This window comes from Triticum aestivum, chromosome 3A (assembly GCF_018294505.1).
Source record: "Triticum aestivum cultivar Chinese Spring chromosome 3A, IWGSC CS RefSeq v2.1, whole genome shotgun sequence".
NCBI classification, from domain to species: Eukaryota; Viridiplantae; Streptophyta; class Magnoliopsida; order Poales; family Poaceae; genus Triticum; species Triticum aestivum.
The window spans coordinates 199,688,319-199,760,407 of NC_057800.1; the positions used below are offsets into that span (position 1 = coordinate 199,688,319).

General features: G+C 43.3%; 1 protein-coding gene across 1 annotated transcript; it reads left to right on the top strand.

Moving 5' to 3' along the window:
* Positions 1-36,252: 36,252 nt before the first annotated feature.
* Positions 36,253-48,255, top strand: LOC123056878 (uncharacterized). Its single transcript, XM_044480117.1, has 2 exons — positions 36,253-36,697; positions 47,371-48,255. The coding sequence occupies exons 1-2, from the start codon at positions 36,253-36,255 to the stop codon at positions 48,192-48,194; spliced, it is 1,269 nt and encodes a 422-aa protein (XP_044336052.1). The 3' UTR covers positions 48,195-48,255.
* The last annotated feature ends 23,834 nt before the right edge of the window (positions 48,256-72,089 follow it).

The window sequence follows — 72,089 nt, forward strand, 5'->3', positions numbered from 1 at the left end:
ATCCCTAATGGACGTTGTTTCGAAACAAGAATAGTGGTTGAGAAATGTCGTCAAGATATGAATGGTTTTGAAACCAGAATATCAGACATTCGCTTCGTTGTTCAAGAGCAATGGTGGAAAAAAGGTGGAGATCGTGCTGCTCCATCAGATTCTACAGCCTGAAACATTAGCACTCAGGTCAAATGATCTGTGCTTCTATACATCTGATGGTGCTTTTATCTGGAAGGACTGTAAACTTTATGCCAACAGGCCTTTTGTTGTATGGTTGGAATTTATTTTGTTGTGATACAACATTTATGATGTTGCCACAGGCTGCAGTAATTACGACGCTATTTTTGTATAGTGTAGGTTTATCTTAGTAATGTAATCGGCCGAAAGCTTCGTAGGAGCCCAACAAGCCAACATTCGTCGGGCCCATTCCAATTGGGCTAAAAACGATTACGGGCCGAAATTGGCATGTAGCCCACTAAAAATATCTGGGCCTAAATCAGCATAAGTTTTCATATTTTTCTGGTAGGCCTGTGCCCATAGTGGGCCTTTAACAGGCCTAAACATAATCTGGGCCCTCAAGTAAAAATAGGCCGTTTACAGGTGTAAATATCTCGAGCCCATAAAATACATGGGCCTTTAATAGACCGAAAGTGAGATTGGGCCCTGATTGTGCCAAATAACCCACTGGACTTTAACAGGCCGAAATTCGGACGGGCCGTAAATGCACCGACCTAATACACGGGCCTTTAACAGGCCGGAACTTTGGTCGGGCTAGATTATCATCATTTCTATATGGGCCGTTAATGGGCCCGATATGACGTTGGGCCACATATGGCCCATGGTTTACGTCCGGCTTTAACAGGCCGAAAATGACAACAGGCCGAAAGTGGCCCAAAGCTATAGTGGGCCTCTAACAGGCGAATGTCAGACATGGCCGAATATGACCCAAATCCTTCACGGTCGTTTATGGGCCGAAAGTTTTGATGGCCTGTAAATGGGCCCAAATGAAGCCGGACCTTTAATAGGCCAGAAATACACCAGGCCATAATTCGGCCCAATTACTTAGCGGACTGTTAACGGGCCAGAAGTGACCATGGGCCGCGTTGATGACAAGTTTAGGACAGGCCGTTGAAGGGCCAATTTTACAGAGAATGTTGGGCCTTTAACTGGGCCGGCCCATTATGGTCGGCAGAATCTTGTGGGCCTTTAGCTGGCCCGGCCCATTATGGTACGCAAAATCTTGTGGGCCTTTAGCTGGGCTGGCCCATTATGGTCTGCAAAATTGTGTGGGCCTTTAGCTGGGCCGGCCCATTATGGTCCGCTAAATTTTGCGGGCCTTTAGCTGGGACGGCCCATTATGGTCCGCTAAATCTTATGGGCGTTCGGTTAGGCCGGCCCATTTAATCTTTGTTGGCCACTTTTGGGCCGGTCCACGTGTCAACATATCATAGGCCCATCTCGCCTGTTGGATCCGTCAGTCAATGAGAATTTTACATGTGGAAAATCGGCATTGGTCGTGGTTGTTAACGGGTTATCGGATCCAAAATCTGACCCGATAGCTTAATGGCGTTCCGTTACGGTGGATGCCACGTGTCGGTCACCCTTGACGAAAGCACTTCTGTGACGCGCGATTTATCGTCATGGAAGTGGACACTTCCATGATGATAATTTTGGCAATGTCATGGAACACTTCTACGACAGCACAGGTATGACAATCTTGATTCTGTCATAAATTTGTCATGGATGTACATGCATGACAGAAAACGCGACCTACTGTGACAAACACATATCATCACGGAAGTGTATTTTTTTGTAGTGCAATGCCTTCCTCTAGGCCCAAATAATGGTGAAGTGTCATGTAGTCGACGTTCACATAACACCGCTATAGGAGAGACAACATACATCTCATCAAAATATCGAACGAATACCAAATTCACATGACTACTAATAGCAAGACTTCTCCCATGTCCTCGGGAACAAACGTAACTACTCACAAAGCATATTCATGTTCATAATCAGAGGGGTATTAATATGCATATAGGATCTGAACATATGATCTTCCACCAAATAAATCAACTAGCATCAACTACAAGGAGTAATTAACACTACTAGCAACCCACAGGTACCAATCCCAGACTTAGAGACAAGAATTGGATACAAGAGATGAACTAGGGTTTGAGAGGAGATGGTGTTGGTGAATATGTTGATGGAGATTGACCCCCTCCCGATGAGAGGATCATTGGTGATGACGATGGTGATGATTTCCCCCTCCTGGAGGGAAGTTTCCCCGGCAGAACAGCTCTGCCAGAGCCCTAGATTGGTTCCGCCAAGGTTCCGCCTCGTGGCGGTGGAGTATCATCCCGAAAGCTGGCTTATGATTTTTTCCTCATCAAAAGACTCCATATAGCAGAAGATGGACATCGGAGGGCCACCAAGGGTCCCACGAGGTAGGGGCGCGCCCAGGGGGTAGGGCGCGCCCCCACCCTCGTGGGCAGGGTGTGGCCCCCCTTCGGAACTTCTTGCGCTCAGTATTTTTTATATATTCTGAAAATGACTTCTGTGAAGTTTCAGGACTTTTGGAGCTGTGCAGAATAGGTCTCTAATATTTGCTCCTTTTCTAGCCCAGAATCCCAGCTGTCGGCATTCTCCCTCTTTATGTAAACCTTGTAAAATAAGAGAGAATAGGCATAAGTATTGTGACATAATGTCTAATAACAGCCCATAATGCAATAAATATCGATATAAAAGCATGGTGCAAAATGGACGTATCAGTCCTATATAGGATGATCACTCGCGTGCAACGTACGCTTAGCTTCTGTGTTGGGCCCGCGAGTTCATCGTCCATCACTTTGACCCAGTGAGAGAGAGGTACGTTTGACGAACAAGGAGGAATAATTCTTTTAAGGCTGTGTTACTAGGTATATAGTATGTGTCGAAGGGGGTGACCAGCATATATATATATACTAGGTGTCACATGAACCTCACTCTATGCGGGGACTTTGCGGTTTTTGAGGCAAATGCCACATCAAAGTTGTGCATTAGGTATTCAAAACATCACAACCACACACCTCTCCATATATATGTTCTGGCACATGTCCAAGCGCGATGGTTGTTGTCCTATATGGCACTCACTCACGCGGTTATCGGTGATGCTTCCATCTGTCAGCCTGTGTGGTCCATCACTTTCACCGACAGCAAGAGAGGTTAACTAATTTGATTTAGGAGGGGATTAAGTTTTTTTGTCTCATGATATAGATCATGATGTGAGATTATATATATAATAGCGCATGTGTACACATGACTCCATCCCACTGGATTGAAGGGGGGCGAGCACACGACACGTCATGAACAACCTATTGCTCTGTGTGGGGACCTCTGCGATTTTCAACGGATGCACCACATCTATGTTGTGCACTGGGTTAGGTATTCAACACATATGCATGCATCACACACCTCCATAAATATGTTCGGGACACACGCATGCAATGGTTGTTTTTGGACACACTCTCACTCGCTTGGTTATGGGTGGCAAGCCTATACATATTCGTGGGCCCGCGTGGACGTCCATCATTTCGACCAATGACGAGAAAGGTTACTAGGGTGGATTCTTATTCTTTGCTTCTTGTTACCATATAGTAGGTCGACCATTCCAAGCCTAATTAAGTTTGAGCGCATGCTACATGTCGCGAACCTTTGCTCAATGTGGGGATTTTACGGTTCCAAAGCATGGTGCCACATCAAATTTGTGCATTGGGTATTCAAACACCACACGCACCACTTCCATATACATACTTGGGCCACATGCACAGAGTGGGTTTGTCTTCATACAGTACTCCCTCGTGAGGTTATCGGCGACAAGCTAGCTAATACATCTCCAACGTATCTACTTTTCCAAACACTTTTGCCCTTGTTTTGGACTCTAACTTGCATGATTTGAACGGAACTAACCCGGACTGACGTTGTTTTCAGCAGAATTACCATGGTGTTATTTATGTGCAGGAGCAAACGTTCTCGGAATGACCTGAAACTTCACGGAGACACTTTTCAGAAAATAAGAAAAATACATGCCAAAGATGAAGGCCAGGGGGCCCACCGTCTTGCCACGAGCGTGGGGGGTGCGCCCCCCTACCTTGTGGGCCCCCTGTTGCGTCTCCGACTCCAACTCCACCTCCATATATTGAGTTTCGATGAGAAAAAAAATCAAGGAGAAGAAATCATCGCGTTTTACGATATGGAGCCGCCGCCAAGCCCTAAAACCTCTCGGGAGGGCTGATCTAGAGTCCGTTCGGGGCTCCGGAGAGGGGAATCCGTCGCCATCGTCATCATCAACCATCCTCCATCACCAATTTCATGATGCTCACCGCCGTGCGTGAGTAGTTCCATCGTAGGCTTGCTGGACGGTGATGGGTTGGATGGGATCTATCATGTAGTCGAGTTAGTTTTGTTAGGGTTTGATCCCTAGTGTCCACTATGTTCTGAGATTGATGTTGCTATGACTTTGCTATGCTTAATGCTTGTCACTAGGGCCCGAGTGCCATGATTTCAGATCTGAACCTATTATGTTTTCATCAATATATGAGTGTTCTTGATCCTATCTTGAAAGTCTATAGCCACCTATTATGTGTTATGATCCGTTAACCCCGAAGTGACAATAATCGGGATACTTATCGGTGATGACCTTAGTTTGAGGAGTTCATGTATTCACTATGTGTTAATGCTTTGTTCCGGTTCTCAATTAAAAGGAGGCATTAATATCCCTTAGTTTCCGTAAGGACCCCGCAACCACGGGAGGGTAGGACAAAAGATGTCATGCAAGTTCTTTTCCATAAGCACGTATGACTATATTCGAAATACATGCCTACATTATATCAATGAACTGGAGCTAGTTCTGTGTCACCCTAGGTTATGACTTTTACATGATGAACCGCATCCGGCAGAATTCTCCATCACCGATCCATTGCCTACGAGCTTTCCATATATTGTTTTTCGCTTATTTACTTTTCCGTTGATATTGCTATCATCACTACAAAATACCAAAAACATTGCTTTTACTACTGTTACCTTTTGCTACCATTATCACCACTATCATATTACTTTGCTACTAAACACTTTTCTGCAGATATTAAGTTTCCAGGTGTGGTTGAATTGACAACTCAGCTCCTAATACTTGAGAATATTCTTTGGCTCCCCTTGTGTCGAATCAATAAATTTGGGTTGAATACTCTACCCTCGAAAACTGTTGCGATCCCCTATACTTGTGGGTTATCAAGACCTTTTTCTGGCGCCATTGCTGGGGAGCATAGTTCTATTCTTTGAGTCACTTGGGATATATATCTGCTTATCATTATGAAGAACTTGAGAGATCCAAAAACCAAGATCTATCCCTCAACTATGAGGGGAGGTAAGGAACTGCCATCTAGCTCTACACTTGATTCACCTTTTGTTATGAGTAAGTTTGCGACACCTACACCTGCTTCTGCTATTCGTTCTGATATGTCGCATGTTATTGATGATGCCACTTCTGCTATGCATGATACTTATGATGAAACTACCTCTATGCCTGATACTACTATGCCACTTAGTTATTTTCTTGATGAACAACTTGCTAGGGCTAGAGAAATTGAAAATATTGAATCTGATGATACTGATGAAAGTGATGATGAAGAACCACTTGCTATTCCTAAGGGTTATGTATTTGATCAAGATGCTTCTTTAGCCATTTTAGCTTGCAGAAATAGAACTGAACTTAAAAAATTATTAGCTAAATGGAGTAAGCAATCCCTAAATGATAGAATGAAACCTGACCCTGCTTTTGTTACTTCACCTATCTTTGTTACTGATAAGGATTATGAATTCTCTGTTGATCCTGATATAATTACTTTGGTTGCATCTGATCCTTTTCATGGTTATGAATCTAAAACTTTAGTGGCACATCTTACTAAATTGAATGATATAGCCACCCTATTCACTAAAGATGAGAGAACTCGCTACTTTTATATCCTTAAAATATTTCCGTTCTCATTAAAGGGTGATGCTAAGATATGGTTTAATTCTCTTGATCCTGGTTGTGTGCGTAGTCCCCAGGATATGATTTATTACTTCTCTGCTAAATATTTCCCTGCTCATAAGAAACAAGCTGCTTTAAGGGATATATATAATTTTATGCAAATTGAAGAAGAGAGCCTCCCACAAGCTTGGTGGAGGCTTCTCCAATTACTTAATGCTTTGCATTATCATCCTCTTAAGAAAAATGAAATACTTGATATCTTTTATAATGGACTAATCGATGCCTCCAGAGATTACCTGGATAGTTGTGCTAGTTCTGTTTTCAGGGAAAGAACACCGGATGAAGCTAAAATTCTATTGAATAATATGTTGACAAATGAAAATAATTGGACACCTCCGGAGCCAATTCCTGAGCCTATTCCTAAACCAACTCCGAAGAAGAGGGGTATTCTATTTCCCAGTCCTGAAGATATGCAAGAGGCAAAGAAATCTATGAAAGAAAAAGGTATTAAAGCTGAAGATGTTAAGAATTTACCTCCTATTGAAGAAATACATGGTCTTAATTTACCGCATGTTTAAGAAACATATAATCTTAATCCATTACCTATTGAAGAAATTCATGGTCTTGATAACCCGACACAGGTAGTAAAGGTAAATTCTCTCTATAGATATGATAAAGTTGTAATCCCATTTACTAAAATTGCTAGCCCATGCTTAGATGAGTTTGATAAATTTATGGCTAAGCAAGAAGACTTTAATGCTTATTTTGGTAGACAATTAAAATACAATTCAAATATTCTTGGACACATGGGTGATTATATGGTTAATTTTAAAGGTGAACTTAAACTTATTAGTAAACATGCTTCTATGGTTACCACTCAAGTAGAACAAGTACTTAAAGCTCAAAATGATTTGCTCAATGAATTGAATAGTAAAGATAATGATTATGCTGTTAGAGTGGCTACTAGAACTGGTAGAATGACTCGGGAACCTTTGTATCCTGAAGGCCATCCTAAGAGAATTGAGCAAGATTCTCAGAGAAATAATATAGATGCACCTAGTTCTTCTAAAAAGAAGAAAAAGAAAAATGATAAGACTTTGCATGCTTCTAGTGATCCTATTGTTGAAACACCTGAGAATCCAAATGATATTTCTATTTCTGATGCTGAAACACAATCTGGCAATGAACCTGAAACTAGTGATAATATTAATAATAATGTTCATGGTGATGCTCAACCTAGTAATGACAATGACATAGAAATTGAACCTGCTGTTGATCTTGATAACCCACAATCAAAGAATCAACGTTATGATAAAAAATACTTTGTTGCTAGGAAACATGGTACAGAAAGAGGACCATGGGTTCAGAAACCCATGCCCTTTCCTCCCAAACCATCCAAGAAAAACGATGATGAGGATTTTGAGCGCTTTGCTAAAATGATTAGACCTATCTTTTTGCATATGCGATTAACTGATATGCTCAAAACCCATCCTTATGCTAAGTATATGACATATATTATTACAAATAAAAGAAAGATACCAGAAGCTGAAATTTCCACCATGCTTGCTAATTATACTTTTAAGGGTGGAATACCAAAGAAACTTGGAGATCCAGGAGTACCCACTATACCATGCTCCTTTAAAAGAAACTATGTTAAAACTGCTTTATGTGATCTTGGAGCCGGTGTTAGTGTCATGCCTCTCTCTTTATATCATAGACTTGATTTGAATAAGTTGACACCTACTGAAATATCTTTGCAAATGGCTGATAAATCAACTGCTATACCTGTCGGTATTTGTGAGGATGTGCCTGTTGTAGTTGCAAACGTTACTATTTTAACAAACTTTGTTATTCTTGATATTCCCGAGGACGATAGTATGTCTATTATTCTTGGAAGACCTTTTTTGAATTCTGCAGGGGCTGTTTGATCTTTATGATAAATCTTATACCATGGACTTAGAGGATTTTACCACTGCATGCAAACTTCCGCAATGGGGTAGTATAAGGGATCCTTGTAAATCTGAATTTAGAGATTTTCTTGCTAACATAACTGTGGGAGAATCTAGAGATATTACACAAGCTACCATAGGGAGCATTCACTTTCCTGCTATATATTATTTTGCTCTCTTCATAGGTAGATGCATAAATGGTAAAGATGAGGCATGTCACATGTGTGTCCCCGACCTCAATATTCTTAGGAGTGCTGTGTTAGGAGACAAATCATATAATTTGGGAGCCATTGTTGCACGTAGGTTGCATCTTAATAGACGTAATGGAGATTTCTTTGGTGGAATTTATGCAACCCGCATAGCTAATTTTCTTGGTATAGATATACGCGAAGATGATATTGAATTACCACCTGCTTATCTAGATTTTAATGCTATGGTTCACCACCAGTTTGTTGAGAGGAATGAATCACCTCTCCAGTACCGACTAATCTTTGATAGACGTCGTCCTGTCCGTATTACTCTCCGTGCTCCTGCCTTCTTTGATTATCAGGCAAGAGGAGGATATACTACTACCAGAGAGGAGGCAGATGAGTACGAGAGGAGAGAGGAGGCCGCTCGTGGCCACGCTGCAGCTCAGCAGGAGATAGCTGCTGCATCACAGTATGACCCCATCTACTATTATGGATATCCGCCAGGCCAGCCGTGGCCATAGACCAACTTAGGCCAAAAGCCTAATCTTGGGGGAGTACGTATTTCCCACCAACATTACATTTATGTTCACACACTCATTGCTAGATGTCGGTGCTCATACTTTTTCATTGTATCATCCATGCTAGTTTAATTTCCTTTTTATGCTTTCTTCTTGTGTGTTTGATAACCTTAAGAAAAACCAAAAAAATTAGTTGTAGCTTTTAATCCGTTTAATTTCCATGCTTGTAGTAGTAATTAAAAAGAAAACCCCAAAAAATATTTCATGTTCTTCTTTAGCTTGTTGGGAGCTTTCCCGTGTAAATAGTTTTATTTCTTTCTTTTTCTTTGGGGGTCGATAGGAGAAGACCATGATTAAATTGTTGAAGTGGCTCTTATATGCATTATTGTTGATCTGACAAAAGAGCCCATATTGCCTTGTCTTCTCCTGTTTATTGAATGCATGCAGATTCCAGCTTAGTCCAATGCACATGCACTATTATTATTATTCACATCGTTCGGTCATGCAAGTGAATGGCAATTATGATGATATATGATGGACTGGCTGAGATGAGAAAAGCTGGTATGAACTTGACCTCTTTTGTTTTTGTAAATATGATTAGTTCATCGTTCCTGATTCAGCCTATTATGAATAAACATGTTTGCAATGACAACTAGAGATCATAGTTTGTTGTGCCATGCTTGATTAGTTATGAGTTATAATGGTTTACCTTGCATGCCAACATGCTATTGAGATGGTTATGATGTGGTATGATAGGGTGGTATCCTCCTCTGAATGATTTAAGTGACTTGACTTGCCACATGTTCACGCATGTAGCTGAAACAAAATCAACATAGCCTTCACATTATTTATGTTCATGGTGGATTATATCCTACTCATGCTTGCATTTGGTGTTGATTAATTTTAATGCATGTTCATGACTATTGTCGCTCTCTAGCTGGTCGTTCCCAGTCTTTTGCTAGCCTTCGCCTGTACTAAGTGGGAATACTGCTTGTGCATCCAAACTCCTTAAACCCCAAAGTTATTCCACATGAGTCCACTATACCTACCTATATACGGTATCTACCTGCCGTTCCAAGTAAATTTTTATGTGCCAAACTCTAAACCTTCAAATAAATATCATGTTTTGTATGCTCGAATAGCTCATGTATCAACTAGGGTTGTCTGTATCTTCCATGTTAGGCGGGTTATTCTCAAGAGGAGTGGACTCCGCTCCTCACTCACGAGATAAATGGCTGGTCACCGAGATGCCCAGTCCCATGCTTTATGCAAAATAAATCAAAATAATTGCAAACAAAACTCCCCCTGGGACTATTGTTAGTTGGAGGCACTCATTGTTTCGAGCAAGCCATGGATTGATGCTTGTGGTGGAAGGGGGAGCATAATCTTTACCATTCTGTTTGGGAACCGCCTATAATGTGTGTAGCATGGAAGATATCGCCATCTCTTGGTTGTTATGTTGACAATGAAAGTATACCGCTTAAAATATTATTCACCTCTGTCTCAAAACCGAGCTCTGGCACCTCTACAAATCCCTGCTTCCCTCTGCGAAGGGCCTATCTATTTACTTTTATTCTGAGTCATCATCCTCTTATTAAAAAGCACGAGTTGGAGAGCACCGCTGTCATTTGCATTCATTACTGTTAGTTTACATTGAGTATGACTTGACTGGATCTCTTTTACCATGAATTACAATGTCTAGTCAGTCCTTGGTCTTTAAAGGTGCTCTGCATTTATGTTTTGCGGTCTCAGAAAGGGCTAGCGAGATACCATCCTGTTATATCATATTATGATTGTTTTGAGAAAGTGTTGTCATCCGAGTTTTATTATTATGGCTCGCTAGTTGATTATGCTATTGATATGAGTACTTGAGACCTATGCGTTATTGCAAAATGTGGTTAGTTATAATCTTTGCTGAAAACTTGAATGCTGGCTTTACATATTTACAACAATAAGAGCAAACAGAGTTTGTAAAAGTTTTTCTTTATCACTTTCAGTTTGTCAACTGAATTGCTTGAGGACAAGCAAAGGTTTAAGCTTGGGGGAGTTGATACGTCTCCAATGTATCTACTTTTCCAAACACTTTTGCCCTTATTTTGGACTCTAACTTGCATGATTAGAATGGAACTAACCCAGACTGATGTTGTTTTCAGCAGAATTACCATGGTGTTATTTATGTGCAGGAGCAAACGTTCCCGGAATGACCTGAAACTTCACGGAGACACTTTTCAGAAAATAAGAAAAATACCTACCAAAGATGAAGGCCAGGGGGCCTACCGTCTTGCCACGAGGGCGGGGGGCGTGCCCCCTACCTCGTGGGCCCCCTGTTGCGTCTTCGACTCCAACTCCACCTCCATATATTGAGTTTCGATGAGAAAAAAATCAAGGAGAAGAAATCATCGCGTTTTACGATATAGAGCCGCCGCCAAGCCCTAAAACCTCTCGGGAGGGCTGATCTGGAGTCCGTTCGGGGCTCCGGAGAGGGGAATCCGTTGCCATCGTCATCATCAACCATCCTCCATCACCAATTTCATGATGCTCACCGCTGTGTGTGAGTAATTCCAACGTAGGCTTGCTGGACGGTGATGGGTTGGATGGGATCTATCTTGTAATCGAGTTAGTTTTGTTAGGGTTTGATCCCTAGTGTCCACTATGTTCTGAGATTGATGTTGCTATGACTTTGCTATGCTTAATGCTTGTCACCAGGGCCCGAGTGCCATGATTTTAGATTTGAACCTATTATGTTTTCATCAATATATGAGTGTTATTGATCCTATCTTGCAAGTCTATAGTCACCTATTATGTGTTATGATCCGTTAACCCCGAAGTGACAATAATCGGGATACTTACCGGTGATGACCTTAGTTTGAGGAGTTCATGTATTCACTATGTGTTAATGCTTTGTTCCGGTTCTCTATTAAAAGGAGGCATTAATATCCCTTAGTTTCCGTAAGGACCCCACTGCCACGGGAGGGTACGACAAAAGATGTCATGCAAGTTCTTTTCCATAAGCACGTATGACTATATTCGAAATACATGCCTACATTATATCAATGAACTGGAGCTAGTTCTGTGTCACCCTAGGTTATGACTATTACATGATGAACCGCATTCGGCATAATTCTCCATCACTGATCCATTGCCTATGAGCTTTCCATATATTGTTCTTTGCTTATTTACTTTTCCGTTGCTATTGCTATCATCACTACAAAATACCAAAAACATTGCTTTTACTACTGTTACCTTTTGCTACCGTTATCACCACTATCATATTACTTTGCTACTAAACACTTTGTAGAAGATATTAAGTTTCCAGGTGTGGTTGAAATGACAACTCAGCTGCTAATACTTGAGAATATTCTTTGGCTCCCCTTGTGTCGAATCAATGAATTTGGGTTGAATACTCTACCCTCGGAAACTGTTGCCATCCCCTATACTTATGGCTTATCACTAGCCCATTTTGCGGGGCCATGTGGACGTCCATCACTTTGACCAACAATGAGCGGGAGAGGTTGTACGACCAAGTTGGATTCTGCTTGGTTCGTGTTACAGTACGTATTGGTGTGATGCCCTCCCCCCGACGTGTGTGGGGGGATACTTCGCACTACCTACAACCTCCATGGGGTCGGGGAAGTCCGGTTAATTTGCGAGGCACACGTGCAACATCAAAGTTGTGAATGGTAGTTAAATATCACACCGCACCCTTTTCATACATATAGTAGGTCCACCTGCATGTGGTTCGTATGTGGTCTCACCCATCTCGAGCCACAAGCACACATTTGTGTGTCGGCACACGGTACCTTTGCCAGGAAATGAAAGGGGAAGTTTGACCTTATATATATATATGATGGACTCCTATAGGTTTTGTGTTACGGTAAGGTGAGATTTCAGACCTAGCTATTTGGGAGCATGCATTCATAGCTAGGATTCCCTTACCGCCGACATGAAGTGGGGTTTGTAGGGGGTGGCTCACTAGCAATATTGTTCTTTTGTGCGACAGGTGCCACATCAAAGTTGTGCATTGGGTATTCGAACATCAAACCACCCTTTTCATACATATATTTGGTTCACATGCAAGTGTGTTCGGGTTCTGACCCTCTCTTGCATTATTCTTTTTGCCAAATTTATAAACAGCACACGAGTTGGATGTAGAAACCATCTGCGATTGGGTACGTAACAGACACGGTTCGATCAGACTACCCGTGTGCCACGCTCGTGCCCTGCAGTCACTCACATCAGCACAGTAGATTGGGCTCCACGAGGCTTGCCTCCCAGTCTTGAAAATATCTACTGCCTCGTAATCTCAAAAATATCTACCGCCTAGAAGGTTTTAATGTTTGATAGCACATGAATTGTATGTGCAGACCGTGTGCGATGTCTGTTACTCCCTCTTTGCTTCAATCCCTTGATTCAAATTTTCAGTAGCCTCGACATTTTACTCCTACCTCTACATCCCTCGCAATATCAAAAATATTTGCTCACCCTTGATTCAAATTTTCAGTAGCCCCGCCTTGTTACTCCCGCCTCTGCATCCCTCGCAATCTCAAAAATATCTGCTCGCCCTTGATTCAAATTTTCAGTTGCCCTAGCATTTTACTCCCACATTTGCATCCCTCACAATCTCAATAATATCTGCTCACCCTTGATCCTAATTTTCACTAGCCCGACATTTTACTCCCGCCTAGTAAAATTTTTAGTTGCCGCGGTATTTCCTCAAACACCACCTTGCCCCCCCCTCCACACACACCACAGACTCCACAAAACCTCCGCTCACACACACACACACCACCCCTCCCTCGCTCGAAACCATTGGTAGGTCACCACCATCACCATCGCCGCCTCCATCCTCAACCTATGCCTGTGTGCCGGGGAGCTCGAGGAGCCAATGGCCAAAAAGAGGTTTATCACGGCCTCTTCACTCGACGCCAGCGAGGTGGCCGCCGAGGTGTCCCTGTCGTCCTCCGCGGGCTCTTTATCAATCTGTCGTTGTCGGTCGCCCGATCCACCCGCCAATGTGCCCGTATGCCGGTTCGAGGACTTCCCCATCCTCCCTCGGGCCTGGCTGCCGACGAGGTCCTACCTCAGGGTCTAGCAGCGGTGGTGGGGATGTGGGTCGCCAAGATTACGGATTGGGAGACCCACACGTGCCGGTGGCTCGGTAGCTTCCACACGGATGAGCTCGCGGCCATGGAGTACGACCGCTGGCAGGTCCGCTACCACGGCGCGATGGCTAGGATCAATTTCCCCTTTGGGACACGTCCGGTCGACCTTGTTCCACTAGAGCCAGGGGTGGTGAGCTCGGCCATGGCGCGAGACGACCGTGAGGCATGGGAGCGCCTCGAGCCCGAGGCCACCGACGAGGCCTACATGCAAGAGCTCCGCGGCAGCACCCGGAGCTCGTGGAGGAGGAGTGGGTGATCTTTGTTGACGCGGAGGGCGGCGAGGTTATCGTGCTCTCCTTCGATGAGGAGGTCGAAGGAGGCGAGGACGACGACATGGAGGTCGTTAAGGTGGGCGGCGAGGACGAGGAGATCAACTTCGACGAGTGGAGGAGTGTCTTCCCCAACGACCCCGATGACATCATTGGCCCATACCTGGCTCGTGGCATACCATACCTGACTAGGGAAGATTGGCTCGACCTCCACTCCGACCGGAAGTAGTTTAGCTTAGTTTAAATTTATGGTTTATGTTCTGTTATGCAAAACTATCTATGTTTATGTTTTAATACATGCTACCTTTGGTTGAACCTACTTTGAACTTGATCAAGTTTAAGTTTACAATCGTAAGTTTAGGGGGTCGACTAGAAACAGCCAAAAATTGCTGGAGTATATATATATCCACTAAGGGTTTTAGTCCGTTAACTTTTACAGGATCGGCTAGAGATGGCCTTATGCCTTGTTTATTTCAGTTCTTCACAATGTGATGCTCTATATGTGCAACTATTTGCCGCGCAGTTTAATTTCATCAATAACAGTTTCCACAATACCACTATGAATTATGATATTTGGTTGTTGTTAAGGATGTTGCACTTAACATGCATTTTCGTTTTTTTAACATTAACTAGTGTACTTTAGACCTGCACAATACCAGTTTGAATGACTATTTTCTTGTTTTTAAATGTTATGCCTGATGTAGTTAACACACCTTTCCACTACTTGTTTTGCTTAACTAGCATGCTTACACCTGCACACTGAAGCTATCATTTGTAGATTATGTTGTCTACCATGGGTATATTCGGTTGATGTTTAGCCTGTTGTGCTTAACATGCCTTTATATGTACTCATACAGGACAATATTGAGAACAGTGTTGTTTTCCATCGAGGTTAGTTTCATCGCATTGCTTATATGTACTCACTGTTCATGATATCGGTAGCTAGTACCATATAGCCTGGGGGCTGATAAGGGATTAATCGTCGGATTGGACATTTCACTGAATATATCTATAACCCATTTATTAGTAGGTTAACTAGGGCCATATTTAATATATCCTAGGCTACATAGCAACAAGGAAGAGTTCTACCTTAATGTTCTGATGATGTCTAGATATATATGTAATAAAATCTTATATAATGGGATGGAAGGAGTGTTATACTACATCATTTTGCAATTGTTGTTTAGCTTCTAATATTAACTTGATGCATTTAGGTGCATATGTCATTGCTAAAGATCCACACTTCAACCCTTTCTGCGTATGGGGCAATGAAATATTCATGAACCAGCATCAAGTGAGGAAACCGATAAAGATTGTTATTAAAATGGGTCAAAAGATGTCAATCAAACTATTTGTTTACACTTTATGCAAGACAATAGTGAACTGCAGGATGGTAAGTAAGAATTCCATAGCCTTCTTTTTACTACCCGTAATGAGTTGTGTTAGATGACAATGTCTGAATCTTTTTTCCATTGCAGTGGATCCTGAAGCAGTTTACTCAAGATTACCTCTCAAACTACATGATTGGCAGCCGGCCATCACAAGGGGTTGGATTAGAGTCGTGCGTGCCTTCTACATCTAGGAGAGCACAATAGGGCCATTCCGCTTCACCTTCTTCAGCAACCAGAATGTCTGTCGTCTCTTTCTTTACCATCTATAATAGTACAAGTATAAAACCCTGGTTCATCATTCTTTATTTGGTGCTTATGTAATTCTTGAACATATGTACCTGTGAATCAAATACTGCATTGGTTGTTTGAACCTGATGGATATGAATAAAGCTATAGCCTACTTTCAAGTTCAAATTAGGTACAATTTTAAATAGCATCAATTAAATTACGATGAAATTATGGTCTATAGGTCATTATGGCACCACGGTCTATAAAGCACAGCATGTGTGATATACATCATAATTCAACATGGTTCACAGAGAGGAAAAGTGTGTAAAAATGCACACGGTTGCCGTTTGCAAAGCGTGTGTGATGTCAGACACTATGACAAACGGTGAAGGAAAACTAAATGTGTGTGATTGTCTACCTATCGTACACGGTTTACAATCATTAACTGTCACTAGTGCGATCGGTCCTAAACAAATGGTTTTTTACCCCTTTCTGTGACGGCATTTGGAACCGTCGCCAAGTGAGTGTGTGCTATAGGGTGTCCTTCCCACACGACCTAGTAATCGTCGAAATAGGCCCTCCTGGGACCCAGGCTGGGGCCGTGTGCGATCGAGCGAGGCATCAAAACCCAATCATTTTCGTAGGTATGTACATCCCACACGGTAATCCGAGAAAATCATTTCCATAGGTATGTACATCCCACACGGTAATCCGAGAAAATCATTGTCGTAGGTATGTACATCCCACACGGTGAATCCCAGAAAAACATTTCCATTCATATGTATATCACACATAGTCAATCCAGGGAATATGTTTCTTTCTTATGTACATCCCATACAATCAATTCAGGGAAAACATTTCCGTTAGGATGTACATCCCACACGGTTTTATGTATACGCTCATGTGTGAAAGGTGTAACTATCACACACGCTCTGCCTTGGAAAACTGTTTGCTTTCATTAACTACATCACACACGATTTGATGTAGAAAACTGTGTGGCATTGGACTATCCATCGCAAGCGCTTTTACCGCTAGAACCGTTTGCAAAGCTCCATGGCCGTCTATTCTATTTTTATTTTTGCCTGTAATTTATTAGTCTAATTGGAAATTTTGAAATACGAAACGTGCAATTCAAATTCTCAGCACAATGGTTCAACAACGAATCCATAAATAAAATTGCCAGTACAATATGTTCAGTAATTACAGGATTAGGCAGCAATTAACTATGATGAACCACAATATTTAAAGGCGGTATAGGTGAAGAGACAAGTGTAAATCATTTTGACTGCCGATGGTGTTGAAGAAGCGGAATGCCCGTAATGTGCCTTCATGCATGCCATAGCACGAACCACTTTTGTCCAACCCCTTGTGACGATCGCCTGCCCATCCTTCACCGCCTTCGGGAAGACTTCTAGAGCATTATCATGGTAGCATGAATTAGATACTTTAACCTTTGTTGCCTCCACTCGGTCATGTAGTTTGCAAGGTAATCATCAGTAAATAGCTTCGGAAACCACTGAAAAGAGAAAAATATCATATACTAAGGTCTAATAGAGTAACTTGTTGTGGGCAGGGGGGAAAGGCAACACATTACTTACCATCTAAAGTTCACTGTTGTCTTCGACAAACTGTAAATAAAGAGCTTAATTCCAATCACTCGTTTCTTTCGCCTAACAATCTTTCTTAGTTTCCTCACTTGACGCTTGTTCATGAATATCTCATTGCCCCATATGCAAAAGGGATCGAAGCGTGGACCAGTACCCCTCACATATGTACCTACAAGCAACCAGTAAATGCTAGAAGCTAAACTAAGATTGCACAAATGATGTAAAATACAACTACCTATGTTCCTAAGTACAAGTATTTTTTTGGAGATTTCAATATGAACTACATACGGATGTATATAGAATTATAGATATAGTTTAGATTAGAATCTAGATTCACTCATTTTGCTCCTTATGTAGTCTATATTGGAATCTCTAAAAATACTTATATTTAGGAATATATGGTGCATAAGACATGGGATGCAGCTAACCTCGACGGCAAACAACAACATCGCCCATTGTAGCCCTATGTAAGTACATGGAAAGCCAATGTTAACTACAACAGGGTTAACATCCACCAAAAATAGAAAATGGTAATAAGATGGCAGCATCTGTAGTGATATCTTCATTTCGAAAGAGTAGCACGGTAGCAAAGGGAGGGATTAAAAAATAGATACAACTGTTAATTGCAACAGGCTTAACAACATCCTAATTCATGTTTTGTAAGTTTGTAGCCATTGAAATACAACTCTTTAAACATGGACACAAGTGTTAATTACAACAGGCTTAATGGCCATTGAAACCGGTACTGATAAAAACGCAATTGGCAGAGTTAAACATCACAGGGCAGGGGCTGCCAGAGCAGATAATGGCCCAGTTATCTATAAAAAGGTAGGGAAAATAGCTCAAACGTGTTAGTCATGTTTAGTACAACATGTTTAATACATCGACAGTACAAAACATAGCCATTAATTGCAACTGGTATTGGTAAGATTGAACTGGTGGGTACATACTTGGTAAGTCCTGAGAGGTAGTTGCTGGGGCACTTCATCTTGGCCAGAACCCGCCCAAAGTCAGCGGCGGCGGAGGCGAGCTGTTCCGCCGGGTCAAAGCATGGATCAGTGCCACTGACATGTGTACCTACAGGCAACCAGTAAATGGTAGAAGTTAAACTGCAATTGCACAAATTATGTGAAATACTGTAAGACATGGGATGCAGCTAACCTCGACGGCAAAAAAAGCATCGGCCGTTATGACCCTGCGTAAGTACATGGACATGCATGTTAAGTGCAACAGGGTTAGCATCCACTAAAAATAGCAAATGGGCAGCATGTCTAGTGATATCCTGAGTCATGTATTGTAAGTTCGTTGCTGGTATTGGTGAAATTGAGCTAGACACGGTAATATTTGAACATCACACAGTGTGTAGTACTAAAATAAACAAGGCACAAACATGCTTAATACATCAACCGTACAAGTCATAGCCGTTGCAAGTCGTATTGGTAAGATTTAGCTGGTCAAATCTTACCTGTTAAGTCTTGGGGGGTAGTCACTAGGGGACTTCATATGGGCCAGAGCCTGCACTATGTCGGTGGTGGCGGAGCCGAGGTGTTCCTTCGGGTCAACACGCACAGCGGCCATTGGGCCATGGACCGCCATCAGCTCCTGGCGGGGGGGGGGGGGATTTGGAGGCATGAGGATGTTTTGCAGGTGCCATTTAAGCAATCAGGCCGAAGACATGATGGAGATCGGTGGGTTACCTGACTGGATCCGAGCAGAACATAGATGTGGTTGAAGCTATGGTTGCGGTGGTGGTAGTTTGAGATGCCGGTAGGGGGAGGCGCGAGGTAGGGGGATACTGAGGGGAAGGGTATGTGGTTGGAGGAATTAATTCTGAAATCGCGCGCCTAATGAAAATTTCGGTGCGAAATTTGAAACTTGGGTGGGGGAAACACACAACGCAGATGAAGCGCGTAAAATACTCGTGTGCGAGAAAAAAGAAAATTGGTAGACCCCGTCTCCAAAAAAATGTACACGTGTACTTGATTTTTTTTCGGTCAATGGTACGCCTGGTTTATTAGGAAATATCGCACAGGTAACTGACTTATGGGTCATTAACGCAAAAAACGCAGACGGCTACGGCATATAAACCGTGTGTTTTGTGATCTTCTAGTGATTAACACAAAAAAACACGGGCACACATGCTAATCAATGCTGAAAGCCCTCAAAGGATTCTCTTACCGACATTGTACGTTAATACTACAAACTTAAAGTACTATTGGTAATTTTCTCTAATACTACAAACTTAAAATACTTCTCACATGCTGCCATTAGGGCATGCTGGCCAGACGCTAGCGTTCTCCTTCCCGGCCTTGTCGGAAGCAGCCCACTGTGCTTCGATCTCCGCCAAGCTCTCCTGCGGCCTCTTTTTTCTTGCGGCGGCGGGACCCTCTTTTCTTGGCTGCTTTCTGCCTTTTCTGCTCCTTCTGTGCGGCTTTGGCCGTCTCTAGATCCACCACCCATTCGGCTATGGCAGCCTCAAAGTCCGCCCATGTAACTGTCTGGCCGTCGGCGGCGATGAACTTGGTGCGGCAAGATGCCATCACTCCATGTGTGTGGTCGCGGGCGGCGAGGAACGCGGCGCAGCGGGATGCCATCGCTTACTTACCAATTACTGTGCGCCGCAGTGCCATGGACGACACCTGGAGAGAGCTCTGGGACGGAGGGGCCGGACAGCCGTACAGTGCGGTGGTATTCAAGAGCTCAACCACAAACAACAACAGAAATTTGGCTTCCCTGACAATTTTGCCCGTTCATTATCGCACACAGTTCATCTCCGTCACTTCTAGAGACAGTGTGCGCTAAGCCTATTGTGTGTTGCGTTATAATTGGCTGGAACCCCAGCCATGCGGATCGCGCGTCTGCACCGTTGGATGCGTCGCGATCGAATGGCAATCCATGTCCCTCATATCACACCCATGCACCTGTAGCTGGATTGGATTTATATGCGCTAAATGCCAAGAAAATGCACATAATCCCCTAAATATGGTAAATGAGTCCGGAAAAATGCCAAATTTGAACACGGTGATTTGCAGGGTGTATGTTCGTCGTAGAAAAAACTCCAGGGCAAAGAACGAAGAAAATTTGGATTCCCCTTCAATCTTGAGGATTTCCCTTTCGAAAGCATGGAACTTCCTCGGTGATGGTTCGATTTATGAAGGGCATGCATGACAACATAAGCGAAACCTTATCAAATTTTTACCAAGGCCAGGCGTCATGTTTTTAAGCATTTATTTCATTTTTCTATAGTTTAAAACCCAACAAATAGACATTTGTGGTTGACTACTACCACACATTTCATCGAAATATTTGTCCATTCCTTGTAAAAGGCATGAGAATTTACTAAATGGCACGAGCATGGTTTTCTAGGCCGTTCTTGTGGACCCTTTCATGCATCGATCGTTTGAACATGAATTATGCGCATTAATGCCTAGGAAATGCACATAATCCCCTAAATATGGCAAATGAACCCGGAAAAGTGCCAAATTTGAACACGGTGATTTGCAGGTTGTATGATCATCATAGAAAAACTCGTGGACAAAGGACAAAGGAAATTTGGATCCCCCTTCAATCTTAGTGATTTCCCCCTCGAAACCATGAAACTTCCTTGGTGATGGTTCGATTTATGAAAGGCGCGCATCACGAAATAAGGAAAACATTCACCAATTTTTACCAAGGCATGGTGAGGCCACACCATGGCACCTAGTGAGCCATCATGTTTTCCAACCATGTGTTTCATTTTTTGTATAGTTGTTAACCAAGTAAACGATGCGTTTATGGTTGAATATTGCCACACATTTCCTTGAAATATCTGCCCATTCCTTGTAAAAGGCATGAGAATGTGCTAAATAACATGAGCATGGTTTTCCAGACTGTTCTTGTGCACCTTTTCATGCACCGATTGTTCGAATTTGAATTATGTCCATTAATGCCTAGAAAATGCACATGATCCCCTAAATATGGTAAATGAGCCCGGGAAAATGTCAAATTTCAACATGTTGCATTTGAGGCGATATGTTGATCATTGGAAAAAACTGAATGACAAACTAGGACAGAAAATAGGATCCCCTTCAATCTTGGGGAGTTTCCCTCTTGAAAGCATGGAACTTCCTCGGTGATGGTTCGATTTATGAAAGGCGTGCATGACGACATAAGCCAAACCTTCTCAAGTTTTTACGAGGGCATGGTGAGATCATACCATGGCAGCATGCCAGGCGACATGTTTTTTAAGCATTTATTTCATTTTTTCTATAGTTGAAAACCCAACAAACAGACATTTGTGGTTGACTATTGCCACACATTTCATCGAAATATCTGTCCATTCCTTGTAAAAGGCATGAGAACTTACTAAATGGCACGAGCATGGTTTTCTAGGCCGTTCTTGTGGACCCTTTCATGCATCAATTGTTTGAACTTGAATTATGTGCATTAATGCCTAGGAAATGCACATAATCCCCTAAATATGGCAAATGAACCCAGAAAAGTGCCAAATTTGAACACGGTGATTTGCAGGTTGTATGCTCATCATAGAAAAAAAACTCATGGACAAAGGACAAAGGAAATTTGGACCCCCTTCAATCTTGGTGATTTCCCCCTCGAAACCATGAAACTTCCTCGGATGATGGTTCATTTTATGAAAGGCTAACATCATGACATAAGGAAAACATTCTCTAATTTTTACCAGGGCATGGTGAGGCCATACCATGGCACCACACCAGGCATCATGTTTTCCAACCATGTGTTTTATTTTTTGTATAGCACGAGCATGGCTTTCGAGACGGTTCTTCTGCACCTTTTCATGCACCGATTGTTCGAATTTGAATTATGTGCATAATTAATGCCTAGATAATGCACACAATCCCGTAAATATGGTAAATGAGTTCAGAAAAATGTCAAAATTGAACACGTTTCATTTGAGGTGGTATGTTGATCGTTGGAAAAAACTGAATGACAAACTAGGATGGAAATTTGGATTCCCCTTCAATCTTGGTGATTTCCCTCTCGAAAGCATTGAACTTCCTCGGTGATGGTTCGATTTATGAAGGGCGTGCCTGACGACATAAATCAAACCTTCTCAGCTTTTAACCAGGGCACGGTGAGGCCATACCATGGCACCATGCCAGTCGTCATGTTTTTCAAGCACATATTTCATTGTTCTATAGTTGATAACCCAGTAAATGACGCGTTTGTGGTTGACTACTGCCACACATTCCATAGAAATCTCTACCCATTCCTTGTAAAAGGCTTGAGAAATTACTAAATACCACGAGTATGGTTTTTCTAGACCATTCTTGTGCACCCTTTAATGCACCAATTGTTTGAATTTGAATTACGTGCATTAATGCCTACAAAATGAACATAATCCCCTAAATATTGTAAATGAACCCAGAAAAGTGTCAAATTTGAAGACGATGATTAGCAGGGTTTATGTTCATCGTAGAAAAAAACTCATGGATGAAGGATAAAGGAAATTTGGATTCCCATTCAATCTCGGTCATTTACTATCGCACACGATTCATCTCCGTCGCCTCTGCGAACCATGTGTGTTCACTCACACATGCAAAAGGAAAAGAAAACCCTCGCCCACTTCGTCCCCAATCACTCACCGCGGACTCCTCCACAACTCTGCACCCTATGCTCGGCGGCTGTTAGCGGCGGGCGTAGGTCGCGCTCCAAACGGCACCGGATTTCTCCTCCACCGCTTTCCGCCGCCTATCTGCACCGACATTGTAGACTCTGGTCAACTGGTGTTTTCTTTGGGATTGGGCCGGGGATTTTTCTCATGGAGAAGGTAATCAACTTAATTAGAAAAATATTCACTCATCACTTATCGTAGTCCGTCAGTCGCTGTTAATCAGCCGGTGGAAATCGCCGCGGAATCATTTTTGTTCGAGCTGATTCGTGGGTGTTTATTCATGTGTGCATAGTGCAAGCACAAATCGGGAAACTGTGGTCGCGGCCAGTCGGAAACGAAGTTCTATCTCACCATTCCGAATGACTTCAGGGAGCGCTCGGTATGTTCAATCTCAACCTACCACGGTCGGCATGGCCTAAATTTGTGAACATATACCGTCTGTTGCTACATTATCAATATATTTGCATCAAATCTTTGTTACATTATCTATTTTTAATTCTATATTTTTGTACTTTGCTTGCATCTATGTATGGATATGTTCTATCAGTTACTCCCATTTTTGCATCTTGCTCGGTTATTTCAATATATATAATTTGCGATCTTAATTTTCATTTCAAGCAGTACATCCCTTCCTTTGCAAGAACAGGAGTAGAAGGAAATCTTGGGCTTTACTTTGCTGATGACTCCCAGGATGTCATATTGACAACGCAACATGGATTTACAATGACGGTTAGCATAAAACTTGATAAAGATGGTGACTCCTATTTTAATGCGGACCTTTGGAGAAAAATGTCTAAGTGTTATGAACTGAAAGCTGGAAATAAAATTCTAGTGCGTGCACCACAGCCTGGTCTAATTAACATGGATGTTTACTTCCCCAACGTCATCAGCCGATTAAAGTCTGATCGAGGTTAGTGTCCTTTCAACTTTCTCCATGCTGTCATATTACTATTTAAGCAACCAATTGATCACTATTTAAGCAACCAATTGTGATATCATATTTTGACTCCGTTCCTAGGCAGTAACAAATTCTGTTTACCAATTTATGCGCACTATATATTCTTCTGCCATGTTCTGAATAAATAATACCTTTCCACCTTTTAAGCAGGATATGTTGGATGCATAGTGAACGATCTGTATGTTACTAAGCGTACCAAATTTCACTGGAAGGACTTGAAGCATGTCATAAACTTTGTTGATAATCTGACAGAGATAGCACAGCGTATGAACGCTGGATTTTGGATGGGATTAATTAGACCTATGGTGCACACACTGAACAAGACCAATTGTGTGCACAAACGCTGGTAAAAAGTCTTATTTTAATGTTGATGCTCATAAACTATATATATCTTCAACGATATGTTACAATTGTTTTTTATTCTACATGTCAACAGAAATTGCCCCCTGTAGCCGTTCCTGGATCGATTTCCCGGCGTGGTCGAATTACACTTGTGCCTGCTAATAACGCCAAAGTGATTGCAAGGTACTGCATTTCCCGCAAAAATGGAACCATTCAAATTAACAAGTTCTCGCTTCTCGTGGCAATGCATCCATATTGGAAAATTGGAGACACTGTTCTACTCCTGCTCTACCAAGGCACAGGAGGGCTCTTCCTTTTCATTGACGAGATGCCGAGTCGCCGTGATCAAGCTACTTCCAGTGGATAGTTGTGGTTGTTGGCCCTCAGCCTCTTAAAATGTGCTAGCTGTTACTATATATGTTAAGTATGTAGATATGGACCATATGGTTGTTGGCCCTTAGCCTCTTAAAATGTGATAGTTGTTACTATGTTAAGTATGTAGATATGGACCATATGGTTGTCAAAACCGTGTTACGAAGATCCTCCTTTTGTCGAATAGTGTAACCACTATATATATGTTACTCAAATGTTGTTACCCAAGTTCATAAATTTTCATGGAAAGTATTAGTATCGTACACAGTTCATTGAGTTTAAGCGTGTGCCCGATGTCCAGAAGGCATTTGCATATTAACTGTCCATATTGCAAATTCACACACATGTTCACATAAGGAAACGTATGTGTAACATACTAATCATCGCACACGAGTACTCGCAGACGCATCATGTGCGATACTCCTAGCCACCGTAAGCAACTAGTTTGCATTTTTCGAAGTTTTTTGTACACACAGAATCACACACGAAGTAACTGTATTGACCGTCTGTGTTGTAATTTCTCATCGCAAACAGTTCATCTGAGTCAGCTGTTTGCCATGTATCACACACATCTTGTTTACACAAGTCATTTGTGTTCTTTTGTCTCATCGCAAACAGTCCATCCATGTGAACTGTATGCTGCATATCACACATATCTTGTTAAGTTGAACTATTTCTGTTGTGTTCCCTAAACGAAAACAGTTCGTTCGAGTTGACCGTATGTCGTATATCGCACACACATTGATATGGCTGCCCGTTTATGTTGTTCTACCTCATCACAAATAGTTCGAATGAATTAACCGTGTGTCTTGCATCGCACACACATTATTATGGTTGCCCGTTTCTGTTGTTCTGCCTCATCGCAGACAGTTTGAATGGATTAACTGTATGCCCTGCATCGCACACGCAACTAAAATCTTAACCGTGTTTGATGCAGACATCACCGCAAACATTTTGCACCTTTTTGACAGTTTTTTTACACCACCGTTTGCGATTATTGCATCGCACACGGTTTCGGCAAAGGGTCTCTGATCGTAGTGTCGCGTTAGCAGTCTCCTGCAGTAGTGTGTTTGTGATGTGTCAGGCTTCATAAACGTAGAGCCAGTTTGGTATGTGCCTGGAATGTGCCTGGTTTTAGGGAAAACCATAGAACTCCGATTGTGATGGCAATGCGAGCACAAACGAGTAGCAAGTATGAAGCGTTTGGGATATTCGAGATATCAAAAATGATTTTATAGGGACAACTGTATGCATCAACGCTCCCTATCCCCGATGGTTTCTGGGTCATGTGGGAAGGACCCCCCCTATCGCAGTCACTCACTAGGCGACAGTTCAAAACACCATCGCGGAAAGGGGTTAAAACCATTTGTATAGCACCTCACTGTACCAGTGTGGAAGTATTCCCACAGGACACAAATCCACGATGATCCCTCTTAATAGTGAGGTTTATCCTATGACTCAAATCGAACCAAAATGAAGCCCTTCGCGGCACCGGTAACCACGCCTTTGACCTTTTTGAATGGAAGGAGAAACAAGACCTAACAAATGATGGTGAGGTCCAGTTGTTTTCATCAAAACAAGTTTTAGCCTATCTAAATATTGACAAGTTATTGGGGCTCGTAGCTGTCTATGATCTAGGCAACATAACATGCATAATGAGTTATGTGTCTTGTGATTATGTTTCCTGTAAAACAAGATCACACTCAAAATTAAGAAAATAATTAACACAATAGCCACCAAGTTTAGTCACCAAATTTGCATAATCTATCATCCAGTTTTAGAGACAACAAAGCCAATAGTCGAATTCCTATGGGAAAAGATCTGTCCATAAGAATGTAAGATAAACATACAACTACTAAAGTATATGGGACGTCCTTCAAAAATTCAGTGCACACATATGGGTACCGTCTCTGATTCAGAATCTTAGATCAAAGATTGGAGAAGCTAACATGGATAGGCATGCAATTCCAGGGGCAGAGTAGTTGCCATGACATCAAAGTCTTTGTAGTATCTTCACGAGCTCAGGAACACAATATATATCTTAGTCGAGATAAATGCAACAACATTGATTCAACAATGTCTCTCACGGTGTACAATAGTAAACTGAGCACCACGTGTGGCCAGTACAATATCCAACAATTTTTGTTCCTAGAAAGTGAACTAACTGAGGTAACTACTTACGTTATGTTCTAGTAAATTGACTTAGATCTTATGGTCTAACAATATGATTGACCCAACTATTAGAAGGCACAGATGAAAAGAACTATTAGTAGTATAGTATATTACTCATACAGTCCTTTGGTCTGCCACTACGATTGACCAACCTATTAGAAGACATAGATGGGACAAAGGAAGACTTTGTCAGACAATCTTGTGAGAAATCAATGTTATATTTTCAAGATACTAATAGATAACTCTAATTTACGATAAGCACAAAATATCGAGGGAGTCAAGGATTAAGTGCAAACCTTATCGTCTTTTAAGAGTGTAGCGATCCGACCTCAAAGGTCAAATCTCTGTGTATAAGTGTCATCCCTGGATCGGTAATGCTGACACACACAGTACTTGAAGGATTTATAACAGAGTTCAATCACCCACTTATTACATCAAATGTCTCAAAGAGAGTACTTATTTCGATAATATGGCTGAAGGCCATCTAATGAACATAACAGCGGAAGCTTCGAAGGTACAATGAGTCCATCAACTCCAGCGGCATAGCTGAGTGCACGACAATGACCTAGCGCACCTTACTCTTCGTCTGAAAACTTAGCAACATAATACGTTGTAGCCTATGTATATTAGCACATGGAATATGCTGGCAAGATAACACTAAAGAGCAATGAACAAGTAACAACTATAACTATATGCATATTTGGCCGGTGGAGGCTCTATGGTTATTTTTGCAGAAAGCTAGTTTTTTCCTACAACAAAGGAATATATTTTATTTAACTACAAAGTTGGTTGAAAAACATTGAGAATGGTAAGACCATCTCAATCCCAAAATTAATAATCATTAACCCAACAAGTTAAATTAAGTACAGTGATGAGATCAACATAGTAATTCAAGCACCAGATACGCAAGATGTCCATAACCGGGGACACGGCTAACCATGATTAGTTTATACACTCTGCAGAAGTTTGCGCACTATTCCCCACAAGACTCGATCTCCTCCTTTGTATTTCTTGCACTGCATGATGTTTGAGAAACGGATGACCGGGACACAGTCTTTCCGAAGAGGTCCCCTTAACCGATAGATAGGCCAGTACACCTACAATCCCCTACATCTGCTAGCCTATCACGAAAAGGATTCCCACAACTTACTCAACTATGCCAGAGCTCATAATGGCTTGTGGCTGCACACGGAAGTTTCCAGCATGAATAACATAATGATCCCTTTGAGCTTGGGTGGCAAACCATAGGAAAAAATCACACGGATACCCCGGGATTCTCTTTGGATGGCACTGGATTTCCCCAGGTGCCCACAAACCAATCACCCAGATGTGTGTTAAAGTAGCCACCTTAAGTAAACCCTTAGTTCATAATAATACTCACAACTGTCATGAATCACTCAAACCAAACCACATCTATGAGCATAGCATAGCAAAGTATAATAAGCGTAACGTGGTGACTCCCAAGGTTTGAATAAAACGGCAATAGGTACTACATCAACAACTACTTCCCAAAACCCAAATGTTAAATAGATCCTACTCATGCAATGTTTGAGGATTGAGACTCATGCATAAAAACTGGGTAATAAGGAATATGATCAAAGTGTTACTAACCTTGTTGACGATATGAAAACCCTAGTGACTCGTAGTAGCATGCTTCGCACTTTGGAAACTCTATCATGAACAAACAATAGCATAGATAAGCAATCAAGCATAAGATGAAAGAGTAAAACTCAAATTAAAAGATACAAACTGAAAGTTCAACTGAAGAGCTTCGATTTGCAAAAAGAATCAACCAAATCGGAGCTACGAAACTCAAACTACGACCAAAAGAAGTTTGAATTCAAATCTGCTTGCAACAAAATTTTAATTTGTCAAAACCATGTTCAAGTTGGTTATCTGTAAAGGGGGGGGGGACAAGAAAAAGATTTTGGCGTTGGTTTCACTGGATTTGGACAAGCGAGCAAAAAGTTGCGAGGGTTTGAAGATCAGGGACTGATCTGTGATAAAAATAAGCGCGGATAGGTCCCTGGCCAAAAAAATACCTAACGAACGAACGTTCGCCATGAAACACTAATGAATGAAAACGTTCGCTATAGAGTAATAACAGACGAACGTCCGCACTTTAGATCCAACCGGAAAACCGAAAGAAAACCCTAACTTCTAAAAACCCGGAAGATAAACCGAAAAAATGGGTTCGGTTTTACCGGTTCGGCAGCGGGCGGCGATGCGCAGCGGCGGCGGCGGCCGGCGCTGGCGGCGGGCGGCGGGGTTTACGGTGGCAGGGCGGAGCGAAGTGAGGAGGAGGCGGCAGGGGTCGGCGGCTTATAAGGGCGAGGGGGGCTGCCTTGCGGGAGGGGGTGGCCATGAAGAGTCCGAGCCGGACTCCTCGGCGTCCGTGCGGCGACGCGGGAGGAAGGCGGCAAAGTGAACATTTTTCTTGCCTAAAAATGCAATTTTAAAAAATGCATATGTTTCTAAATTCAAATAAAATTGCAAATAAAATATTAATTTGATTTTAAATTTTCTTCTCCAATATTCCTTTCTTTTGAAGAAGTCATATTATCTTCTCTCTTTTATTTTTAATATTAGAAATAATTGGAGAGAAAAATATTAAAATCAAAATGACCCCCTTTTCAAATTTGATAAAATTCAAATATGAAAATTTATGAAATCCCCAACTCTCTCCTTGGGTCCTTGAGTTGCTTAAGATTTCTAGGATCACAACCAAATATGCAAATAAAATATGATATGCATATGATGACCTATGTATAACATCCAAATTGAAAATTGGGATGTTACAAACCTACCCCCTTAAGATGAATCTCGCCCTCGAGATTCGGGTTGGCTAGAAAATAGGTGCGGGTGGTCTTTCCGTATGTCTTCTTCTCTTTCCCAGGTGGCTTCATCCTTGGTATGGTGGCTCCACTGAACTTTGCAAAACTTTATAACCTTGTTGCGTGTAACTCGGCTGGAAAACTCAAGAATCTTAACGGGTTTCTCCTCGTAGGTCAGATCATTCTCCAACTGGATCGCTTCCAGGGGAACTGTATCTCTTAGAGGAATATCGGCCATCTCAGCATGACACTTCTTCAACTGGGAAACGTCAAACACATCGTGAACTCATGGAAATCCTTCGGGTAACTCCAACTTGTAGGCAACTTCTCCCATACGTTCCAAAACTCGGTATGGTCCTACAAATCTCGGGGCTAACTTTCCCTTAACTCTAAATCGTTTAACTCCTCGGAGTGGTGACACACGAAGATATGCTCTATCTCCAATTTCATAGGCTACCTCCTTGTGTTTTGTATTGGCATAACTCTTCTACCTGGACTGAGCTACCTTCAGTCTATCTCGGATCAACTTAACCTTCTCTTCAGACTCTTTGATCAAATCTGGTCCAAACAACTGACGGTCTCCAACTTCATCCCACATCAACGGTGTCCTGCATCTCCTTCCATACAGAGCTTCAAAAAGGGGGCCATCTTCAAACTAGCCTGATAGTTGTTATTGTATGAAAACTCTGAGTAGGGTAAATTTTCATTCTAACTAGATCCATAATCTAGCGCACAAGCTCTCAACATGTCCTCCAGAATCTGATTTACTCTCTCTGTCTGTCCATCGGTCTGCGGATGAAAGGTTGTACTGAACTCTAGCCTAGTACCCAAAGTCTAGTGCAGCTGATTCCAAAACTTCGAGGTAAACTGTGTCCCTCTATCTGATACGATGGTCCTCGGAACTCCATGCAGACATACAATCCTGGTCATATATATCTTGGCTAACTTCGCGCTTGTATATGTGGTTTTCACGGGGATAAAGTGAGCCACTTTGGTCAAGCGATCTACTACTACCCAGATTGAGTCATATCCTGATCTGGTCCTGGGTAATCTAGTGATGAAATCCATGCCAAGTTTATCCCACTTCCAGTCGGGTATCGGCATAGGCTGTAATAATCTTGCTGGCTTCTGATGTTCTTCCTTTACTCTCTGACATACATCACATACTGCTACATACTCGGCAATGTCCTTCTTCATACCGGTCCACCAGAAACGTTCCTTCAAATCCAAATACATCTTGGTGTTTCTGGGGTGAATCGAGTATGGTGAGTCATGAGCTTCTTGAAGTATTAACTTCCTGATCTCCGCATTATTGGGCACATATACACAATCCTCAAACCTTAAAGTCTCGTGCTCATCCTCACGAAAACCTTTGGCTTTTCCTTTGCTCATCTTCTCCTTTATCTCCACAATTTCCTTATCATCCTTCTAAGCTTCTCGAATCTTTCCCAATAATGTAGACTGAACCTCCATTGCTGCAACAAAACCTCTTGGGACTATCTCCAAACGTAGTTCCTTGAGATCATCAACTAACTCCTGTGGTAATCCTCCGCTTACAAGGGTATTGCATAACTTTTGCGGCTCAAAGTGTCTTCTACGACATTGGCTTTCCTGGATGATAATGCAATTTCATATCATAATCCTTTATGAGCTTTAACCATCTCCTCTGCCTGAGATTCAACTCCTTCTGCGTGAAAATGTACTTCAAACTCTTATGATCCGTGTACACATCACAACAGTTTCCAACCAGAAAATGTCTCCAGGTCTAGAGCACATGCACTACGGCTGCTAACTCCAAATCATGGGTGGCATAATTCATCTCATGAGGTCGAAGCTGCCATGAGGCATACGAAACAACTCTTCCATCTTGCATAAGTACACCTCCAAGTCCCAAGCGAGAAGCATCGCAATACACTTGGAAATCTTTGCGTAAATCCGGAAGAATCGGTACTGGGGCTGTAACCAAACATTTCTTCAACTCCTGAAAACTGGCCTCACAATCCTCGGTCCATTTGAACTTGGTGCCCTTCTTCAACAACTTTGTCATGGGTTTCGCAATCTTGGAAAAATTCTCAATGAATCTCCGATAATATCCTTCAAGTCCCAGAAAACTTCGGATCTCTCCAACTGAGGTGGGTTCCAACCACTCAGTGACAGACTGAACCTTGGTAGGGTCTACGGATATACCTTCTCCTGATATAACATGTCCAAGAAATCCAACTTCCTTCAACTAAAACTCACACTTGCTAAACTTAGCATACAGCTGGTGTTCCCTGAGCTTCTCGAGAAGTAAACGCAAGTGTTCCTTGTGTTCCACTTCATTCTTCGAGTACACCAAAATATCATCAATGAACACCACAACAAACTTATCCAAAAACTCCATGAACACCTTTTTCATCATACTCATAAACTAGGCAGGGGCATTAGTCAATCCAAATGACATGACTGTGTACTCATATAGCCCATACCTTGTGGTAAAAGTTGTCTTAGGTATATCATGTTCTCGGATCTTCAACTGGTGGTATCCTGATCGAAGATCGATCTTGGAGAATACTTTAGCTCCTTGCAACTGGTCAAACAGATCATTGATCATCGGTAGTGGATACTTGTTCTTGATCGTCACTTCATTCAATGCCCGATAATCAACAACCATTCTCAAAGATCCATCCTTCTTCTCAACTAAGAGCACTGGGGCTCCCCATGGTGATGAACTGGATTGGATATAACCTTTCTCCAATAACTCCTTAATCTGCTTCTTAATTTCCTCCAAATCATTTGCGGGCATCCGATATGGTCTCTTCGATATTGGTCTGTTGCCTGGCAATAACTCTATCAAAAACTCTATGTCTCGAATTGGCGGCATGCCTGGTAGTTCTTCTAGGAATACTGTTGGGGAATGTAGTAATTTCAAAAAAAAATCCTACGCACACGCAATATCATGGTGATGCATAGGTAACTCCCAAGGTTTGAATAAAAGGGCAATAGGTACTACCTCAACAACTACTTCCCAAAACCCACCTGTTAAACAGATCCTACTCATGCAATGTTTGAGGATTGAGACTAATGCATAAAAACTGGGTAATAAGGGATATGATCAAAGTGTTACTTGCCTTGCTGACGATCTGAAAACCCTAGTGACTCATAGTAGCACGCTTCGCACTTCGGAAACTCTATCGTGAACAAACAATAACGTACATAAGCAATCAACCATAAGATGCAAGAGTAAAACTCAAATGAAAAGATCCAAACTGAAAGTTCAACTGAAGAGCTCCTATTTGCAAAAAGAATCAACCAAATCAGAGCTACGAAACTCAAACTATGACCAAAAGAAGTTTGAATTCAAATATGCTTGCAATCAAATTTTAAATTATCAAAACCATGTTCAAGTTGTTTATCTGGAAAGAGGGAACAAGACGAAGATTTTGGCGTTGGTTTCACTGGATTTGGACAAGCGAGCAAAAAGTTGCGAGGGTTTGATGATTAGGGACTGATTTGTGAAAAAAATAATCACGGATAGGTCCCTGGCCCCAAAAAAGAAAAGCCCTAATGAAGAAACGTTCGCTATGAAACCCTAATGAATGAAAACATTTGCTACAGGGTAATAACGGACAAACGTCCGTGCTTTACATCCAACCGGAAAACCGAAAGAAAACCCTAACTTCTAAAAAAATCGGAAGATAAACCTGGGAAACCGGGATAGGTTTTACCGGTTCGGCAGCGGCAATAATCAACGACGGCGGCGGCGACTCCGGCACGGCCGAGGCAGGGGCGGCGGTGGTGACTCGCTGCACAGGCGGTGGTGCGGGCTAGGCGCAGCAACGACGATGGGCGGCGCAAGCGGCGGCGATGACGCACAACAGTGGTAGCGGGCGGCGCTGGCGGTGGGCGGCGCTGGTGCGGGGCTTGCGACGGCGGGGCGAAGTGAGGAGGAGGCGGCGGGGGTCGGTGGCTTATAAGGGCGAGGGGGGCTGCCTTGCGGGAGGGGTGGCCATGAGGAGTCCGAGCCGGACTCCTCGGCGTCCGAGCGGCGGCGCGGGAGGAAGGCGGGGCGCCTAGCGGGCCGGCCTGCTCGGCTGGGCTTCGGCCCTGTCAGGCAGGAAACTTTTTTTTAAATAAAATTTCGCCCGAAGAAAATACTAGTAAATTATAAAAAACTTCTAAACATACCAAAAACAATTTTCACCGTCTAAATCTATTATTTAGAGCAAAGTGAACATTTTTCTGGCCTAAAAATACAACTTTCAAAAATGCATATTTTTCTAAATTCAAATAAAATAGCAAATAAAATCCAAATAAAATTTTAATTTGATTTTATATTTTCTTCTCCAATATTCCTTTCTTTTGAAGAAGTCATATTATCTTCTCTCTTTTATTTTTAATATTGAAATAATTGGAGAGAAAAATGTTAAAATCAAAATGGCCCCTTTTCAAATTTGATAAATTTCAAATATGAAAATTTATGAAATCCCCAACTCTCTCCTTGCGTCCTTGAGTTGCTTAAGATTTCTAGGATCACAACCAAATATGCAAATAAAATATGATATGCATATGATGACCTATGTATAACATCCAAATTGAAAATTGGGATGTTACAAAGAGGCTATTAAGCACATGAACATTAAGACAATATGACCACGTGTCTAGGGATCCATCCATGCATAACAAAGAACCATGTTTTTGTGATTTTATCCCACATCATGTCTTCACACAAAGCAACATAGACACCATGAATTATCTGAACTCAAAGCAACATAGTGGGATGGGTATTGAAGTTGGCCCTCATTATCAATTTCCTATTTACCGGACCCATAGAATCATCTTCCTGCTGCAATAGTTGATTTTCATAAGAACGCATGAGATGGATGCTAGGATAGTAATCACAAAAACAAAGCGATCAAGTAAAACTCACGTAATTCAAATCTTGGGGCACACCAAACAAATTTTAGATATACAAACAACAAAGAAAGTAAACTACCATGGTTCACACTTTCATACTTTGGAGTTTCCGATAATTAATGCTTAAAGTCATTTGACAAGAATGTGAATAATAAGAGATGTACCCAATCCCAGAAGTAAAACCATGTATCTTTTCCCTCTACATTTCTTATGCAACAGTATGAAACTCTTAATAAAAACAACAGGAATTGTGTGGTGAACTGAATCTTTACCTTTATAAAGCAAGCGCATGAAAGGAAGGTGACCACTCTCAAACTCTTCTAATCTAGTTATCCATGTAGCCATTGTCTCTAGTTTTATCCTCCTTTTCAGCTCATTTCTTATCTTCTTCTCTTCCTGAAGAATAGTTGTGTATCACATATAAGGTTTAATAATACATGTTATTTACTGTTATAGTGAATACATAAATTCGTAAAAACCTACTTGCATCCGAGCGTTATGCCTAATTTAGTTAACTAAAGTGAAGTGAACATAGAGGGCTGGGGATGAATTATACTGGGCTGAGAGACTAACATAGACATAAAGTAGGACCTTACTTTTTGCCTCTGATCTTGAACCAATTCTCCTAGTGGGAGTAGAAAATGTCGCCGTTGCAGGAGCAGCAGAGCGTGGGACTTGGATTACTACACACTAAAATCAATCATCAAAATCACAACAAATCTTTCAATAAATCCGATCTATTTGGTCTACAACAGGACGAGTGGAGAATGAAAGAGCAAAAGAATTCATCTCACCTAACGGGTTCAAGGACGTCCATGCAGACTTGGTGGCGCCCTTGCGTAGATCTTCGTTGCAGGCCAGTTGCAGCTCGATGGTTGGTGCCTTCGTAGCCGATCCCCTAGACGCCTCCCGACGTCAGCGGCAGTGGCAACATTGCCACCGACCGAGATCATTGGCATATGCGGGGATGACGTGGCCAAGCCGTACCGAGCGCGCCGCCTTCCCCATGTCCGCCTCCTTTCCCAATGCCCTCGCCCGGCCACCAAACCAAACTGTGCCGCCATCACCATGCCAAGCCGTGACGCGATCCGTGAGACCATTTGTCGTGACAACCATACGAAAAGAGAGAGGGGGTGCGTGTGGTGGGAGAAAACGTAGGCCTAGTCTGGGAGCACAGTATTTCTAAAACCACAGTAATCCAAAACTATGTATTGTAATGCCTGGGCAATGAATACCTCAGTTTCTAAAACATGCAGTTTTCCTCTGCTTTAGTAAAACTATAGAGCGTTTGGCAAGCACAGTCTTTCTAAGACCGTGAGTGTTTCCCGGTTTAAAAAAAGAAGTCCGGACACCTTTTTGGATATTGCAAAAAAAACCTCAATTTTGAAGATAGTACGGTTTTGTAAACTAAACTAAAGTATTTGTGAAAGCCAAACAAATCAAAGTCTTTTAAACCATGGCTTTACAAAAACCATGGTATTCTCCTAAAACTTCAAAAATACATGCCTTGGTGCCAAACGCAGAGTGGACCAGCATTTTTTTTTTCCTCAACGCATTTTTCTCTCCCTTTGGCACAGTAAAAGGACAGATGGACAATGTCAGCGCCCAGCGACATCCTCTCTTGCTGGGGTTAATAACCCACTTCTCCTGTTTACGGAGCGGCTCATTTCCTTCTATAGATCAGACTGAGTTAGTTGGTTCGGCGAGGGAACCCCCGTCCAATCGCCGTATCTATGGCCGCCAACGGCCAGCCGGCGGCGGCGGCCGCCACCATCGACGACCTCCCTGAAAACCTGCTGCTCGATATCTTCCTCTGCCTTCCCTCCCTCTCGGATCTCGTCCGCGCCGCCTGTACCTGCCTGCCCTGGCGCAACCTGGTGACCAATTTCCCCCCCTTCCGCCGTCAATTCATTGACCTCCACCCAGCGCCCCTCCTCGGCCTCTTCTTCGACACACCGTTTCCACATGTCCCTCATAATGGCTTCCCCCACATCCCCGCCTTCGCCCCCGCCCGCCGGAATGATCCAGAGCTCGTGGCCGCCATCTTGAGCGGTGACTTTTTCCTCACCACCCTCCAGGCGCGCGATGGCCCGGAAGCTAACTGGATCGTCTACGACGCCCGTGGCGGCTACCTTCTCCTCAAGAAACTAGGCGAGCTATTGCTCGCGGTGCTAAACCCCTTGTGTTGACACCTGATTTTGGCAAGATACAAAGTGAAAGGGTTTTCAACATGAGAAAATTTCATATCGCCGAGTGGAATAACTTTGATGTTTAGGCTACCGACATTCGACCTCATCTCAGTGGCCGAAGCTGTACTCCGAGTGACAAAATTTAATATTCTGAGTGCTTTTCGGCCGATTACGTCCTCAATATGACCTCAGATGAAGGAGTGCTCTAAAGGAATTGTCTTCGTCTCGTCGAGACAGTCGATTTTCATATATAAATCATCTCAATCCGAGTTCATATGCAAAAGTTATAGTCAATACGGTCTGGACAGGTCAGAGACCAAAATATTACGCTTGACACCAGACACATGTTGATAAGTGTCTGACGCAATGCGTGAGCAATTCGGCCTTCAAGACGGCCTTGAATTGAAAAACCTTCAACACGGAAAAGTTTCGTCTCGTCGAGCCGATCGATTTTCATATATAATTCGTCTCAATCCGAGGTCGTATGAGACTTGGAGAGACAAATCAAGATCAGGCTATGTTTTTGGTCGAGTGAAAAACTTACCATCCGAGTGAAAACTCACCGGTCGAGTGAAAACCTACCGATCGAGTAAAAGGTCGAGTGAAAACCTACCGATCGAGTAAAAGGTCGATTGAGTAAAAGGTCGAGTGAAAATTGGTCGATCAAGTAAAAGATTGTCTTCCGACTGAAAATGTGGTCATCATCCGAGTGAAAGATTGTCTTCCGAGTGAAAATATAGTCATCCGAGTGAAAAGGTCCAGTCGAGTGAAAGACTCTAATATCCGAGTGGATGAGCTCAAATCCGAGTGAAACTGAACATGTGCCCAAAAGTTTATCAAGATAATCTCGGATGAAGAAGTGTTCAATACAGAAGTTGTGCGTATCATCAAGACGGTAAACTTTGGTTTTGGAGTCATCGTCATCAGAGATAGTATATGACCTGCAAATTCACTACAACACTCGGATAATTCAGTCTACCGCAAGACCGAGTCCGACTGGAAGGTAAAAACGACCTCGAAAAGTATTCAAGATGGCTTTATTTGAAAAAGTGGTCAACATGAGAGTTGTTCGTATCGTCGAGGCGCACAAGTTTGATGTTTGGGCCATCTTGATCGGAGGTCATATGGAGGCTCGGCGGCCTGCACAAGGAGGAAGACAGAAGTTGGGCCAGATTCAGACTGAATCCGAGTTGGAATAGAACTAGGACTCTAGGACGCGAATTGATGTAATTTTTCTTGTAAGGAAAGCCTAGATGAATCCTTTACTTGTACGGGAAGTCCAGCCGCCTCTTATATATGTTGGGGGTGACGGCCGATTGAACAACACACAATCGAACAAATCAATATACTACTTTTTCCTGTCTACTTTTTATCTCTCCACCGTTTTTCTCTCTCGTTCTTCGCTGTTCTTCGTGTTTGAGAGCTGCGAATCCCGAGGCTCTAGGGGCGAGCGAATCGACCTAGGGCAGCCCATAGCCGCCGCAATCCCTGACGGGGTCCCTCCCGGGTGCGCAGGGTTTCGGGTCTGCAAAAGCACCCGCCGACTGTCTTGCGTATCGCGCTGTTAGTCGGGTCTCCTTCGACGTGAGCTGCGGTGCATCACCCCCGGCGTCGAGGGTACACGTGACGTGTTCGTGTGTCAACACACTTTTTGGCGACTCCGCTGGGGAAGAAGATCGATCATCATCATCCACCATGTCTGATCTTCCCAAGCCATCTGAGGTAGACGCCGATAACATCATTAAGCCCAGTCTTGATGAGATATCGGCCGATCATCGCCAAGTCTATGAGGAGTACAAGAAGGCGCGCGAGGAGAAGGACTTGCAGGAGTTCCTTGCAAAGTTCAAGAAGGATCGCCAAGGCAACATCACTCCGATTGAAGAAATCAAGTTCCCTCCTTTGCAAGCCAAGCAGGTTAAACCCTCTGTAAGTACTGCCTTTTCTCCTGAGCAGTGGGCTGAGATTGAAAGTCGTATTGCTGATGGTAACAATCTAGTCTATCAAACTTTCATAGAAAATACTAATGCTCAGAAGAATACATCTCAATCGACTAGTGGTAATGATGGTGTAGCTGCTAGTGTGCAAAACCCTAATCTGGCTTTACCTATCTCATCGGCGCCTCCCATGCCGATGACTTATTATCCTACCCAAACAAATCAGATTGTGGCTGCACCATTTAATCCTATTATGAGCATGCCAGGTTCGGTGGTGACACCGAACCAAACCCTACCTACAGCTACAACCACTCGACCACTACCAAATTATGGGTCGACATACCTGCCACAATTCCTACCTACAGCTAGTAACCCTACTCCTCCTATGCCACTGCCACCAAGCTTCATCGTCTACTATGGATGATGGTTTAGCTAATCTTAGAGAGGAGATGGCTAAGATGCTTCGAGAGAATTTTGGAGTTGAGTTACCTCGGAATCGGATTTACCAAAAGCCGTACCCCGAGTACTTTGATGCCATCCAGTGCCCTCCAGGATATAAAATTCCAGATTTTGTTAAGTTTAATGGAGAAGGCACAAAAACCACATGGGAGCATGTTAGTCAATACTTAGCACAATTGGGTGAGGCAGGCTCACTGAATGAGTTGAAAGTGCGTTTATTTCCTTTGTCATTGACTGGTACCCGCATTTTCATGGTTTTCTTCTTTACCACATGGTTCCATTCGAGTTTGGTCGCAGCTAGAGCAGAAATTTCATGATCACTTTTATAGTGGCGACAATGAACTCAAGTTGTCACATCTAACATAGGTTAAGCAGAAGCATGATGAATCGGTCTCCGATTACGTCAAGAGATTCAGAGAAACGAAAAACCGGTGTTTTAGTTTGGTGATAACCGAGAGAGACTTGGCAGACCTAGTGTTGAGTGGTTTGAGAACTCCCATTAGAGAAAAGCTAGAAGGCTATGAGTTCTTAAATATCAACCAAGTCTTACAAAGGGCTTTGGCTCAGGAAAGCCGAAGCAAAGACCTCAAAGAAGTGCATAGATACAAAGCCGATCGTCCAAAGATAAATATGGTGGAATATGACAGTGATCACTCGGACGATGAGGGTGATTTTTTTGCTACTGAATTTGTTTGGCCATCTAAGGCCAAACCCTTTACTTGCAATGATTTGAAACCGATTCATAAGAATCGTGATGAAGAGATGAAGTTTACTTTTAACATTGCTAAGTGTGATAGAATATTTGATGCTTTGCTGCAGGCTAAGATTATTAGAATATCTCATACTTTACCGCCGTTTGAAGAGCTAAAACGGCGTGCTTATTGCAAGTATCATAACTCTTTTTCTCATGCTACTAACGATTGCAATGTTTTTCGACGACAGATACAATCGGCCATTAATGACGGACGATTGAACTTTTCTGAGATGCAAGTTGATAAACAACCTTTTCCAATGAATACCATGGATTTGGAGGGGAAGAAGCTACTCATTCGGCCGGAGGTGGCCGAATCTGCTAATAAAGCTAATGTCATTGTTGGTGAGCCCAGGAAAGACAAGGAGGACAACAGGGTCTTGGGGAGACAGGTTGTGCTTGATAAGTAACCCGATGGCAAGGAAGTGATCAAAATCACCATCAAGAATCCTACACTCGGGGGGCAACCGCAAGTGCAAGAAAATACTCGTGTTAAATTTGTCAAGCCCAAGAGTCCAGAAGTTGGCAAGTGGAAGAAGAATGAAGTTAAAATGCAGCGCAAGCGGATCAAGCCAACTTTTGATATGTTGCTGTCCAAATATGCTAACCAGTCGGCCGGTTCTAGTTTCAATCGACCGACTCATCTGAAACGACCAAGGTCACCATCAGTTGATATGTTCAGTCGGTATACAAAACCAAGTGGACCAAGGGCGCAGTTTTCAGAAGAGCAGAAGCAACCTGTGTGGGATCGACTTGATTACTCATATAATGGCCGGCTCAACATCGGTAACTATCAGTCGGCTGGTAAAAATATGCGACCGGATGGAAATTATCCGAGTGTAAGAATACACCCAAGTGGAAGCTATCCGAGTGAAAAAATGTGGATGGGTAGATTCCCTCCGACTGAGTTCCATCCGAGTGGATACCATCCGAGTGACATCAATCCGAGTGGATTCCATCCAAGTAAAAAGGTGCGCCCGAGTGGAAATTTCGTGCATCTGGAAAGTCGGAAAGAATGGCGTGTTAAGTCACCGAGTGTTGCAGCAGTTGAGTCAGGAAAAGGCAAGGAGAAAATGGATGTCGACTCACTTATCTTGGGCACCGAAACATTTGCCATACAGCAGCCTATTGTGCATAGCAATCCGACTGAGCCGATACTTTCTATCGAGGCAAAGCACTCGGCTAATGACCATGAAGCAAGCACCAGCCGAGTAAAAACGAGAGATCCTAAATACACTCAGCCAAAGTGGTGTCCTCCAGGGCTAACAAAGACACAGAAGAGGAAACTACAGAGGTTAAGGAGTCAAGAGATGGCAGAACAGGAGGCCGAGAAGCAAAGAGATAAGTTGTTCAATGACACTCGGCCCATGGTTCCAGCAAAACAAGTGTGGAGGCCAAAACAAATACAAGATACATCAGCTTCTACATCTATCACAGAAGTGCCTACACCATCCAAAGAGGACGATGCGACAACTATTACATCGTCTGCAACACTTCTTACTTCTCTTTCACTCGACCAGATTTCAGAATCGGTCGATCCGCTTGAAGAAGAGGCTGATATGGTGGACTATGAATCTACACCGGTTCATGAAGGTATGGATATCAATATGGTGTATTACTTACCTGCTGAGTTTCGTGCTGTAGATGAGGAAGGGGAAGTTGCTCAGCTGGATTTTGGTCCTCAAAATGCAATATTCGAGAAGCCAAAAGAACCAGTAAAGCATCTGAAACCATTATATCTCAGAGGTCATATCAATGGGTCGCCGCTCACTCGGATGCTTGTTGATGGTGGTGCTGTGGTAAATCTTATGCCCTATTCGGTCTTCAAGAAATTGGGTTTGCCTGATGAAGAATTGATCAAGACCAATATGGTGCTCAACGGGTTTGAAGGCAAAGAGAAAACTGAAGCCAAAGGTGTAATGTATGTGGAGCTTACAGTCGGAAGCAAAACTTTGGCTACTGCATTCTTTGTCGCTGAGGTGCAAGGTAACTACAATGTTATACTAGGCCGTGATTGGGTTCATGCAAACCAGTGCGTGCCATCCACTATGCACCAGTTTTTGATTCAGTGGGTTGATGATGAAGTGGAAGTCATTCATGCGGATAACTCGGTCTGTGTTGCTTTGGCCGATGCATCGGTGGATTGGCAACATCCCAATGCTACTTGCTTGACGGGACGTGACTTATCAGAGTTTGATTTTCTCAGCGCGACCAAGAATGGTTTTGTGCCCGTGTCTTTAAAGCCGACTGAATGCAATCGGCTCCAAGGTATGATATGTTTAAATGGATCCTAGTTCCGAGTGGTTACAAAAACGTCTTGCAAAATATCGGTCCAGCGAGAACGATATGTATGAGTCTATTGAGGAGTTGGATGACATGGATAAACTTGGACAAGGTTTAACATCGGCTGATCCGTTAGAAGAGGTAGATATCGGAGACGGATCAGTCAGTCGACCGACATTTATAAACAAAAATTTGAAAGTCGATTGTAAAGCTAAATTAATCGAGCTATTGAAAGAATATGTTTGTTGCTTTGCATGGGAATATCATGAGATGCCAGGGTTGAGCCGAGAGCTAGTGGAGCATCGGTTGCCTATAAAGGCCGGTTTTAGACCTTATAAACAGTCGGCCAGAAAGTTTAATCCGAAAACATATGACCGGATCAAGGAAGAGATCGGTCGACTGCTTGAAGCTAAATTCATTCGACCTTGCAGGTATGCCGAGTGGATTTCTAACATTGTCCCAGTGGAGAAGAAGGGATCCGGCAAGTTGAGGGTGTGCATTGACTTCAGAGATGTGAATAGGGCTACACCCAAAGATGAGTATCCCATGCCAATAGCCGATATGCTTATTAATGATGCTTCTGGACATAAGGTTATTAGCTTTCTAGATGGTAATGCCGGATACAATCAAATTTTTATGGCCGAAGAGGACATGTACAAAACAGCTTTCCGATGTCCTGGTTTCCTTGGTTTATTCAGGTGGACAGTGATGACATTCGGATTGAAAAATGCTGGGGCCACATATCAAAGGGCTATGAATTTGATTTTTCATGATTTACTCGGTGTCATACTTGAAGTTTATATTGATGATATTGTTGTCAAATCGGATGCTTTTGAATCCCACTTGGCCGATTTGCGTTTAGCTTTTGAAAGGATGAAAAAGTATGGACTGAAGATGAATCCTTTGAAGTGTGCATTCGGCGTGTCAGCTGGCAAATTTTTGGGTTTCATTATTCATGAAGATGGCATCGAAATCGATCCCAAAAAGATAGATGCCATACAGAAAGTGGAGGCTCCGACATGCAAGAAAGATATGCAAAAGTTCCTTGGCAAAGTCAATTATTTGAGAAGGTTCATAGCTAATCTGTCAGGGAAAGTTGATGCATTTACTCCTATCCTTCGGTTAAAGAATGATGTTGATTTCACTTGGGGGGCAAAACAGCAAGAAGCCTTTGATATGATCAAGAATTATTTGTGCACTCCTCCGGTGATGAAAGCACCCAAGCATAGAGAGCCTTTCAAACTTTATATCGCAGCAGAGGAAGGTGTTATTGGTGCTGTTTTGACTCAAGATACCGAAGGAAAAGAGCATGCCATTACATATTTGAGCAGACGTTTATTGGACGCCGAGACAAGGTATACATTTATTGAAAAACTATGTCTATGCTTATATTACGCTTGCACAAAATTGAGACATTACCTAGTGCCGAGTGCTTGTGTGGTAGCTTGTCAAACCGATGTCATTAAGTACATGTTGCATAGGCCAATTCTTAGTGGTAGAATTGGCAAGTGGGCTTATGCTTTGATTGAGTATGATTTGGCTTATGAATCTCTAAAATACATGAAAGGCCAAATTGTTGCTAATTTTATTGTTGAACATCGGATTAATGATAAGCATGATGTTGATATGAACCTTGTTTCATTAGTACCATGGAGATTGTACTTTGATGGTTCAGTTTGTAGCAATGGCCAAGGTGTTGGTATTGTTTATATATCTCCTCATGGTGCTGTTTTTGAAGCCTCATGCCGCTTAGAATATTTTTGCACAAACAATCAAGCCGAATATGAAGCATTGTTATTCGGTCTAGAGATGTTACTTGCTATAGGTGTTACACATATTGAGGCTTACGGTGATTCGTTACTAGTAGTGCAGCAAATATCTAGAATCTTTCAGTGTTTTGACGAATCACTTAATGTTTATCTTGATAAATGTCTAGATATAATTTCTACTTTGGATTGTTTTAGCACTGCACATATATCTAGACATGACAACTGGAAAGCAAATGAGTTGGCACAGCAAGCATGGATATCATGTTGATCATGGCATGTTTCATATCTCTCAAAGACCGATGTCTTGTCTTGCCAATATGAGAGAGGCCGAACCTGAACCCACTGATTCGGCCATTAACAAAAAATCTAGTGCAGGTGATAATTCCGACTGGAGAAAGCCTATTGTTGATTACTTGTGCAATCCGAGTGAAAGGGTGGACAGGGCTGTTCGGCGTATGGCTTTCAAATATACAATGAGAGATGATGGTCTTTAACGCCGAACAGTCGATGATGTTTTTCTAAAGTGTTTAGATGAGGACCAGGCAAGAGTTGCTATGGGAGAAGTGCATGAAGGTATTTGTGGCACTCATCAGTCGGCTCCCAAAATGAAATGGTTATTGCGACGTGCTGGGTTTTATTGGCCGACTATGATTAATGATTGCTTCAGATATTATAAAGGGTGTGAAGCTTGTCAAAAGTTTGGTGATATTCAATTGGCTCCTGCTGCTATGTTACATCCTATTATCAAACCGTGGCCTTTCAGAGGTTGGGGTTTAGATTTCATTGGACAAATCCACCCGTCTTCCTCAAAAGGGCATCGGTTCGTATTGGTGGCAACTGATTATTTCACTAAATGGTCTGAAGCAGTACCTCTCAAGAACATGACACATACGGAGGTAATTCAATTCATAACCGAGCACATTATTCATAGATTCGGTATTCCTCAAACGTTAACTACAGATCAAGGTTCATCTTTTATGTCACACCAAGTCAGAGAGTTTGCCGAATCTTATAATATAAAGTTGCTCAATTCCTCTCCATATTATGCCCAAGCTAATGGACAAGCTGAGTCTAGCAATAAAATTTTAATCAAGCTCATCAAGAAGAAGATTGAGGATAATCCAAGGAGATGGCATGACTTGTTGTCTGAGGCATTATGGGCACATAGAATCTCAAGGCATGGTGCTACGAAAGTGACTCCATATGAGCTAGTATATGGTCAGGAGGCTGTTTTACCGGTGGAAGTAAATTTGAATGCTTTGAGAATAGCCAAACAAAATGATTTGTCGGCAATAGACTTCTATAACTTGATGATGGACAACATTGACGAGGTTGCTGATAAACGTTTGGCTGCTTTGAATGCCATAGAGAGAGATAAGTTGAGGGTAGCAAGGGCTTACAATAAGAAAGTTAAGTTGAAGAATTTTCAAGTTGGTGATCTTGTCTGGAAAGTGATTCTGCCGATTGGTTCAAGAGATAGAGAATTCGGGAAGTGGTCTCCGAGTTGGGAAGGTCCTTTTAGGATTACAAGAATCGTTCCCGGAAATTCATATTTGGTGGAATCAATACAAGGGGCATTGTTACCTCGAGCTCTCAATGGAAAATATTTGAAGAAGTACCACCCGAGTGTGTGGCAGGAAGCCTAAGTAGGCAATGGCCGATATACAATTATCGCCCTTAGCACAAACATGGCCGATACATAATTATCGCCCTGAGAAAAATAAATGGCCGATGGAGTGTTAACATCGTCCTTAGAACGAACACTATGCATATTATTTTTCGGCATGCAAGCTTTGCCGAAAAACAGGGGGGCATGTGTGGACACCTGATTTTGGCAAGATACAAAGTGAAAGGGTTTTCAACATGAGAAAATTTCATATCGCCGAGTGGAATAACTTTGATGTTTAGGCTATCGACATTCGACCTCATCTCAGTGGCCGAAGTTGTACTCCGAGTGACAAAATTTAATATTTTGAGTGCTTTTCGGCCGATTACGTCCTCAATATGACCTCAGATGAAGGAGTGCTCTAAAGGAATTGTCTTCGTCTCGTTGAGACAGTCGATTTTCATATATAAATCATCTCAATCCGAGTTCATATGCAAAAGTTATAGTCAATACGGTCTGGACAGGTCAGAGACCAAAATATTACGCTTGACACCAGACACATGTTGATAAGTGTCTGACGCAATGCGTGAGCAATTCGGCCTTCAAGACGGCCTTGAATTGAAAAACCTTCAACACGGAAAAGTTTCGTCTCGTCGAGCCGATCGATTTTCATATATAATTCGTCTCAATCCGAGGTCGTATGAGACTTGGAGAGACAAATCAAGATCAGGCTATGTTTTGGTCGAGTGAAAAACTTACCATCCGAGTGAAAACTCACCGGTCGAGTGAAAACCTACCGATCGAGTAAAAGGTCGAGTGAAAACCTACCGATCAAGTAAAAGGTCGATTGAGTAAAAGGTCGAGTGAAAATTGGTCGATCAAGTAAAAGATTGTCTTCCGACTGAAAATGTGGTCATCATCCGAGTGAAAGATTGTCTTCCGAGTGAAAATATAGTCATCCGAGTGAAAAGGTCCAGTCGAGTGAAAGACTCTAATATCCGAGTGGATGAGCTCAAATCCGAGTGAAACTGAACATGTGCCCAAAAGTTTATCAAGATAATCTCGGATGAAGAAGTGTTCAATACAGAAGTTGTGCGTATCATCAAGACGGTAAACTTTGGTTTTGGAGTCATCGTCATCAGAGATAGTATATGACCTGCAAATTCACTACAACACTCGGATAATTCAGTCTACCGCAAGACCGAGTCCGACTGGAAGGTAAAAACGACCTCGAAAAGTATTCAAGATGGCTTTATTTGAAAAAGTGGTCAACATGAGAGTTGTTCGTATCGTCGAGGCGCACAAGTTTGATGTTTGGGCCATCTTGATCGGAGGTCATATGGAGGCTCGGCGGCCTGCACAAGGAGGAAGACAGAAGTTGGGCCAGATTCAGACTGAATCCGAGTTGGAATAGAACTAGGACTCTAGGACGCGAATTGATGTAATTTTTCTTGTAAGGAAAGCCTAGATGAATCCTTTACTTGTACGGGAAGTCCAGCCGCCTCTTATATATGTTGGGGGTGACGGCCGATTGAACAACACACAATCGAACAAATCAATATACTACTTTTTCCTGTCTACTTTTTATCTCTCCACCGTTTTTCTCTCTCGTTCTTCGCTGTTCTTCGTGTTTGAGAGCTGCGAATCCCTAGGCTCTAGGGGCGAGCGAATCGACCTAGGGCAGCCCATAGCCGCCGCAATCCCTGACGGGGTCCCTCCCGGGTGCGCGGGGTTTCGGGTCTGCAAAAGCACCCGTCGACTGTCTTGCGTATCGCGCTGTTGGTCGGGTCTCCTTCGACGTGAGCTGCGGTGCATCACCCCCGGCGTCGAGGGTACACGTGACATGTTCGTGTGTCAACACCTTGGCACGGTGGTGCGAACGGTTCTTTGATCTGAGTGACGCCCACATCTTCGACGACGACGACGACCGCGAAGGCGATGGTCAGTTCCTTCACGCCGGCCTGATCTGCGATGACGAAAACCCCGAGAGCTTTCGCATCTTCTGTCTTGTTGCCCATGGAAAGTTCAGGTTGCGGGCTGCGGTCTTCTCCTCATTCTTGGGAATAGGCGGCGATTGGTTCCTCTCCCCATGGTTGGATGTCCCGCCCCCCGACCCGGAAGGCGGCCAAGGTGATCTTTTGCCTGAGAGCGGCATGCGAGTGGGTAATTTCATCTACTGGCCATATCGGAATCGTTTGTATGTGGTTGTCTTGGATCCCGACCCAAACAACCCGCTATTGTTTGTTGAGATGATCCCACCTCTCCTGAATCTGGATGGTTTTCCCAGCTCGATCCTTGGCCAAATTAACGGCGATAACATGTGCATTGCTTATTCAAATGGATTCAACATTGGTTTCATGCTGCGTCAAGAAGATGGCCTTGATGCTGGGGCATGGGTTAACATCAGGGTATTCAACCTGACTGATAAAGTTCGACGGAAGCTTGGGCACTTACCCAATGGGCTGGAAATTGCGGCAATGCGGGGTAGCATAGTGTACTTCACAACATCACACATGTTCCATCCGCTCGAGGCCACTTGTTGGTTCGCTTGTCTGTGCTTGGAAAGTCGCAGGCTGGAGTGGTTGTTTCCAAGGACGTATAATGGTCTCTTCCAACCATACCACCATTCATCGTGGAGTACTTTTCTGTTACCAGAGAATGAAAGATTTTATCCCTTCATATGAGGAATGATGACAACCAGAGAAGGATATTCTGTGAAAAGCATTGCCTTGTTCTCCTACTGAATCGAAACATCCAGCTACCATCCAGAACTGATCTCTTCTTTGGACCTGCATCACGCCGAAGGTCTTGACGAAGTTCCTTGACATTCAGGATTCTGTGACAAGTCAGTCCTGTTTGATCGTTTATGGTAATTGTTGTTGTCTTCTGTTACCAAACTTACCATTTACATTGTGGGTGAATTACTTATCTGTTCCTTGGGTTCGCTACTGTCTCTTCTCGGTGTTGGGGCAAGGCATCAGGACCTTGGAGCCTCTTTTTGTTCTGTCTGCAAGATCAGTATTCTCAACTGGTTGTAGCCTATTTACCAATTATGAAGAAATCATCTGTGTTATTTTTGGCACATTTGTAGAAGTACCTACTATCTCTATGATATGTTGTTCTCAGAATGATGGTGTGTTCTATATGATTTGTTTGCATGAGTGATTTTTCTTTTGGAATGCTTTACTTAAGCAAGTTATTTCTTATATATTTGTAGTGTTTCTTGCACTGTATTTAATAGGTTGGCTAGTTATCTTGTTCTCTTTGTAAATTTACACATCTCTTCAGGATTTGTGTCAAAAGCTGAAACAGGCAAACAAGGTTGTCAGTGTTAAGGCATGCATGTTGGCCATGTTACAGCAAAGTTCAGGGATAAATGACACGTACTTATAATTTTGGATGGAGTACAACATAGGGCTCATATTTGATTATTTTCTCTTACTTAATATTCACTAGATAAATTCCTGAAAAGATATGCTCGATTGGTCAATCTGATTTCCTTTTTCTGTATACATGTCCAGCAAATACACAGTGGTATTAGATAAGATTGTTCTCTTATAGTTATCCCAGCCTGAAAACTTCTATACCAACCAGCATTGTGGTGGAATCCTGTGGAGTTTATTTAACTACCATCATGGTCTAATATGAACTATGTGATTAGTAATATGCTCAAGGCATCAAACTGGCACCCTGAACACTTGTTATTTGTGTAGCTGCCATTGTTGGTCTTTGTAGGCATCCTTTTGAAAGATCTGTTCAGTAATATCATAAGTCAAGGTGATGTCATGACAAGTATGGGAACTGACTGCTTGGTAGTATTGTTTCTATCTTGCCTTAATGTGAGATTTCTTCTGAGACATTTCAATTTCAATTGTTACAAGAGGGTTGCATTTTTGCCCCTTACTGTTCATCTCTTCCTGGTGTCTGCTTTTAATACCTGCCAATTGGATGCGCGCGGTCTTGTTGGGGTTTACCAAGCCAAGCTAGCCTCTGATATAAGTGAATATCATTCTCCTGTTTAAATAGAAATTAGTAGCTTTAATTAACTTGTCTCTTATTCTTTTCTGTTGAAATCAAGTTCTATGGAATTTGTGTGGTTATATTGACCTTCTGTTTGCTATTGATTGGAAATTCGATCTATGTGTATAGTGGTGGCCTTGTTCATTTCATGCAGTTATATAATACAGTAATGACTCATGTTAGTTTTTTTTTGAGAATCATGACTAATGTTAGTTGGACATGAATATTTGGCAGATGTTGCAGAGAGTCTGGGTTCAGGATGAGATGATCATAGTGTTTTTTCTTGGTTCAAGCTGTTATATCTCATGAATGTTAGTATAGACAGTAGTGTCCTGCCAAAATGAGTTAGGCCTGCAAACTCTTCTTAACCTTTCATTAGGAGCTCTACCACCATATGCACATTGTTGCTGACAGGAAATCACCATTGAAAAATAATGGCGACAGAATGCACATATGCACTATCGCGTACGAAATAACCGAGCATTAGTTGCTGCCGCTGTTAGACCTATCTCGTACTGTGGTAAAGTAAGATCTGCTGCATTGTGCATGATTAATCCTTTTCTTTTTGTCAATTTTGTGTGTTGTTATTCATTGATGTCGAATACTCTCTTTTTTTAGATGACGAATACTCTACCACACTATCTGTGGTTTGTGAGGCACTTAGTCATCTGACGATGGCAATGAAGACGGGTGCAAGATACTACTGTCCTCTTGTTCATACAATAAACCCCATGCATTGCTACGGAAATTTATAGCACAAAATTACTGAAAATAAAATTGAAATATATGTGAATATACGGCATCATATTTTTTTGTCATATAGTATATGGTAGCAAACCTAGAGGTAAATAGAGGGTGTATGTATTGTTATATTGCCTTGTGATATTCCAGTTCAATTGTTTGTTGCTATAAATTGATGATGTAAAGGGCTTGCATGCTTGATGATGTAGAGGGCTTGCATGTGGTGGAAAGTGAAAGATTGTATGCTACTGATGGTGTGAATGACTTGTATGTGCATTTAAATGGGATCGCTTAATTAGATAACTAGAGATGATACCTTGAGCATTGCTGCTGGAATTAGTTGTAGTTATTTCAATGAGATTTAATTGTATGAAACATTGTTTTTACTAACAACATGAGAACTGAAACTAAAATAATATGATTTTATATACTTAAGTATTGTATACACTTGTAGAATATTTGTCTTTCCCCTGCATGGCATGGCACAGTGAGTTGGCAATGTTGTATGTCTAGATAAGGTATGTCCTTTTCTATTCGTAGAAGTAGTGGGGGTCAATTATTTAGATATATAGAGAAGAGAAGGGGAAAATGTCCAAGAAATGTTCTTTAGACAGTCAAAGGCCTTTGACCAGACGAAAACATCACAGAAGGGTATTTCCATAAGCGCACCAGACGAAAGAGGGTCAAGGTTGAGCATATGATTTTTTAGAGGTAAAGATGAGAGTGGGTGCAAATTAGGGGGGGGGGAAATGGAATTGTCCCATAAAAGTATGAGCTCGCCTCAAGCAACAACATAGCCACCAAGCAATGAGAAGAAGAACTTGAAAGACCTAAAAGAACGAACGGAGAGAGTGAGAGGGGGCACAATTAAAGAAGAAATGAAGGTGCATAGAGAGAAAAGAAGAAGAACCTCAATCAGCAGGAAAGAAGGAGGCCAAACCAACAAGAAAGAAAAATATGAAGACGCAGCCAATAATGGCAGGGAAGAAAGAGATGTGCCGAGTGAAAAGTAAGGCGATGATGACGAGTTAACGAGAAAGGAGGGGAAATGCAAAGGTGGCCACATGCTTTTTTTAGGGACTCGAGTATATACATAATACTCAAGTAGAAGGCGTACATTCAGTCTGCATCTGGTTTTTCAGTCTGTCTGGGACCCTAGCTAGGAGCCGGAGGTCACCATGTTGTCTTGCCTCTGCAGTGAGTTCGTGCGCCAGAGAATTACACTTCCTATAAACATGATTGATCTTGAAGGAGGAGAACATCGCCAGGACATCCTTGATGTCACATAGAATGCCATGGCATGCTGATAAACTCTAGAGTCCTTTCTTAATTCAGTGGCTAGTGTCATCCAGTCTATCTCCAGCTCGATTGGTCCTCTGTACAGTATTGCCAATTCTTTCAGCCAGTCACTGCGGCCTTTGCCTTTGCTTCCTCAATGCTTCCTACTGATCAAATCTTCTTTCCAACTGATACAATCGGCAGGCCTTTGTAGTCCCTAGCGATCGCTCCCGCCCAACACTGTCCACTGTCTAGTAGGAAAGCTGCGTCAGAATTTAATTACACTGTACCTCGTATCGGGGCAGACCACATCATGGTTGGTTGAGCTGCCAGATGCAGTTCGGTTTTGGCCAGTGGCCAAACAACTTTCCCAGCCTCCGATACATGGGGTGAAAAGGATAGCTGCACCTCTTCCTTGTATCTCGGCGGAAATTGTGTGGATCGGCTAATTGATTCCTTTCCCTTACGATGTACACAGTCATCACGCAGAAACCATCCTCTCCACAGTACCATTAACACCTTTGCCCGCATGCCATCCGAAACTGTGCCTAGTAGCAGTTACAGCCAGTCAGGGCCTATGTATCTCAAAGAACTTTCTGGTGGTAACTCCCATACTTTCCTCATTTCATGTCTAAGTGCTCTGCTTTTGGTATAGGCTACCGCCGCATGGAACACATCTTCCTCGCCACAACCACAGATGATGCATGTGGCATCCAACTCTAATGACCTCTTCCACTTATTCTTCTTCGTGGTCGAAGTGTTGGTTGCAACTCGCCATCCAAAAATCCTAATTTTTGGTGGTACCTTCGATTTGCAGATCAATTCCCAAATACTCCTATCTTTTGGCTCCCTCGATGAGATGGACGGGGCCTGCAGAGTTTGGCCATGGATTGTTGCTGCCAGTCTATACGCACTTCTTATAGTGAAGAATCCATTCCTTTCGTAGTGCCAAGCAATTATGTCCTTCGAAGGTGAACTAGAGACATGAATTTTGCAACTTTCATCCGCATCAAATGGCTGGAAGATTTTCCTAATGAGCTCCTCATTCCACTCTTTACTATCTAGCTTCATAAGCTAGTTCACCCAACGCAATGTGGACCTCCTAATGAAAGTTGCAGTCCTTAGGCCTTCCTTATGAGGGATCCATTGATCTCTTTGGATCTGGATGTTTGTGCCATCTCCCACCCGCCAAATTATTCCTTTCTTCAAGAGCTCCAAACCAGCTTCAACTCCTCGCCAAACCGGTGACGAATCGGAGGCAAACACCATGTCCAGAAGATTTCCGTGCGGGTAATATTTCTACTTCAGTACTCTAGCACACAAGCTGTTCGGGTTCTGTAATAGTCTCGAACCTTGTTTCGCGAGCAACGCAATGTTGAACATGTGTATATCCCTAAATCCAATACCACCTGCCCTCTTGGGTTGAGTCATGCGCTCCCACGACATCCAATGCACTTTCCAGTGGCCCTCTTCATCCCCCCACCAAAAATCACAAATCAACTTCTTGTACTTCTCACAAAAGTTTTTTGAGAGTAGGAAGACGCCCATAATAAAGCAAGGGAGGGCCTGGACTACATACTTGACATGTACTTCACTCATCCTTCATCCTTCCCTCTGGAGTTGGGAGGCCCAAATACTTACTTTCAAAAGAAGAGGACACCACTCCTAGGGTTCTCTTTATTTCTTCCCTAGTCTCCTTTGGGCACTGCTCACTGAAAAGTAAAGAACATTTATTCTCGCTCAACAGCTGCCCCGTACCCTTCTGGAAGGAAGACAGTACCCTCTTAATAACTTGTGCCTACTCCACAGACGCCTTGAAAAATATTAGACTATCATCTGCGAAAAGTAGGTTTGAGATTCCTGGGTGTCAGAGTGCCCTCATTAATTTCCTTGCTCATTATATTAACCAGACCATCCGCCACTAGGAGGAACAGATACGGGCTCAATGGTTCTCCTTGTCGCAAGTCTCTAGAAGGGGTGAATGGTGCCAAAAGCTCACTGTTGCATCTGACTGAGTAACTTACAGAGCGAGCACACTCCATAACCCAGGCCGTCCATTTTTCACTGAAGCCCATCCTTAGAAGAACTCCTTCCAGAAATCCCCAATCGACCCTGTCATACGTTTTTGCTAAATCCAACTTATACACACAGTGTGTGTCGTGTTTATTCCTACAATGCTGGATTTTATGGAAGCACTCAAAGGCAATCATTGCATTGTCTGTAATCATGCGCCCCGGGATGAAGGTGCTTTGGGTCTCTGAGACACTTCGAGATTACCTTGTAAATAACGTTACAAAGACTTATCGGGCGGTAATCTTTTAGTGATTGAGGGTCTTTGCCTTTTGGGATTAGAATGATTACCATATCATTTATTCCATCCAGCAATGTTCCACTCTCAAAGAAACTTAGCACGCCTCTGACCATATGCTTTTATTGAGTGGAGCGACCGTCGAAAGGTAGCCAATGAGCTCAACCGACCTCAATGCTAGCCGAAGCAACTGGCATATGGGACAATAGGGAGGGGCCACTGTCGGACAACGTCTTGGTACACAAAGCATGCAAAACATCCACTCACCAGAGAAGCACGAAACAAACCCAAACCCGGGTGAGCACCAGATAGATACGACCAACGGGACAGAATGAACACAATTCCATGTTGATAGCGATTGTGCAAAACTAGTTGGATGAAACGACATGACTCCATCCGGACTCTGGCCAGATCGGAAAGAGACAAAGTAAAATAGTCGGGAACGGTCCAAAGGACGTCGGCTCCGCAGCGTGCACAAACGCTCAGGCATGAAGAACGAGCCGGGTGTTGGGAGGGATAGCGGGATATCCAAGAGCGGTAAAAAAAACACGCGCGAGCACGAACAAACGCCAAGCAAGATGGTGGCCTCTAACCGGTAATCCAAACATCAGTCGGCTAGGACAAGCGAACGAAATGACACACGCGGGTCGAGGGTGATGTTGGAAATTTTTGCTAGAGGCAATAATATTTTTATTATTATATTTTCATATTCATAATTAAAGAGTTTATATTCTATGCTATAACTGTTATGATCCTAGAATATGCGATTCAGTGGAAAATTAATATGCACGTGTGAAATGATAAACGATTAAATAAATGGTTCCTTGTCTCGCCTTTGGGACTAGCTCAAGTGTTGTTAACGATCACGTTTTCCGAATCTTAGGATATCGTTAAGTGTAACGATAGTCCTAAAACAACATTAAGATTATGAAGTTGAAAGAATGATCATAGTGAATCGACCCAAACATGTTTGTTGTGAATTGGATTAATATTGTCTATATTCAATTGTAATAACACAGAGTGTTAACGTGTGATCTTGCCCCTTAGACCATGAGAATATCGTGATCACTTTTTATCATATGGTGGGATTTGGGGTTGCTCAAACGTGACATGTAACACGGTGACCATAACGACAACTTACAGGTTAATCAAAAAGTTTGACAAGTGGCCGGATAGCTCAAGAGTGATATTTGCTCCTCCGACCTTGGAGAGATATTCTTAGGTCCCTCTCGGTGTGACGACATCAATCATTGTCTGGCTAGATACAGGTGACTTCGTCACGGGGATGCCAGAACACAATAACGAGAAAGAAAAACAAAACCAGTAACAAGGATTTCGGTATAGTGAGCATAGTGATGACTCAAGAGGATACCGATGCATCCCTGGTTTTGTGAAGTATCGCAAAGAAAAGGTAACATCACATGATAACCAAAAGTTCACTCGAATATCATTCATGTACTTAGAGGGGCCAATATGGACGTCCACGGTCCCGCTGTCGGTCATTGAACGAATGGCTTCGTCCATGTCTGTGAGTTACCGAACCTATGGGGTCACAACCTTAAGGCAATCATGATCTGCTAAGTGTTAGTAGGACAGGAGTCATGATAATATATTTGTGGAATTGTTTCATGAGTATTCGGAATAGTTCCGAGAGGGTCATGAAGCGTTTCGGGGTCACCGGAAGGTTTCGATGAATATTGTCGGGAATCGTTGCATGGAAAAAAAAATCTACGCACACGCAATGATCAATTCATGGAGATGCATAGCAATGAGGGGGAGAATGTGTCTACGTACCCTCGTAGACCATAAGCGGAAGCGTTTCACAACGCGGTTGATGTAGTCGAACTTCTTCGTGCTTCAACCGATCAAGTACCGAACGCACGGTACCTCCGCGTTCTGCACACGTTCAGCTCAGTGACGTTCCTCGCCTTCTTGATCCAGCAAGACGTCGAGGTAGTAGATGAGTTCTGTCGGCACGACGGCGTGGTGACGGTGATGGTGGAGTGATCTCTGCAGGGCTTCGCCTAACACTACTGCAGGATGCTGCTAACGCGACACTACGATCAGAGACCCTTCGACGAAACTGTGTGTGATGCAATAATCGCAAACGTTGGCGTAAAAGAACCATCAAAAAAGGTGCAAAACGTTTGTGCTGCCGGAGCCATCAAACACGGTTCAGATTTTAGTTGCATGTGCGATGCAGGCCATACGGTTCAGTTCAATGAACTATTTACGATGATGAGGAACAAAAGAAACAGGCAGCCAGATGAAGGCATGTGCGATATACAACATACGGTTCACTCGGATGAACTATTTTTGATGAGGTGGAACAATAGAAATGGGCAGCTAGATAATGGTGTGTGCGATTGAGGGCATACACTTCAGAAGGATTAACTGTTTGTGATTAGGCAACATAACAGAAATGGGTCAGCCAAATCAAAGTGTCTGCGATTATTAGCAAAAAAATGTGTCTGCGATTGATGGCGTACACTTCACATGGATGAACAGTTTGCGATTAGCCACAACAAATTGAAACAGTAGATAGATCAACGAGTGTGTGCTAGACGGGCACACACATTCTAATTAAAAGAAGCGTGCACGATGGTAATAACGAGGGCGCACGGTTGTTGGAACAAGATGTGTGCGGACGTTGCCTATTGCGGTGCATTCTATGGTGCAAACGCCATGTACGAGGCCGAGAAGGCATACGTGCCCACGTTACGCCTTTCAAGAATAGTGATGCACTTATAACCATTAGTAAATTTTGAGCCTGCGTCCCGTCATATTCTAAATTGCAAACATGTTCACACCGATCAAAACCTAAACGGTTTCCCACATAGGAGCGTATTAGTACTCGGTTATAAATACTACTACTCCAAGATGACTGCACATTCCTCCTCAACTCCTCATCCACAAAAATAAACAAGTCATTCATCATCGTTCACTTGCGTCTGCCATGGACAATGTGAGTTCTGGGTCGAGAGATTGCCGCCACGGAGATGAGAGCATGGAAGCGGAAGCACGTGAGATGTCCTGCCTCACCGCGAACGCAGACGGCATGTCCCGCCACGCGGCCATAGCAGCACAGAGGTCCCGCCACTCCGCCGAAGCAGCACAGAGGTCCCGCCGCGCCGTCGATGCAGCAGACTGGCCCGACTGCGCCGCGGAAGTGGAAGAGATGTCCCGTCGCGCCGCGAATGCAGCAGAGATGTCCTCCCGCACCACGGCGGCTTGGGAAAAATGTCTCGCGGGCAGGCGAGGACTCTTACTGGCACATGCATGCGATCGTCCATAGCCAGATGGATCAGATCTTCGGCTGGGCGAGGTTGCAGGACGACATGAAAGCCTCTTTTGAACAGGCTACCGGCGTCATCCGGCAACTAAATGAGAGCAATGCGAAGCTCCGGGCCGAGCGCGACCTGCTGAGGGTGAATATCGTCGGAAGTGCGGAGCAGCAGGAGGAGACCACTGCCTTGTTGAAGAGGACTGACATCATCATCGAGAAACTTATGGACGAGAATGCCATGCTGCGCATCAAGCATAGAAGGCTGGTGGAGGAATCCATGGATGCTCTCGAGCAGCATCTTGAGGACAAGAAAGAGATCTTCGCCGCTCGCCGCGGAGACTAGTTCCCGTGGCCTGCAGCAACGCATCAAGAAAGTAGAGATCAGCGAGCCAGATTGTTGTCTTCCTTCTTCTTTTGACCTTGTGTATTTCGGGCGTTGCAGCATGTGCCTTTTTTTAATTATGTTCCTAAATATGTAATACAATTATTATCCACTCTCATCGTCCGTATATTCATCATGCTTGCTATAAGTCACAGTCGATGCTATATAGGTCCGTCGGATCTTACGTGCAAAACTTTCTTTTCAGATTTTCATTTTTCTCTCTTAAATCTTAGTCCAGTGAGACATATAGCCACGCCGTAGAACAGGGGCTCGGGCGCCATTAATGGAGACGTTGGGAGGAAGGTGCGCGGCGGGTAGCGGTCAAAGGACTCTCCTCCTGATGAGCACGCGCCGGGGTCTGATCGCACGCCTCCCGTACTCAAATAGCTACCCCACATGGCACCTCCTAGCCAATAAAAAAGGGGACGCATGGTAGCACTTAATTGGTAAGTAGAACACCCACGGTTTCAATAATACTTGTGTTTCCGATTTGTAACATGACATCACTTGTTCTAAAATGACTTCGTTGATTGTTAATGTGTGCGCCTTCGCAAATTGGACAGAAAAATTACCACATCATGTTGGTGCCATGTCATGACACCATGCCAAGTTTCACGCTTTTCAGGCGTGTTTTGGATTTACAGGAATTAAAAAATCAAGTTTCTCAATCTTTCCGGCCGATCCACGACGTCCAGATGTTTGAATCTCATTCCCATCTCTTGCATGGGACCTAGAAATTCACCCAAGGACACACATGTGATTTTTCAACCAAGTTTGGTGCACTGGAGCATGTGCTTGTAGTTCAAATTTGAATTATCCACATTAAATGCCTAGAAACTCAACTAATGTCTAAAAAAGGCTAAACGAACCCCGAAAAATTCCAAAATTAAACACAACACTCCTGTTGTTCTATGTTGACACTAGAATTTTTTTGAAAGCAATAAGAGGCAATAGATATCGTTCTGTCCCCAAAGGTGGCACGTTCCCTACCGAAACCATCACGCTTGTTGTGAGAAGCTCTGGTTTGTGAGAAGCTTATACCCAAACCTTCCCAAATGGGACAATTTTTTTACCACGACATGTTGATACCGCTCCATGATAGCATGCCAAGTTTCATGAATTTCAGAGGAGTTTTGAATTTACTAGAATTTAAAAACCAGGTATCTCAACATTTTGCCGGCAATCAGTAGTGCCTTGGTGTTTGAATTTCATTCCCATCTCTTGCATGGGACCTAGAAATTCATCCAAGGACACACATGTGATTTTTCAACCAACTTTGATGCACTGGAGCATGTGCTTGTAGTTCAAATTTGAATTATGCACATTAAATGCCCAGAAACTCAATTAATGTATAAAAAAGGCCAAACGAACCTCACAAAATTCCAAAATTGAACACAACACTCATGTTGTTCTATGTTGACAATAGAAATTTTTTGAAAGCAGTAAGAGGCAACGGATATCGTTCCATCCCCAAAGGTGACACACTCCCTACCTAAACAATCACGCTTGTTGTGAGAAACTCTGGTTTGTGAGAAGCTTATTCCCAAACCTGCCCCAAATGGGACAAAACTTTTACCACGACATGTTGATGCTGCTTCATGATATCATGCCAAGTTTCATGAATTTTAGAAGAGTTTTGGACTTACTATAATTTAAAAACTAGGTATCTCAACGTTTTTCCAGCAATCAAGAGTGCCTTGGTGTTTGAAATTCATTCCCTTTTCTTGCATGGGGCCTAAGCATGCACCCAAGGACATAGATTTGATTTTTCAACCAATTTGTATGCACTAGAACATGTGCATGTATTTCTAATTTGAATTATGCACATTAAACGCCTTGAAAACCCAGTTAATGTACAAAAATGTCCAAACGAACCCCCAAAAATTTGAAAAATCAACACAACACTCCTGTTGTTCTATGTTGGGACTAGAAATTTTTTGAAAGCAATAAGAGGCAATGGATATTGTTTCGTCCCCAAAGATGGCACGTTCCATACCGAAACCATCACGTTCGTTGTGAGAAGCTCTAGTTTGTGAGAAGCTTATACCCAAACCTGCCCCAATTAAATGGGACCAAATTTTTACCACGGCATGTTGATGCCGCTCCATGATAGCATGCCAAGTTTCATGAATTTCAAACGATTTTTGGATTTACTAGAATTTTAAAACCAGGCATCTCAACATTTTGCCGGCAATCAACAGTGCCCTGGTGTTTGAATTTCATTCCCATTTCTTGCATAGGACCTAGAAATTCGCCCAAGGACACACATGTGATTTTTCAACCAACTTTGGTGCACTAGAGCATGTACTTGTAGTTCAAATTTGAATTATGCACATGAAATGCCCAGCAACCCAATTAATGTATAAAAAAGGCCAAACGAACCCCGAAAAATTCCAAAATTAAACACAACACTCCTCTTGTTCTATGTTGACACTAGAAAGTTTTTGAAAGCATTAAGAGGCAACAGATATCATTTCGTCGCCAAAGGTGGTACATTCCCTACCGAAACCATCACGCTTGTTGTGAGAAGCTCTGGTTTGTGAGAAGCTTATACCCAAACCTGCCCCAAATGGGACAAAATTTTGATCACGGCATGATGCCGCTCCATGATAGCATGCCAAGTTTCATGAATTTCAGACGAGTTTTGGATTTACTAGAATTTTAAAACCAGGTATCAACGTTTTGCCGGCAATCAATAGTGCCCTGGTGTTTGAAATGCATTGCCTTTTCTTGCATGGGACCTAAGCATGCACCCAAGGACACAAATTTGATTTTTCAACCAATTTGTATGCACTAGAACATGTGCATGTATTTCAAATTTGAATTATGCACATTAAATGCATAGAAAACCCAGTAAATGTATAAAATGTCCAAACGAACTCCGAAAAATTCCAAAACTTAACACAACACTCCTGTTGTTCTATGTTGGCACTAGAAATTTTTTGAAAGCAATAAGAGGCAATGGATATCGTTTCGTCCCCAAAGGTGGCACGTTTCGTACCGAAACCATCACGTTTGTTGTGAGAAGCACTGGTTTGTGAAAAGCTTATACCCAAACCTGTCTCCAAATGGGACAAAAATTTTACCACGACATGTTGATGCCGCTCCATGATACCATGCCAAGTTTCATCAATTTCAGACGAGTTTTGGATTTACTAGAATTTAAAAACCAGGTATCTCAACGTTTTGCTGGCAATCAACAGTGCCCTGGTGTTTGAAATTCATTCCCATTTCTTGCATGGGACCTAAGAATGCACCCAAGGACACATATTTGATTTTTTTCAACCAATTTATATGCACCGGAGCATGTGCATATAGTTTAATTTTGAATTGTGCACCTGAAATTGCTAGAAAACCAGTTTAATGTATAAAATGTCCAAACGAACCCTGAATAATTCCAATTCTTTTACGACACACATATAGTTGCATGTTCACTGCAGATAAAAGGTCTAGCAATTCAAACACCGTCCATTGATGCTGTGACCCCATTATGTAATTGAAATCAAGATGAAAAATCAAGTAGATCCCACACAACTTATTATCACCAACACGTGTGAGATGTTGTACAAAATATCCTGGAGCACCGTCGGTGTATTGTACGCCTATGGCTTACGCGAGAAGGTGCGTCGGCTACAGTCCACAGCCGGCGTGTCAAGCACACTAGCTCGCTCCCCAAATACTCCCGCCTCCTCATCCCTCGCAATCTCGAAAATATTACTGCCTCATAATCTCGAAAATATCTACCGCCGGGAAGGTTTTAATGTTTGATAGCACAAGATTAGTATGTGTGGACCGTGTGTGATGTCTGTTACTCCCGCTCTACTTCAGTCCCTTGATTCAAATTTTCAGTAACCCTGACATTTTACTCCCGCCTCTGCATCCCTCGCAATCTCAAAAATATCTGCTCGCCCTCAATCCGAATTTTCAGTAGCCCTGCCTTGTTACTCCCGCCTAGTAAAATTTTCAGTTGCCATAGTATTTCCTTAAACACCACCTTTCCCTTCCGCCCCCTGTACACACACCACGCACTCCCCCAAACCTCCGCTCACGCAAACACACATAACCTCGAAACCAATGGTAGGTCGCCTCCATCGCCGGCGCCTTCATCCTCAACCTCTGCCTGTGTGCTGGGGAGCTCGAGGAGACAATGGACAAAAAGAGGTTTATCATGGCCTTTTCACCCGACACCGGCAAGGTGGCCGCCGAGCTGTCCCCGTCGTCCTGCACGGGCTCGATCCGTCATTGCCGGTCCCTCGATCCGCCCATCGCTGCATCCCTACGCCAGTTTGAGGACTTCCCCATCCTCCCTCGGACCCGGCAGCTGACGAGGTCCTACCTCGGGGTCCGACAGCGGCGGTTTGGGACGTGGGTCGCCGAGATTATAGATCAGGAGACCCACACCCGCCGGTGGCTCGGTAGCTTCCACACGGCCGAGCTCGCGGCCATGGAGTTTGACCGTTGGCAGGGCCGCTACCACAGCGTGGCGGCTAGGCTCAATTTCCCGTTCGGTACACATCCGGTCGACCTCGTTCTGCTGGAGCCAGGGGTGGTGAGCTCTGCTATGGAGTGGGAGGACTGCGAGGCGTTGGAGCGCCTCGAGGCCGAGGCCGCCGATGAGGCCTACATGCAAGAGCTCTGCCGACAACATTCGGAGCTCGTGGAGGCGGAGCGGGCGATCTTTGCCGGCGCGGAGGGCGGCGAGGTTATCATGCTCTCCTATGATGACGAGATCGAAGGCAGTGGCGACGGTGGCGCGAAGGGCATCGAGGTGGGCCCCGAGGACGAGGAGATCGACGTCAATGAGTGGAGGAGTGCCTTCCCTAACGACTAGAAAAGGCCAAAAATTGCTGGAGTATATATGTATATCCACTAAGGGTTTTAGTCCTTTAACTTTTAAAGGACCAGCTAGAGATGGCCTTATGACTTGTCTATTTCAGTTCTTCACAATGTGATACTCTATATGTGCAACTATTTGCCGTGCAGTTCAATTTCATCAATAACAGTTTCAACAATACCACTATGAATTACGATATTTGGTTGTTGTTAAGGATATTGCAGTCAACATGCCTTTTCGTTTTTTAACAATAACTAGTGTACTTTAGACATGCACAATACCGGTTTGAATGACTATTTTCTTGTTTTTAAATATTACGCCTGATGTAGTTAACACACCTTTCCACTTCTTGTTTTGCTTAACTAGCGTGCTTAAGCCTGCACACTGAAGCTATCACTTGTAGATTATGTTTTCTACCATGGATATATTTGGTTGATGTTTAGCCTGTTGCGCTTAACATGCCTTTATATGTACTCATGCAGGACAATATTGAGAAGAGTGTTGTTTTCCATTGAGGTTATTTTCATCGCATTGCTTATATGTACTCACTTTTCAGGATATCGGTAGCTGGTACCTTATAGCCTGGGGCTGATAAGGGATTAATCATCGAATCGACATTTCACTGAATATATCCGTAACCCATTTATGGGTAGGTTAACTAGGGTCATATTTAATATATCTCAGGCTACATAGCAACATACATTGTACTGAATGACTAAATATGCAATCGCAGGCTACATAGCAACAAGGAAGAGTGTTACCTTAATGTTCTGATGATGTCTAGATATACATGTAATAAAATCTTATATAATTGGATGGAGGGAGGGAGTGTTGTACTACATCATTTTTCAATTGTTGTTTAGCTTCTAATATTAACTTAGTGCTTTTAGGTACATATATCATTGCCAAAGTTCCACACTTAAACCCTTTCCGGGCCAATGAGATATTCATGAACCAACATCAAGTGAGGAAACTGATAAAGATTGTTATTAAAATGGGTCCAAAGACGTCAATCGAACTATTTGTTTACACTTTATGCAAGACAACAGTGAACTACTAGATGGTAAGTAAGAACCCTGTAGCATTCTTATTACTGCCCATAATGAGTTGTGTTAGATGACAATGTCTGAATCTTCTTTCCTTTGTAGTGGATCCTGAACCAGTTTACTCAAGATTACCTCTCAAACTATATGATTGGTGGCCGGCCATCACAAGGGGTTGGACTAGAGTCCTGCATGCCTTCTGCATCCAAGAGAGCACAATAGGGCCATTCCGCTTCACCTTGTTCAGCAACCGAAATGTCTGTCGCCTCTTTCTTTACCATCTGTAATACTACAAGTATAGAACCCTGCTGGTTCATCATTCTTTATTTGGTGCTTATGTAATTCTTAAACATATGTACCTATGAATCGAATAATGCATTGGTTGTTTAAACCTGATGGATATGAATAAAGCTAAAGCCTACTTTCAAGTTTAAATTTTGTACAATTTTATATAGCAGCAATGTCAGGACCCCGACTCAATGCCACATCGATCTAGCATGTAACACCTCATATCACTTTGCGGCCTCACGCACGGTATTCCCACGGGTGTCGCCTTACCTTTGCCCGGGACCGTTTGCGCCTTTTGGCACACGTATATGACAGTGTCGCTAGCATCCATATGATAAGGAGCCCGGGCTGACATGGCTAGTCGTAAACCCAAAGTGGCACAGACTTAAAGGGACAGGCATCCATGACCCAGCATCGAACGTGTCGGTCATCAGCGAGTGAATCCAGGCTGTAGCACTGGGCTAGCAGGACTCCGGTGAACCGGGCTGTAGCGGCTAACAGGACTCCGGTATTCATCGCGTGACATTTCCCCGAAGGGACAGACACATGAACGAAGAAGGACACATGCCGGCCAGCCTAAGTGTTCCGGAGCAGTAGCAAGCTACCATGGCTCAGTCGAAACACTAGGAGACATTTCCCGGTAAGAGAGGATACTAAAGATAAACAACTAGATAGTCAGATCCCACACATACCAAGCATTTCAATAACATACACACAATATGCTCGATATGTGCAATACAACATGGCATCACAAAATGACTCTACGACTCAGTAGTTTATCCAATAGGCTCCGAGGAGCGAGATATTACAAACATGGGTCTCATGACCCAACATTCAGAGCATACAAATCAAAGCACAAGCGGAAGCTATCATGTCTGAGTACAGACATCTATAAATGAAAAAGGCTGAGAAGCCTGACTATCTACCAGATCCTGCCGAGGGCACAAGATCGTAGCTGAGGTAACAAGCTAAACGTCGAAGTCCACGCGGAACTACTAGCGAGACCGAAGTCTCTCTGCAAAAACATAAATAGGCAAACGTGAGTACAAATGTACCCAGCAAGACTTACATCAGAACTAACTACATATGCATCATTATCAACAAAGGGGATGGTGGGGTTTAACTGCAGCAAGCCAGCTTTGACTCGGTGGCTATCCTAAACTACGACTGCAATGTAACTCTTTTGAGGTGGCGCACACGAGTCCACATATTCACCATATGAATACACCACTATGGATCCACTCCCGTCTCCCTACGAGAACGCCATCCATAGCACTCACGCTTATCTTGCGTATTTTTAGGGTATCCACTTTCACTTGTCTATGAACTGATATAAGCAACCCAGAAGTCCTTTACCGCGGACACGGCTATTCGAATAGATGATGTTAACCCTGCAGGGGTGTACTTCTTCATACATGTTTCCACCACTTAGCGTCTGCACTCGACATGTGCTCGGAAGACTTCAAGCGAAAGCCGACGTGGGTGTAGACCACGACCTACCTAAACACTCAAGTCTCGAGTCCAGGTTTATCGCCTATTCGGGTTCCATCCATGAGGAGATCCGGCCGGAGTTTTGCTCACAGCCCCAAACGATGTGAACAGGGTTCCCGAGATACCAAACGGGCATCCGGTACACCGTGCCACGTACCTACCGCATCACAGCCCACCCCTACGGTCAGCGCTGTCCACGGCCTCCAGTAAGCTACAAACACCAGAAACTACTTGCAACTCCTGGACAGAGGACTAGGGTGAATAAGAAGTCGAGCGGGGTCATATTTCAGGGCCCAATGTATGGTAGTAGCTGAATCATGGATCACAAACACAGAACTCAGTTCCTGAGGACGCCTTCAATGAGACAACCCACCATGTACTCCTACATGGCCTCTCACCGACACCTTTTACCAAATCGTGTTCACACACTTAGCTCACACACAGTAGGACATGTTCACCCGCCTCTGATTCATCCCCGATGAATCAGACCTGACTCAACTCTAAGCAGTAGCAGGCATGACAAAAAAGCATGAATGAGTAGGCACATCAGGGCTCAAACAACTCCTACTCATGCTAGTGGGTTTCATCTAATTACTGTGGAATGACAGGTCATGCAGAGGATAAAGGGGTTCAGCTACCGCAGCAAGTAACAGATGAATCGGTGTTGTCCTAGTGCAGTAAAAGAGAGCAGGAGCGAGAGAGTAGGATTGTATCGGAATGAACAAGGGGGTTTTGCTTGCCTGGCACTTCTGAAGATAACATTGAGTCTTCATCAGTGTCAACGATCACATCATCGGTATCACGTCTATCGAGAGGGGACAAATACCGGCAACAAAGAAGAAATAAAATCAATGCGATGCACAATATGATGCATGATCATGACATGGCAAAATGAATGTGTTTTGGGCTAATGCAACTAGCAACAGATTAAATGAAGTTGGTTTGAATACAAGATTCAAATTCAAACTCCATATGTGATTATTCAAATGCCATTTAATTGATTTGTGCTAAACAGCAGCTATAAGTTGTTCTAACATGCATGAAAATGGTACAGATGGATTCCTTGAATTTTTCTGATAATTTTTCATATATAATTTATTTAATTTGGAGTTACGGTTAATTTTCTATGATTTATTGAAGTTTTAGGCATTTTCTGGAATTTCCTGATTATTTTTAAATCTAGAAAATGATTTATTGCGTCAGCCTGACATCATCATGACGTCAGCAAGGTCAACAGGGCGCCTCCAGGTCAAACCTGACCTGTGGGACCCATATGTCAGCGTCACAGGTTAAACAGGGGGGTTTATTTTAGTTTAATTAAGGATTAGGGCACTAGGGCCCACATGTCAGTGTCAGCAGGGGGGTAATTAAATTAAAATAAACTAACTAATTAACAGGGGGGCTGGCCCCACCTGTCATCGACCCAGGGGGGTCAAACCCCTGGTCAGCAGGGCCTAACCCGCCGGCGGCTCGTCGCCGGTGGCAACAGGCGCGGCGGAGGGCGCGGGCTCGCTCCTCCGACGTCCAAATGGACGGAGGAGAGCGGCTACGGGGAGCTGGAGCTCACCCGCGCCCATTTCAGCAAGCAGCAGCAGCTAGGGCGGCCGGAGACGATGGCCTCGAGCTCGGCAGCGGCGGCCGGAGCTCGGGCGTGCTCGGTTTCGGCGTTACATGGCACGGCGGGCGCGGCCGATGGGCTCTACGGGATGCTGGGGTCACCAGGAACACCCGGAGGCAACGAGCGCAGGCGGAGAAGCTCGGGAGCACGGAGCTCACCGGCCATGGCGGACGGCGGCTTCAGGTGCTCGTGGGGCGGCGGCTACAGGGCGCAATCGAAGGGGGAAAGAGGGAGGGAAGGCGTAGGAGCTCACAGCGGTGCTGTAGGGATGGTTAGCCGGCTCGGGGGCGCGCCGGAGTGGCCGAATCGACGGAGAAGATCCTCGGCGGCCGACGAGGGGAAAACGTCGGGGGTGGCGTTCCGGGGCTCTTCTGGTCGCGTGACACGACGAGGAGGTCGAGGGAGGACCGGCGGAGCTTCCTGGGGCGTCGGTGAGGCTAGGGGTGGCCGGTGGCCATGGGCACGGCAACGATGGCGGCGAGCTCCGCTCGGTGGTGTGCGCGAGAGGGAAACAGAGGAGGGAATGGGGTCCAGGGGGAGAGAGGGGAGGTGCAGGGGGCGAGGGCGTCTCCGTGGCGTCGCGAGGGAGTCGGGGAGGCGGCCACGGCGAAGCAGGAGGTGGCCGGCGCTCTTCGGGCGCGCGCCACGCCTCGCCTCTGCCTACTGGCAGAGGAAGAAGAGGACAAGGGGGGAAGGAGGTGGGCTAGGCCTAGCTGGGCCGGTCCTGGTGGGCTGCACGGGTAAGGCCAGGTACTTCCTTCTCTCTCTCTTAATTCTATTCTGTTTTATATTTTTCTTCTGTTTTTGTTTTATTTAATTCTTTTGCCACTGTTTTGAATTAAAAATAATAATTCAAACAATGCCAAAGCTCCTCTGAATATTTTATATTGCTAGATAGACTTTTCCAAAAGCTTATAAAATATTTCAGGGGGTATTTGAAATTATATTCTAATTATATGAATATAATTCAAATTCAAATAGCTAATGAATTAAATCCAAAGTCCCAAAAATAATTCCTTAAAAATGTTCAATATTTTGGTTGGGACCAGAACCCTTACCAAAAATTATCAAACATTTAAGATGAGCCTTTTGGAGCAATGAATAAGATTTCTAGGGTTTTTGCCCCTCTTTTATTTAGGGTTTTGAGGCTTCCAATATTCCTCAATTCAAGTTTCAAAAATATAGACATGATGCACACATGAAGCTAACCTAGAGCAATGCCTGAAGCTAGGGATGTGACAACTCACCCCCACTAAACAAGAATCTCGTCTCGAGATTCAAGCGTAGGGTAAGATGAAAGGGAAACGCAAACTAGTATAATCTTCATGATCCAGGATGCACTTCAAATGAACGTTGATTTGAACACCATCTTTGTCTTGAAGTCTTGCTCTGAGAAATCCTGTCAACATGACACGGAGGGAAGGAGGAGACTCTAGAAGGGTCGATCTTCTCTAGGATCGAACAACTCACGGGATGAGACATAGGACCATCTCTCGGTTGAGACACCAGATACACATCAAGAGGGGTGGAAAGAGACGGATGACGAAGGTTCACTAGGTAGACAACAATTTCACGCTTAAGAAGGTGGTAAACGATTGTCAACGTAGCGAGGAGTTTAGTGGCCATGAAACCACGACGAAACATCCTGGAGGAGGGTGATTCGTAGATTATTACCTTAAGTGGCAAAAAGAATTACTTTTGATCCAGAGATCATTGAAACTCTTTAAACCAGCCTAAGACAATTCTCGAGCGATCGTTTGGAGGGGGTCGGTAGAATGGCATACTCGGACTTGGATGATGTGGATTACCTTGTTGAAGACAACGCAATGGATGAATTTGCTTATCACCGGAAATGGAAGAGACCCATAGTAGAATGGCATATTGGCGGTGCAAGCTGGGAACAAAATGCAAATGATGGGAATGATTCTAGTAACTGGGAAGAACCCAACACTAGAGAGTTAATTTACTGTTGGATAGATCATAGCATTGCCGAGGGAACTGAGAGCAAACCCAGTTAGTGCCGATGATAACACGTAGCGCTTGTGCGTGTTCTCAAGAACTTGAGCATTTCCATATTCATCAGGGTTTTACCAGCATCCGTGTCAAGGGTCCGGTAAGCACAACTTACTACCATGATGAATGGTGATAGAGGATGCAGATGCAAAGGAAGATAACACCTTCTCAGATTTCACCCTTGGCGGGGCCAAGGAAATAAAATCTGGATGATCGACCGAGAGACATTTAGCACTCCGCTTCCAATGTTCTCCCTGATGTGCTAGCATATCCCATTCATTGAAATGGTTTGGTATCTAGGACATCAAGTAAAGGTCGGACTTCGGGAACACAAAAATCCATAGGGCAACTAGGGAGTAAATCCTACGAAATCCATATGGGGAGGTGGCCAACTTCCTCAATCAAGATATTATAATAACAGTTCTTTCGGCTGGGTGGTGCTGGCCACGACATCCACTTTACCAGTTATCGAGGAACCAATATTATAATTCTTGGGAAATGTTCCAAACCATCATATCTGCCTGAGATTCAGATCTGGTTGGTGTCAGGATATTCCAGACTCATCGAGTCTAGGAAGAAAAAAAATGAAAGTTTGCAACATAAATCGACGAGATGACGTTGCGGGATTCTCGGGAGATGAGCTACGATAGCAAGCTCCAAAACATGAGCTGGTTTTGCTACAAACATGTGAACATGTTGTCCAAGACAAGCATGACCACAAAGTAGTCTTATAATAAAACACTACCGAGTTCTGGTTGGGAACCATCATCGAGGATATCGAAGTTCTTTCATAAGTCCGGATTAGCTCTTATGAAGATACTCCTTCTCCTTGAACAAATCAGTCAGTGGCTTGGTGTGCTAGGATATACATATGGAATGAAGATGATCAGTCTAACAGACCATAGAATTCTTCGCACGCGCATGACCGACTTGGGATGATTCCAAAGGAGCAAAAACAAACTTTCTCGAATTCACGACGGCAGCTTACATCAAAATGCACGTGAATCAAAGGAAGTCACTCCTTTCATCAAACAAGTACTTCATGAGCTAGCATGAAGAAAATTCTTTCAAAAGTTTCCAACACTAACTTAATGTTCAACAACATCATGGAGGAGATAAGGATGTTGTCAATGGACTCAACAACAATTCATCCAGGTTTCCACGAAGACGGAGTTCCATAATTATGTGAACAAGTGATAGCATTGGTCAGACCCAAAGATATAATGGTGTATGCTCGAGGGATCAACCACGAGTAAGACAACATTACGAACATCGTTGGTTCTGACTTGATTTGACGATAGCCCACACTCAAATCAAAGAATTGATAAGACGATAGGTCCAGCAACTGATCACAGGGACCAATCGATGAAGATATCATCTTTCTTCAACACACACTACACAAGAATATCCCTCTGGAACGAACTAAGTCAGGCAAGCTTTTATCTTCCAACCCTCCAAGTTGTCGTTTAGCTTAACCAACTAGCTCAGGGATGTCTAACACCGATTCTTGGAGAGAAGGTGGTTCACAAGAAACCAACTTGATCACGAGCTCAACATAGCGGTCAGGTGACAACCTGGTAATACTTCCGAGAAGATCTTCGGAAATCACGAACCACCGATATGTTACTAAGCTCGAGAACAATCTTGCTTTTCAGGGCAAGACGATATGATCAAATGAGCGAGGACTTGAAATACTCCTAACTCATCGATCGAGGAGTGAACCAGGAGAATGGACTAGGTAGCACGATCGGTCTTAGAAGGATGATTCAAAAACCAACATGCTAAGAATGAAATTATTATCCTTTAACTACCAAGCAACGAGGTTGCTGGGAGTATTGATTTCACACGCCATGATCCATTTGTCGGTATTCCGGTTATGATAACACAGGAACCGAGGAATGAACAATGATGGCAAGAAGTATCACTGTACCAAGAGTTCATAGGATGGTGTGCAATTCCTATAACAATCCCGATATAAAGATAGTAATACTCCAAGGTAGAGCAGAACAAGAGCTGGATTAGCAATTTGATCTGCGGAGCACAACTTCTTTGACCCAATCCTGGATATGGATGAGGTACTGGAGTTTGTTTCTCCTAGTCATTCTGAAATAGAATGGCTTGGCGGACCACAAGGGTAATAGGCATCGACGAACAAATGCACGCATACTCTTGACTATCAATTGATAGACGAGGGTCAGAAGACAACTAAAGAGGGACAACTCAAAGGAACATGCGATTTTCTGAGTTGTGGATGCATGGTTTAGCATGTCGAACGAATTCCACATATTTCTTCCGGATAACCCATGCAGAAAGGTAGAACTGGCAGAGTCACAATATATAATGGAGAACTCATCAAAATAATACTGTTGTGATATTTCAGTTCAACGAGGAACTTCTTCCATAAGTAGTTCATAGTATTTGGAAGAAAGGAATACCACGAACATCGAGGACTAATGCAAAGGTTACTAATAACCTAAGGAACGAGCAAAACTATCAACATGAAGCAAGTAGGGTGAATCTCGGGTTCAAAACCCAGGGATAGAATACCTACTACTAAATGGCATCACGGGATGCTTTCGATAATGACGGCCAGAGTCATCACACTGGAACATAAATCATGGCTAGACTACTAGATGATCCCCTGAGGCACCTAGGGTCATAATAGTAACTCCAACATAATGTCAAGGCAATAGAATACCTCAACTCAACAATTAGTGTGATTGAGCTGGCATAAAGGAACATCGAAACTAGAGGGAAAGGATTTTGCAAATGCATCAGACTGTTTAGAAACCTGGGATGACTCGGACAGCATAACGGCTGTAAATGCTCAGAAAGATTTGAGACATTCACAAAAATGGTGGCATAACCACTCAGAAGCACAATATCACGGTTTTCGAGATCAACAATTAACATACGGAAGTAGAAACTGAACTCAAGCTTAGAACCATCAATCCTACAAGTCTGCAGATTAGTAACACGTGATCCTGATAGAAAGAAGAGATAGCCTAGTTCTTAATCCCCGTAGGAAAGATAAGATGACTCAGATCAGAAGGGCATGAGGTAAAGGAGTAAAAAGAGCCTTACGTTCCATCCCACAATCAATTCCCTTATATAACTAAGAATTTCTGGACTCAACTTTGACCAGTTTGGCTTGGTAATCCTACAGGCAGTCAAGCTCTGATACCAACGCTGTCAGGACCCCGACTCAATGCCACATCGATCTAGCATGTAACACCTCATATCACTTTGCGGCCTCACGCACGGTATTCCCACGGGT

Excerpts from the sequence above, each read along its gene's own strand:
- LOC123056878 (XM_044480117.1), top strand. The coding sequence starts at position 36,253 with ATGGCCGCCAACGGCCAGCCGGCGGCGGCGGCCGCCACCATCGACGAC. Across the intron at positions 36,698-47,370 it reads ATTGCTCGCGGTGCTAAACC|CCTTGGCACGGTGGTGCGAA; the intron begins CCTTGTGTTGAC and ends CGTGTGTCAACA.